The sequence below is a fragment of the Miniopterus natalensis genome, chromosome 14 (assembly GCF_054644295.1).
Source record: "Miniopterus natalensis isolate mMinNat1 chromosome 14, mMinNat1.hap1, whole genome shotgun sequence".
NCBI classification, from domain to species: Eukaryota; Metazoa; Chordata; class Mammalia; order Chiroptera; family Miniopteridae; genus Miniopterus; species Miniopterus natalensis.
In genome coordinates this window covers 59,541,702-59,613,516 of record NC_142094.1, presented here as the reverse complement: position 1 = coordinate 59,613,516, position 71,815 = coordinate 59,541,702, and the positions used below count along the sequence as shown (strand labels likewise).

At 43.8% G+C, this 71,815-nt stretch overlaps 1 protein-coding gene across 2 annotated transcripts; it reads left to right on the top strand.

The window, feature by feature from the left end:
* Window positions 1-14,144: 14,144 nt before the first annotated feature.
* On the top strand, window positions 14,145-45,805 carry SEC23IP (SEC23 interacting protein). 2 transcript variants are annotated; one of them, XM_016207164.2, is made up of 19 exons: window positions 14,145-14,334; window positions 18,337-18,869; window positions 19,656-19,878; window positions 21,223-21,416; window positions 22,553-22,642; window positions 24,060-24,180; window positions 25,314-25,403; window positions 26,412-26,553; window positions 27,645-27,853; window positions 28,206-28,324; window positions 28,641-28,793; window positions 30,239-30,334; window positions 34,297-34,494; window positions 36,738-36,893; window positions 37,278-37,380; window positions 38,520-38,702; window positions 39,340-39,502; window positions 39,992-40,093; window positions 43,182-45,805. In XM_016207164.2, exons 1-18 carry the CDS (start codon window positions 14,175-14,177, stop codon window positions 40,071-40,073), a joined length of 3,015 nt encoding a protein of 1,004 aa, XP_016062650.2. In that variant the 5' UTR covers window positions 14,145-14,174; the 3' UTR covers window positions 40,074-40,093; window positions 43,182-45,805. The 2 variants fall into 2 exon arrangements, with proteins under 2 accessions (XP_016062650.2, XP_016062649.2); XM_016207163.2 differs by having other exon boundaries at window positions 14,150-14,334; window positions 39,992-40,114.
* The last annotated feature ends 26,010 nt before the right edge of the window (window positions 45,806-71,815 follow it).

The window sequence follows — 71,815 nt, the reverse complement described above, 5'->3', positions numbered from 1 at the left end:
TTCTCATATCAGTGTTTCTCTCTCTCTCCCCCTCCTTCCTCTCTCTCTAAAATAAATAAAAACATATCCTTGGTTGAAGGTTAAAAAACAATAATAATAACCCTGACCATTTGCTCAGTGGTTAGAGCATCAGCCATGGACTGAAGGGTCCCAGGTTTGATTCCAGCCAAGGGCAGGTACCTTGCTTCCAGGCTTGATCGCAGGCCCCAGTCAGGGTGCGTGCAGGAGGCAACCAATCAATGTGTCCCTCCCACATAGATGTTTCTCTGTCTCCTTTCCACTCTCTCTGAAAAGCAATGGAAATAATATCCCCAGGTGAGGATTAAAATACAACAATAATAATAGACACAGCGTGGAGGTGCAAGAGGGTATAGGGGGGATAAATGGTGATGGAAAAAATAAAAGAAAGAAAGAATAAATAAATATATATTTATAGATAATTAATAAGCATTAAGTATATAAAATACAAAAGTGAGTAAGAACTAACTAATTCAGGACAGCTGTCATCACAGAGGAGGAAGACCTGGCTGCCTATTAGCTTGCATAGGGACATATGAGAAAAATTAATAATCATGGTGATTAAGGGGGTTGGGCTGTGGGCCTGGGTAGAGAGTAGTTCATCACTTAATCAGGCCTTGATGTTTGCCATGGCATCATCCTGTCAACTTTCATGAAAGTGTGGTCAGTAGGGTCGTCCCACTTTCACGGGTCTGGGGTTTAAACACCTGAAGTCAAGATGTTATCTCTAACTTACCCAAAACTCTGTGTCTATGGCCAACAGCCCTGAGTCTTTGTTCCTAAGACTGTGTGATGCTTACCAGAATCTAATGATTAACAAAGGGGGTGGACAGCCAGTACATGCAAAGGTGGAAGGACAAGAAAGGAATGAGGCAAAGTAGTCATGGTGCCATTGGACTGGACAAGGCCAGTGTGAATCAAGAAGACAGAAAGGAGAAACAGAGTTTGTGAATGGTTATGTGGCTTTTATTACATTTCTGTCATGAATAGGCCAATTTTTTACATAAATGTAATAGATAACTTATAAACATAGGAGGAAGCAGAGATGATGCTTTGTCTTTTTTTTTTTTTTTAACATTCTAAAATAAATGATGTCCCCAATAGAATCATAGGCCTTAATGAAACCTCAGAAAACATTTTCCAGTTATCCTTGGACTATCTTTGTATTACTCTCTGATTTAGAATTCTCTGTCTCTCATAAGAATCTCCAGATTTTGGAAAAAATTACCAACCAAAACACTGATTTCTCGTCATCTTTTAGTCAAACCTTCTTGGGCGACCTTCAGAGTAGAACAGAGTAAATACCAGAAGGTGTGCATTTCCCAAATCCTGTTGACAAGAAAATCTTACTCATGGGTGCAATTCAGGTAAGAGTAGGAAAATGCAGAGAGTATCCTAGGAACCGCTGCCTTCCTCTGCTGATCTCCTCAACACAATGTCCGATATTATCATCTTAATAGTTCATGACAACAGCAACAAGAGTAGCTACCACTCATTTTATTTTCACAATGTTTCAGACTTTAAGAATTCAACATGAATAAACTCACTTAAACCTTACTCCACTCCGATGAGCTAGGTACTATAACGATCACCGTTTCTGATGAGGAAACCAAGGTTTCAGACATATAGAAATGTTTGATTTTTCTGAGATCGCAGTATCAGTGGTAGTGCAATATAATCCACAGCCTCTTCTCTAAACCACTTACAAGCTCATTAAACCAGTCATAGTTCTACACATTTTACCCTGTCTTATTCATATATCACTACATCATTCTTCTGACTGGTGATTCCAAACTCAGCTCTTTTCTGCTATGCTTCAGTGAGAGGTGCACTAAGACCCTCTAACTAACAGGAGCTCACTGACGTATAGGCAGTTTGTGCAGTGGGTGGTCCCAGATGAAGGGCACAGGATCCCCAGTATCAGAGCCTCCCACTCTAATAAAAGAAAGCATCTCCCATCCCTGAAAAGCTTCAGGTTTGATGACTGAGGAACAACAAATAAATAATAACGTGACTTAAGGACTTCATCTATGTTACACACTATTCAATAGAAACTTATCCATCTGGAACTGATTTCAAAGGTCCACTCCTGTAGGAGGAAGTACCAGCTTCTTTCTCTGAGCTCTAATTAGGCCACTCTCATCTTGTTTAGAACCATTTGTTCAGCCTGCCTGGCTCTGCATTGTGAGCTCTTTGAGAGGCTGATTCTTCTAGAAGTCCCAGGCTCAGCTCAGGGTCCCTGAGGGTCCCCTGAATGTTTGCTGAATGAATGATTTCATATTTACAAATTAAACTAGAGGAAGATCAATGAATACTAAAGATAATTAATGTGCAATTTCAAATATGGAGATGGCTGAGGGGTAAACTGATAAGAAGACTGTAATCTCACAGTCAGTATTAAATAGCTCACGAAACACTTTGGTGTGGACATCATTATATTTCATGTTCACTATAACATTAAGAATTAGCATGCGCCCAGCCGGGCATGGCTCAGTGGTTGAGCGTCGACCTAGGATCCAGGCGATCAGGGTTCGATTCCCGGTCAGGGCACATGCCCGGGTTGCAGGCTCGATCAATGAATCTCTCATCATTGATGTTTCTATCTCTCTCTCCCTCTCCTTTCCTCTCTGAAATCAATAAAGATATATTTTAGAAAAGAAAAAGAAAAAAAGAATTCACATGTTATCGATCAGGAAACTGAAGAGAACTAGCTAGTGATACAACCTTACTCAAACATAATTGATGGGAGCCAGCTAAACTAATCACAAATATTCTTTCCAAGATACAACAATTTGCAAATTTCAACACCAATTTCTGTATTGTTTAGATATGTTTCTGCCAACAATTTCTTTTTTCTCTCCCCAGTACCCCTCACTTTCACTACTATAGAGAAAACTGAAAGGAAAGAGCCTTAAGGCATGGGTTCCAATCTTGGATTCACTACCCACATGGCCCTTTCTTTTCCCTCTAATATTCATACTTCCCAGGTATTTCCAAGGGTTGTTGAAGTATTGATTAAAGTCATGCATGTAAAATATATCATAAGTCTTAAAGCATTAAGAAATGAATGTTGTCTTTTAACGTGTGACTTTTACATTGCAGGCAATGTCCAGGGCACCATTAAGTAATGATTCCAGTTGGAAGGAATTGTCAGGAACAGCAAATCTGCTGACCACAAGTGGTTCATAGCCGGCCCAGAAACCAGTGTCCCCTCCTGGGGAAGCAAGTACCTCTGGACAGCACTCTAGACCAAAATTGGGTAAGAGAAAATAATTTGGAGGTTTCAGTTCCACTAAGTCCTCTAGAAAGGCTGATAAGTATGGCTTATGTATGTGGGGTAGACTGCAGAGGCCTGGATTGAAGCTGGACTAAGCTGAGACAGAAGGTAGCACTGGAACTTTGGGCAAATCTTATAAACCCTGAGCTCCTGAATGCTCATGTGTAAAGGGAACATAAGGATACAGAACTCATATATTGTTTGAGAGCATTACATTATATTTAAAGTAACTGACACATGCAAGTTTTCCAATAAATCCATCTGTGATAATAGCAACCATACTTTCTTGGTGTTGTACGCCCAAGCCTTTACTCAATACCTAACCCATAATGTGCCCTCAATAAATATTTTATGAATGAGTAAAGATTGGGAAAGATTTTCCCTGATAATGGGAAAAATCTAGAAACTAAAATTGAATCCGTCTTTGGTAGTCTTTGTGGAGCCTTAGTCTCTCTTACTTACCAGAGGAAAATACCAAGAGTATATAGAAGAACAGGTAATAATTTTTTAAAAATATATCTTTATTGATTTCAGAGAGAGGAAAGGAGAGGGAGAGAGATAGAAACATCCATGATGAGAGAGTCATTGATTGGCTGTAGCCCGCAACCTGGGCATGTGCCCTGACCGGGAATCGAACCCTGATCGCCTGGATCCTAGGTCGACGCTCAACTGCTGAGCCACACCTGGCTGGGCAGAACAGGTAATAATTTAATGGGAGGAGATTGTGTGTTTTCTGACAAAACAGGGACCAACACTCCACACCCCACCACCCTCTCTCACCTGCTCTTCTCCAACTTAGAATTCAGGAGGAAGGGGATGGAAGTGAAGATGTACAGCTTACAAGAAAGAAAGGGCCACATGTGCCAAGAGGTCAGCGAACACCCAGGACGGCGACTACCTCTGTAAATGACCCTCACCAAGAAGCATGTTATATCTTGATACAATAATTTCATCTGGTCATTGGGTGCCCAAATCATTCCTTTCTTCTAGTGACCTGGAGTACAGGATTGAGGCTCAATTATGTGAGTGCCTGGGTTCTCTCTGAAACTCTTTACGTCCAGGAACATGCACTACACCTTTCCTGATCCCTGTTCCTCTTGCTTCCAGATTGTGAGAAGTGTCAGAACTTCTTCATTGACAGCTGTGCTGTGCATGGGCCCCCTATATTTGTAAAAGACAGTGCAGTGGACAAGGGGCACCCCAACCACTCAGCCTTCACTCTGCCCCCTGGGTTGAAAATCAGACTGTGAAGCATCCCCGAGGCTGTGCTTGGAGTGTGGAAAGAGGAATCGGATCTGCCGGTGGGTCTGCACTTTGGCCCTTATGAGGGCCAGATCACAGAAGATGAAGATGCAGCCAACAGTGGATACCCCTGTCCTCTGGCTTCACACATCCCTCCTGTGGTTTGGTGGGACCCCACCTTCTACATGCTAGATCATGGGTGGGCATAATATGGTTAGCTCTGTGTACTGAGTGGAGTTTGTATGAACAGGGAGCTCCTGTTTGAGGATCAGACCGTGAGTGGGAGCAAGGTGGTACAGACACAAAGGAGCGGCTCCTCCCTGTGAGACTCCTGCTCTGACTGGACAAATGGACTCAGACATATAGATTATGAGTCAGAAAAATATCGTGTGGTCACCATCGACAGTTGAATCCCCATGCAGGCTGAAGGAACCCTAGCCCTAATGCTAACAACCCTAAACCTAGCCCTAGCTCTAAACCTAGCCCTCACCCTCGCCCTCGCCCTCACCCTAGCACTAGCCCATTTCAAAGAATGGATGAATGAATTTGTTAGTCTTTTGCCAATATTTCCCAATCCTTAAGTTTTTAAGAGTGACTGTCCTTATTTTACAATTAGTCTTTATAGGGCCACAGGTGTGACTCCAAAATATCCAAGCCCACCAAATCTTTTTACCTCCCCAAAACCTCCTCAGTTCCTCAGATTCACATAGATAATTGGCTTTATGAAACCCAGTCCTTGGACCTTTCAAATGCAAATACCTGGTCAAAAACTCTTACCTAGATAATCTTTTAAAATACTAAAATAAAATACAAGTTTCTGGGAGGTGAACCTTTTTGAAAGGAAAGAAAAAGGAAAAGAAAAAGGAGAACCTTAGCAATCTATGTAAATCAATTTAACTTATTTCAACTATTCCTTTTTAAATTTCAAGCTGTTGATTTAATGTCTTATAATTTGTGGGAGGTGTGCTTTTTGAAACTGAGAGTATGTTTGAAATGTGTTCATAAAACTCAATCTAAAGAGTAGTAATTGCTTACTTTAGAGGGGTCACTAAAATCAAAGGTTTTAAAGAGTTACAAATTTTAATTAATTGGGAAGAAAGTGTATGCTTTGGATAACAGAAGGTATAAGGTACGGAAACATATTTTCAAGGGAAAAATAAAGTGAGTTGTTCTAAAGCTGCTTGTTTCAGAATGGGTAAAAAGGTCTGAACTTAATAACACACTCAAAGAATATAAAAAAGACAAGGGAAAATAGACAAATTGATAATCGTAATAGATTTAACACACCTGTCATTCAGGGACAGAGCCTACCTCTTTCAGAACCAACAGACGGCCACTAAAACCTCAATGTGATGTAAGAAACTTCAACAACATGACCCGCAAATGGAGTTCAACATTCACAAATAATCCGCTCTACCCCCAGGTTTGCCTGATCACCTGCGCCCGGGTGTTATTCCCAAGGTGCCCACGAGATGGCAGCATTCAACATGCAGGTGATGCCCTCTACCCGGCCGCTTTTCCTGAGCTCCTGCGCCCGGGTGTTATTCCCAAGGTGCCCAGGAGAGGGCAGCAGAGAAACACGCTTGGAATGTCTCTAAAGTGACCGTGGCCAGGGCGCAGAGGGGGCAGAACAAAGGCGCTACACCCTCTGCGCCCCAAGGATCATGATCTCGGGAACTGAATCTGACCGGGGCCTCCTGGGTGAAACGCGCAGGGAATGCTGTTGGCCGAGGGGCTCCCCAACTCCGTCTCCACTTCACGGACAGAGGCCGAGGCCCATGAAGGCAGCCAGTCCGCAGCCAGCTCCGTCAGGAACCTGGGTGTCCAGCCTCTGGGCCCCAAAGATGCGACGTCAGGCCGGGCACCAAGCAACATCACGTGGGCTAAGACGTCACGTCGGCGTGATATTGTTGGGGGCAGAGATGTGGATCACCCTCTGTTAACCGTGATTGTGAAATGGGGAGGGCACCTCGTAGGAACAGGACCCTCGTTTAATGATGATTCACCGTACTGACTAATAGAGGATTTTCCTACAGACCCCGGGAAACTGCCGGATGTGCTACGGCGCAGCCCACATCGAGCCCACTGAATAAACCTCATTTCAGCCTCAGGACATGTCCCAGTGGCTGCCAGGGCAAGAGGGTTTAAAGATCACTTCCACCGCAAGGAGACGTGAACTAGGCTGCGATGACAGGGGTTGGCGTGTCATTGGCAGCCCGGCAGAATACCGCGGTTGGTTAGAGGGCCCTCCAGACTAGGACAAGGTTGCGGGTTCGATCCCCACCAGGGCACATAGAAGAATCAACCGATGGGTGTGCGTCACGGAATATGATGCACCGGCTGGGGCCCTAGGACATGGCCTGTGGCCCACAAAGTCCCCCAAGTTACAGGAGCCGCTGTGACCACAATGCCAACCGCATCCTCCCCCACGGTCAGCACCAATGGCTCAGGGCACAGAGGGCGCCCGGGGCGCCGAGGCCACCACCCCCTTCCCAGGGAAGAGGGCCTGCAACCACAGACCTGACAGCTTTACCACCCCGAAGCCCCGCCCTCGATGCTCAGACTGGGCGGGCGCCGTGGAGAAAATGAAATGACTGAGGTGAACGAGGAAATTGCCAGGTAGAAAACTCCTCCCACCTTGAGATGGGAATGACTCTGGAAAAGAAAGGAAAGCATCAACGGGAAGTTGCAACTCAAAGGCATCCTTGGCCCACCTGGAGACAGACGAAAGCATCCTAATGAGGAGACAGAAGCAGATTCACCGCGGGAAGAACACCATGGCCTATGACCGCAGCATTAGAGTTCCCGAGGACCTTCCAAACATGGCATGGGCCAGAGCCCCCACAGCACTTCTCAGCAGAACAACCCAGGGAACTCAGGAAATCTCCCATTTTCATCAGGATAAAGCTGTCACTTGTGTTGAATGGACGAATGGCCACACCTGCTTCCCTAGGGCACTGGCCTGGCTCTGAGAGGTGGCTCAGCCCAGGCTTCCCCCTGAAAGCTCAAGGAGCATCCTGGCCCCCCAGAAGGCATCGCTGCAAGCCTGGCTGTCAGCCCACTGTGCCTGGAAACCCACACAGCATTACTCAGGCAGGTGCCCTCTGCCTGACTCCCCCTCCCCCCTGAACAACCCTGCTCCCCACTGCACAACCCCCAGCTCCCATTCCATTGACGTCCAGCCTGGAGGCCTCATGTCCTGTGTTCATCTTTGGCTAGCTGATTCACTCCAGGAGTTAGGAAGGAAGCCCACACTACCTCCTAGGAAAGCCTCACCTGGCTGGATGGCAGGGGCTAGAGCTGGGAAAGGTAGAGGGGGCAGGTGTGGAAATTCCTCGCCACACTCCTTGGTTCCCCCTGTCTGCATGCTCCTGGACTGTTGCTCTGGATGCTGCTGGACTGTTGCTCTGGCCCCACACACAGCCAGTCCACAGCACCCAGGATCCCCATGGCCCTCCCAAGGCCCTTTAAGACTACAATCTGGATATGAATCCAGGATCTTTATGCTGCTCAGAAACTCTGACAGCCTTTATCTGGGGAAAGAAAAGGCCAGAAAGAGGCTGCAGGAAAATCCCAGGACAATCTCAGGAAAAGGCCTGAGCACCATCCTTGGGACAGATATCCTGTCTGCCCTCACGATTCGGGATGTTTGTCTGAGGGAAAAAACACCCTCTTCTTTTTGGGAGATGCTGGCTGGGGACTGTTGTGATTTCCAGAAACAGGTAAGCAAAGGACTTTATTGGCACTGTCTTGGTGGGCATCAGTAAACCAGGTAAGACTCCCTCCGTAGCCTGTGGATAGTGTTGCCTGAGCCACAAGGCGTTGCTGCCTTACCTCTGATGGAAGGCAAATTCTGGAGCCTGCAGTGGGGGCTGTGTCACCAGGAAGCTGCCCGCCTGTGTGCCTGCCTGGCTAACGCCAGTGCCCTGACCCTCCTCCGGGTATGTGCTCTGGGGGTGCTGCTGGGTGGGTCCGCGAACCCTGCACACAAGGAATGTCCACAGCCCAATGTTGGGGGGTGGGGCCCGGCTCACATGCAGCACAACCAAGGCCGAGCTTGGAATTCTCTTAAAATATAGAATTGTCCAAAGAAAATATTGGAAGGCAGATTTTAAGAAACACCCTCAAAAGCATGTCCAATAACAAAGAAAAGAAGACCTAAGATACAAGGTAACCATTTTGGAAGATTGGTCCAGGACTTCCAACATCCACATCACATCTGTGCTCAAGAGAAACCGGAGAACACGGAGGGAAGAAATTATCAAAGAGTCAGATGACCAAAAAATGCCCAGAGCTTAAAGGAGACCTTGATGTCTTACTTTAACTCAAAGGCTTAGCACCAAAGTGAATTACAAGGTCTCTTAACCTAGGGCTTAAAACTCAAAACAAAACCCTCCTTTTCAGCCTTAGACATTCATGGTGGTTGGAATGTAAAACAAAAGGAGTAACCAATGAACAGACAAAACCAATTCAACTCATAGATCCAGATCCCAGAATGGTGGTTACGGGGAGAAGGGGGCGGGGGAGGGAGAATTGAGTAAAGGACTCAAAATATTCGGTAACAGCCCAGGTGGGGTGACTCAGTGGTTAAGCGTCAATCTATGAACCAGGTGGTCCCAGTTCCATGCCTGGTCAGGGCAACATGCCTGGGTTTCGGGCTCGATCCCCAGTAGGGGGCGTGAAGGAGGCAGCCCATCAATGACTTTCTCTCATCATTAATGTTTCTCTATCTCCCTCCCTCGATCTCCCTTCTTCTCTGTGAAATCAAAAAAATCATATTACAATACATATTACAATACAAGACAACCTGAGAACAATTTATCAGGAAATTTATTTTTCACTCACCCTTTACTGTAAAATTAACTGAACATGGTCTCCGACATAAGACATGTGTCAGGAAAGAGAGGGGAAGACCTATGACTTGGGACACCCTGGAGCCGACCCAGGGAAGCTACTGCAGGGGCTGTCAGGAGGACGGCCTCACCCCTGGCTCGGGGACACATCCCTGGGATGGGGACAGGGAGGAGGGCTGCAAGCAGCAAGTCTTCACTGGGGACACTTCAAACACTAGGAAGACTAAAGGATGTGAAGAAAATCAGGCGATGGAAGAAGAAAAGGACAATTAGAAAACCCAAGAAAACATGTCTGTAACCCAGGAGACTCAGAAAAGTGGGGGAGGGGCCGCAGTCATAGCCCAGGCACCTTCCTGAAGAGGTGGGAGGTCTCACGATGCTATTGTACTAGAGGACAATCAGAGACACCTATCGCAATGCACATTCTTTAAAGGGACTGATGACGGCAATTACCCCTAGGAAATAAACAAAGATAATGATATTTCTACTGTGGGGTGAGAGTGGGGAGAGGCGGGTCTCAGTATCTCCACCCTCTGCTGCAGGGGTAGGAGCTGGCAGGTCCTCAGGGGCACTGCAGAGGGGAGTGCAGGGCTGGCAGAGGCTTCCTTTCATTTTCTGCTCTTTCCTCACTGTCCTATTTTGTTTCATGTGTATGTTTTATTTTGACAAATAAAAGACATGAAAACGATAACCTCGGCAGATTGAAGATGGTGGTGGACTGAGTGGAGGCTACCCTGCCGCTCTCCCAGGACCAAACTGGAATGACAACTAAACTATAGAAACACCATCCTGAAAAAACAACTGCAACTGAATACGAGCTGGACGGCACCCCCATAACCAAGGAGGAAAAGGGGGAGATCGCATCGAGACATGTAGGAAGTGCGGAGGCATGAGAGGGCTGGCTGGGCTCCCACAGGCAGCAGCTGAAGGTCCAGAGGGAGAGCTCAGCTGTGGGGGTTCCCACTGAGGACTCTGGGGCCTCAACCCCTGGTGGGGCTCCCCAACCCAGAGCACCAGACCTAAGACAGGTGCCCACATAACATCTGGCCCTGAAAAGCAGCCGCATTTCTGCCAGGGAGAGATGGCTGGAAATGCAGGCTCCCTCTTCAAGAGCCAACCCACAAAGTTTCGTGTGCAGCCACTCACCTTAGGCTCGGAGGGCAGAGTGGACTGTAGCTGTGTGAGGAGAACCTAGACCAAAGGCACCCCTCTGGATTCCTGTGCCGAGCCATTCCCCCAGACTGCAGAGGCAGACACTGACCTTCCAAGCAGCTTTTGCCTGAGGAGGAAGCAATTGCCCCACCCTGCAAGAAAACCTCTTGCCCTACCCCCCTGGAGTTTCTACAGCCTGAGGCTCATTAAGAGAATCAGGTTTATCAGCCTGCAGGCAGAGGCAGACCTCAGAGTGCTTTGAGTCTTTGCCTGATCTGCTTCTGGACCCAGGCCTTGCAAAAGCAGACTTAGGTGTGCATCTCGGTCCTGTCCAAACACACTCAGCCCCAACAGAGGGGACCTCAAGCTGTGGGTTATTGATAGCTCCAAAGGGGGTGCTCAAGGCCACTCACAAACAGCGTCTGACTTTGGCCTGCACTACAGACCCTCCAAAAGGACAGCTTGTCCAAGCAGGCCAACCTAATATATAGAAACAAATCCAAACAGGCAGCTATTACGGCAAGCTTCAGCTGCTAACTGATCCCAACACAGAACCCTAACACAAAACGTAGCACAAACTTTCACCCTAACACTAACCCTAATCCTGGCCTAAACACTAGCCCTAATCCTAACCTTACCCATAGTCCTAACCCTAGCCCTAAACTTAAGCCACAACCTAGCCCGATCCCTAAAAATAACCTAAACCTAACACTAGCCCTAGCCCTAATCCTAAACCAAACCATACCCCTAACCATAACACTAACCCTAAACATAACCCTAGATATAACACTAACTCTAACCCTAGCCCCAACCCTAACCCTAAACCTAGCCCTGATCCTAAGCCAAACATAACCCTAGCCCTACACTTAACGCTACTCCTAACTCTAAACCTAGCCCTGACCCTAACCCTAATCATAACACTATCCTTACTCCTACCCCTAACACTAGCCCTTACCCTAACCCTAAGCAAAACCCTGACTCTAAACCTAGCCCTAAGCCTAAACAAAACCCTAATAACAATAACCCCAACCCTATCCTAGCCATATCCCTAACCCTGAGCTAAACCCTAACCCTAGCCATAACCCTAACACTAGCCCTAGCTCTAACCCTAGTCATAACCCTAAAAGTAATCCTAACCCTAGCGCTAACCCTAGCCCTAACCCTAATCATAGCCCTAGCCCCAACGCTAAATTTAGCCCTAAACCTAACCCTAATCCTATTCCTAACACTAAAACTAACAGTAACCCTAAACATAACCCTAACCCTAACAATAGCTCTAGGCATAAACCTAACCCTAGCCCAAACCCTAACCCTAAATCTACCACTAATCCTAATCCTCACCTTAAACCTAGCCTTAAACCTAACCATGGCTTTAACCCTAGCCCTTAACCTAGCCCTCTCACTAACCCTAGGACAATATCTAATTCTATTCTAACCCTAGCCCTAACCATAACCCTAACCCTAAACCCTAACCCTAACCCTAACCCTAACCCTAAACCCTAACCCTAACCCTAACCCTAACCCCTAACCCTAACCCCTAACCCTAACCCTAACCCTAACCCTAACGCTAACCCTAACGCTAACCCTAACCTTAACCCCTAACCCCTAACCCCTAACCCTAACCCTAACCCTAAACCGTAAACCCTAAACCCTAACCCTAACCCCAAACCCCAAACCCCAAACCCCAAACCCCAACCCCTAACCCCTAACCCCAAACCCTAACCCTAACCCTAACCCTAACCTTCCAAGCAGCTTTTGCCTGAAGGGGAAGCAAGTGCCCCACCCTGTAAGAAAACCTGTTGCCCTACCCTCCAGGAGTTTCTACAGCCTGACACTCCTGATGAGAATCAGGTTTATCAGCCTGCAGGCAGAGGCAGACCTCAGAGTGCTTTGAGTCTTTGTCTGATCTGCTTCTGGACCCGGCCTTGCAAAAGCAGACTTTGGTGTGCATCCTGGCCCTGTCCAAACACACTCAGCCCAGATACAGGGGACCTCAACCTGTGGGTTGTTGATAGCTCCAAACAGGGTGCTCAAGGCCACTGGCAAACAGCATCTGGCACCGGCCTGCATTAGAGACCCTCCAAAAGGTCAGCTTCTCCTAGCAGGCTAACCTAATGAACAGCAACAAAAACAAATAGGCAGCTATTATGGCAAGCTTCAGCTGCTAACTGACCTCGACAAGGAACCCTAACACAAAACTAGCCCAAACTTTCATCCTAACCCTGACCCTAACCCTGGCCTAAACACTAGCCCTAAATGTAACCTTACCCCAAGACCTAACCCTAACCTAACCCTAAACCCTAGGCCTAACCCTAAACTGAGCCCTAGCCCTAGCCCTAACCCTAAGCATAACCCTAGACTTCACCATAGCTCTAACCCTAACCCCTAGCCCTAGCCCTTAACCCTTTACCCCTAACCCTAAACCCTAACCCCTAACCCTAAGCATAACGCTAGACTTAACCCTAGCCCTAACCCTAATCCTAACCCCTAACCCTAACTCTTGTAGAGCTTGAGCTCCCATGATTTGGTTTCCTAGCAATTGTCACAAAGAAACAGCCCAACAAACAAGTAATTTCATTATCGCTGGGATCTCTCAGGTGAGGAAAAACAAAAGCAGGCTGAGGGCAGTCGCCCAGGAGGCCGCGGGGATCTGATAACGAAGAGCGGGGCGGGGAGGGGCGGGCGGGACCCTGGAGCAGAAAGAGGGCGTCGGTGGAAACCTGGCAAATCCAAATAGTCTGGACTTGGGTCAGTGGCGAGCACCACTGTCAGTCTCGCAGTTTTGACAAATGTGCTTTGTTGACGTGAGATGTACCGATGGTGGAAACCTAATTCTAAAGTGATTCAAAAACAGAAAGCCTTTGCAAAAAAATAGCTCGTATTTTGAGTTCTAAAAAATTCATGATGGTATCTCAATACGGTGATAGTTACCACGGATAACAGTGTGACTTACCTCTTCTACTAGTTATCTGCCGCGGCATCGCTAGTCGACCCCCGCTAAGCCGCTTAAAACGACCCGGCGCCACCCGAGCAGGTTCCGAGCACCTCCCTGCGGGGGCCGCCACGCTGCGGGCTGCGGCCAGGGCGGGACATCAAAGCCCAGCTCACCCTGCGGGGGGGCGCCTTTCGGGGCAGCTTCTTTTTTTTTTAAAGCATCTTTACTGACTTCAGAGAGAGGAAAGGAGGGTGAGAGAGAAACATCAATGAGGAGAGTCACCGATCGGTGCCCAGCCCACAACCCGGGCACGTGCCCCAACCAAGAGTCAGCCCTGATCGCCCGGATCCCAGGTCGATGCCCAGCCGCTGAGCTACCGGGGCGGGGCCGCAGCAGTTTCGTGCTCACTGTGGGCTGAGCGGTCGGCCCCCCTCCAGGCTCCAGCCCGGGTCCCCCGCCCTCGCCACCGCAGCCGCTCAGGACGTCCTGTGCCACGACTACCGCCTGAAGCCGGCGCCGCCCTGTTAACTTAGGGCGTTGCCAGCTAGGGGCGGGAGGAGGGCCTCAGACCATCTGCCCGGACTTCCGGCCCTTGTGCGCAAGTGCGGAAGTGTGCTGGCCCCGAGTGTGACTGGTTTCCGGCCGCTGGTGCCGCGCCAGCTTCCCTGAGACGTGTAACGGGCGGTGGGTCGCAGCCATGGCTGAGAGGAAACCTAACGGCGGGGGCGCCGCCTCCACGTCCTCGTCGGGCACTAATTTACTCTTCTCATCCTCGGCCACGGAGTTCAGCTTCAACGTGCCCTTCATCCCCGTCACCCAGGCCGCCGCCGCCTCGGCCTCCTTGCTCCTGCCCGGAGGTAGTGAGGGGGTCCGGTGGGGCGGGGAGGCGGGGGCGCTCGCGGCGCCGGGGCGGGCCGGAGGGCTCCTCCTGCCTCGAGCCGCCCGTCGGGGGCCGAGCTTGAGGGGCCCGGGTGCTCTGGGGCCTCGGGGGCGGGGGCGGTCACAGGCCGGCTTCGCTCGGGACGCAGGACCCCGCCGGTCCCGAGTCCCGGACGCCACGAGCTCCTGTGCAGGCGGGCCACAGGCCGTGCAGGCGGGCAGCTGCGTGGGGCACCCGTCCCCCGCGTGCGGGAGGGGACCCGGGCAGGGGGCGACTCCCGGGTACGCGCGGGCTGGCACGGCCGCGGCGCAGCCGGTCCTCTGGGGCGCCCCGCTCGAGCCCGCTGCGGGTGCGCGGCGGCCCCCTGCCGGCGTCGTGCCCGTGCGCAGAGATCGCTGCTCGAGGACTGTGCGTACCCAGCGGGGCGTCCGGGAGCAGCCGCCCCGGCCTGGCCCTGCCGTGCTCCCTGTGGCCGCAGGCGCGTCCCTTACCGGCCTGGACCTCAGTTTCCAGTGAGAAGCGGGCCTTTCGAAGTTTGCAGGTCTGACTTCATTACCTTTTATTTCCAGGATCTTTAGTAAATGCTAATCCTCTTCCGCTGAGTAACCTTCTTGCTGGGAGCAGGAAGGGAAGGTGCGTGGAGAAGGAAGGGCCAGCGGGGCGTCTCTGCAGGCAGATTCCCTTCTGGGTGCTGACCACCACCTGGCTACACACACTTGTCCATCTGATCCCACTAGAGTGTAAGTCTCACGAGGGCAGGACTTTGTTCAACAGATAGTTGTTGAAGGAAGGAAAGGAGGGGAGTCAGGAGTGTGTCCCCGCGTTTTGACAGCGTGGTGGAAGGCTAGGCATTGCCGGTTTTGGTGAAGGACTAGCATGGCTGTAGGAGTTTGCAGGAATAAGTAAGAGAACACATGCAGCTAAATCTGTAAGTTATTTTCCCATCTCTGAAAAAGATTTGATCATTAGAAACCCATTCAGAGAATTCCCAGAGACAAAGGAAGATCTGTCTCACTGGAAACAAGTTAATCATCTCAGGGAAAGAGACACACAGGAAACAACTTCATTCATGTAACAGACGTGGACTGAGCCGCTTCTGTGTGCCAGGCCCTGTTCCAGATGTCTGGGAGACACAGATGGCATTGCCCCCAGTGACCGCACAGTGTGCGTGTACACACTGCCCAGCTGTGTGAGCCGTCGTGATGCACGTTTATAATGGCCAGAGAGAGGGATTGATAGGCTGCCCGGAAAGCTATGGGTATCCTTAGGCCTCAGGGCCTCACAGAGGAGGTGATTCTTGAGCTCAATATGGAAGGGTACACAGAAATTAGGGCGTCTGGAGAGACAGGCATATGGAAAACCTGAGGTATGAGAAAACCTGCAGATTTGGCAGGATTTAGTGATAGGTGCTCCCATTCTCTGTCCTCCCACTCGTCCTCTCTCTCCCTGTCCCTTCTCCCTCCCCCAGTAGGTCCGTGTAACTACAGTGTGTGCAGGGGAGTGGCTTGAGTGCTCAATGGGGACCAGATCAAGAAAAGCCTCATGTAACATACTGAGGAGTTGTAGTCATCCTACGGGGTATCGGGGAGCCTTTGAAGGATTGTGAAGAAGACATCGAAATTACAGGTGTTTCAGAAAGACTGCAGTTCTTTGAGATTGCACTGGAGTAGCAAGAGCGGTCAGCTTGGACACCACTGTGAATCAGGCAGGAGTAGATTGCGCTGTAGCCCTAGTCAGCCACATTGGGTATGAGGAGCAGGGAACGGATGTGAGAGGTTTTCAGGCCGTAACATTATTGGGACTTAGTGACTCCCTAGTGGCTAGACTGTCTGCTCTTCGAGCACAGTGGCTTCTCCTCATTCAGTTTAGCCCCAAAACCTCGCTTCAGTGCCTGGTGTATAAATACTTTGTGCATATGTCTTGAGTGAGGATCTGAATGATTCAGTGGAGGGTATGAGAGAGGAAGAGGAGTCTGTGAGTTGAGGTTTCTGGTTTGAGTGGGTGAGTAGATGTGATTGGTGAGATGGGGTTAAGGAGCATGTGGAGGGAACGGTGAAGATGATAAATCCTATTTTTGGTAAACTGAATTTGAGGTGTATCGCTGAGCCCTCCGGAAGTGTTGAGGAAGCAGTTGGAAAATAGGTTCAGGAACTAATGAGAACGGTCTCATTTGGGACAGTTGGGAGTGTCACAAGTATATAGGTAGGTGATCATTAAACTTGTGGGTCTTGATGCCGGATGTGTCCACACATAATTAGAAAATGCCCCTGAGGTGAGGCTGTCATGGTGAGATCAGTGTTTCATTTGTAACTGATGCTAATCAGAAAGAAAGCCTCTTGAATCAGGTTGATTCCTAAGTTGTCTTAACGGGTGAGAGACACCACAGAGCTTTCTTTTACGTGTTTCAGTTGAGAGATGAACAAAGAAATACAGATGTGTCCAAGTGAGGTTTATATGACTACAAAGGGTGGGAGCTGGAAGTACATAAAGCAAGTAGAAAGATATAAGCAGACAGAGGCCCTTGTGCAGGCCACGATATAAATGTGTGTGTGTGTGTGTGTGTGTGTGTGTATATATATATATTTTTTATTTTTAATATATCTTTATTGATTTCAGAGAGAGGGGGAGAGAGAGAGAGAAACATCAATGATGAGAGAGTTGTCACTGATTGGCTGCTTCCTGCACACCTCTGACTGGGGATTGAGCCCACAACCCGGGCATGTGCCCTGACCGGGAGTCAGACCGTGATCTGCTGGATCCTAGGTTGATGCTCAACCGCTGAGCCACGCCCAGCCAGGCGATATTTTAGTTTTAGTTATAAAGGAACAACATAGAAAAGTATTTTGAATAGATTATTTTAGTTAAATTGATTAAATACAGTGGGAGCATCTTAGAAGCTCTAGCCAGAATCTCTGCAAGCCCAGTGACCTCCCTAAGCAGGTCGGGATGGAGCCTGGAGCTTGAAAGAGGGCCCCCATTGTCAGGTCTCAAGGGCAGGGAGCACAGTGTGTCTGTGTGCTGGGACGGGGTCCACCCCTCTGACCTGCTTCATGCCTTCAGAGGGAGGAGAGAGAGAAGGAAACAGGAGAAGGAAAAGGTTAGGAAGAGGACAGTAGAAGTTACAACAAGCTAAGGGCTCATGAAAGTTTAGTAAGGCTGGACCTTTGAGGCCATGTAGAGAAAGAATGCTTTGATTGTACAAGTTGGTAGCAGATGAAAAGGTAAATTGTTTCGTGCTGATAACACCCACAGTGAAGCCCAAGTTGGGCAAAGGGAAATGTGGAGAACTTCTGTTGGCTAGAAAAGGACTTTTCTAGTGATTTGGCATCTCTGATGACGAATTATCTGGTTGTGATACTCTGGTTTTTGGGATGGCAGTTCATTGTTGGCCTGCTTTGCCTTGTGAATATAAATACCACATGTTCATTTGTACAATGAGTGCTTTGTAGATAAGAGCCCTGACACACCCCTTCTCAACAGAGTTGATATCTGTACTTTAGTTTCTTGCCATTACCGTAGAAATAAAATAATGTGTATTTGGGTAGCAGAATACTATTTGATAACTTACCAGGAAAAAAGCATTCAGAAGAATATGTAAAAATAGGTATAAATTTTGCTTCTATTTATAAAAACTTCTGTATAGAAATGTATATAATTTCTGTATATTTGCAACATAAATATGTAACTATATTTATTTTAAAAGTATGGAAAGGTATGTACCAAAATATTGTTAAAGGTGGAAAGTGGCCTTATGAATAAATTAGAATTTGTCTTCCTTTTGTTGTTTCTCATTCATATTTCTTAGTGTTTTTATTACAAAGCTAAGTAAAGTTTTACAAAGTTTTCAGAGAAAAAGGAAACTTTTTTTTTTCTTATAATGTGGAAATGTGAGTTTGAACAACAAAATAAGAGGTGCAAGGGCTAGGTCTACAGAATGGTAGCATACCTTTTAAACCATTTCCCCTTCTGTCCCTTTCAGAGGACTCCACAGATGTTGGTGAGGAGGACAGCTTTCTCGGTCAGACTTCTGCTCACACGTCTACCCCGCAGACATTTAGTTACTTCTCTCAGGTATCAAGCAGTAGTGATCCGTTTGGAAATATTGGACAGTCGCCATTAACAACTGCAGCAGCATCAGCTGGACAGTCAGCACCCTGCAAACCCCCAGCTTCTCTCCCTTATACAACTGGATCCCAAGATGTGTTGAATGCATTTCCACCATCCATTTCGAAAGCTCAGTATGGTGCTCCAGCTTCTTCACAGATGGGAACAAATACTTATTTGCCTTCTCAGCCAAGTAGTCTCCCTCCTTCAGATTTTGGGAGCCCACCCCAAGGAATACCTCAACAAGGATACAATCCCTATCGCCACACTCCTGTAAGCAGCAGAGCTAACCCTTACATCACACCACCACAGCTGCAGCAGTGCCAAGCACCAGCTCATTCTACCCACCCTCCACCCTCTGGGCCCCCTGTGCCCATGTATCAGACGCCTCCAGGATCTTTGCCACTGGTATGGAGACATGTTTTGGTACCCTAATTATTCACTTTAATTTTTAATCTCTCACCTAGCCTATGCTTTTAAAAGCACAGTGCTTTTTATAATCAATATGATGACAGATTATTTTCAGAGGCTATTCTTTGTGAGCCACATGCTTTGAAGCAAACATTCTTTTAAAGGTTACTCATTGAATGGTTCATATTTTAGTTCATATTATCTGTATTGAAGTAGTCATTGATTTTAATGAGTTAACTTATGCCAATATTTCTAAATTTTAGTGCAAGATACCAACGATAAAAGTGATCTAAGGACCAGTGAGAGTTGAAGCAATTATCTTAAGACTGCTAACTTCTCATTTTAAATTATACTATTCAATCAAGATACTCAGTTACAGGGACTAAAATGTATTACTGCAGTAATTTCTTTTATTTACCTTTATGGAGTTTGGATCGAGACAGTTAAACTCAGTCTCAGGAGAATAATGGAACATTTTCATTGGTTAAATTTTATGAAATTCCCTTAAGCTTTTTTCCCAATTGATGTCCAACTGACTTACAAAGGGAAATCAACTAAAACAAAAAAAAAGGAAACTGAAAAGAAAGGAGGACCCAATCCAGACTGGCAGAGATAGCAGTATTATGATGCGTGTAACCTGACTTTACTCTTGGGGATAGAGAATGGGTTTTATTTAATAATTTAAATCATACTGATACACAGACCCTTGATAATGGGCCTGAAACACAGACAGAACTGTTCCCTGGAACAAGCATGACGGTCTTAACTCTTTGTCCCCTCCAGATTCCTCCTCCAGTGCAGTCTGGGATGTCCCCTCCAGCACATCAGCAGGCCTTCGCTAGGCCTGTGGGTTCCTCTATGCAAGTGCCACCTCCTCTTATGCTTCAAAACCACTATGAACCTGTTCAGCCCCACTGGTTTTACTGCAAGGAGGTAGAATATAAACAACTCTGGATGCCTTTCAGTGTGTTTGACTCTTTGAATCTTGAAGAAGTCTATAATTCAGGTAAACACTGACTCTGCATTACTTCTACCTGATCTTAGGGAGAGAAGAACTGAAGGGTGTTTCTCCATCTTACTTTTTGTGAATTTCACATTCCTTAATCCTCGTAGACCATATCAAACTCTACCTTAAGATGGTGCTATGAATATACTTCCTTAGTTATTTGAGCAAGGTGTTTGAATAAGTGTTTTAGTAATTTTCTTACTTGTTTGAAGGTATTTTAAGTCAGAGAAGTAGAATAGTTCATATAATCCTATTGTCAATTTTTTTTCTTGTTTTGGAGTGTCAGTTTTCTTATTTCCCCGATCATTTATAGCTGTAGAGTATTTATAAAGCATTTTCTATGGAGCTCTTTTTTCTTGAAATGTTGTGAAAAGCCCTAGCCAGTTTGGCTCAGTGGTTAGAGTGTTGGCCCTTGGACTGAAGGGTCCTGGGTTTGATTCTGGCCAAGGGCAGGTACCTTGGTTGCAGGCTCAATCCCTGGCCCTGGTCGGGGCACATGCAGGAGGCAACTAATAGATGTGTCTCTCTCACATCGATGTCCACCCTCCCCCCTTTCTGAAAAGCAATGGACAAAATATCCTCGGGTAAGGATTTTAAAAAAAAAAAATGTAAAAAAAAGTGTTCCATGATCAGGTGAGTTTTGGAAATGCTGTAACTATGTTCACCTTTTGAGATAGTGCATGGGAGCATGTTAAAGCTCGGAGAAGTTTTGCAGAATTAAAATATGATTCTTTGTTTATCCTGATATATTTTATCATGGAACTTAAAAATTATCTATTAATATTTTTTAGAAATATACTTCATAAGTATTGCTGCTTTGGTTAAAAAAAAACCTACCAGTTATTTGAATTATTTTATGATCATGTTTTAAAATGTTGCCCTGGTTATTGCTTTACTTCTGAAGAATCATAATTTTGATCAGCACAGATTAATCTTAAGCTATTTTTATTTTAATTTTTTTAAAAAAACTATTCTTTCTTTTAAAATAATTATTTATTTATTTTAATCCTCACCCGAGCACATGCTTAAAGTGAAAGGGGTTGGGGGGGAGAGAGAAAGAGAGAGAGAGAGAAACATCGATTGATTGCCTTCCATATGCTGTCCCACTGGGGATCAAACCCGAAACCCAGGTATGTACCCTGACCGGTGATCGAACCGGCAACCATTTGGTGCATGGGATGATGCTCAACCAGATGAGCTGCTCTGATTGGGCTTAAGCAATTTTTAAATAAAAATGAGCTTAGTTCTTTGTCTTTAAGAATCAACTAGTCACTGTATTCATTATTTACTACTTTTAACTATGCATTGTAACTGTTGGGTTAAAATGTGGTCTTTTTGCTCCAGTCCAGCCAGACCCTGAGAGTGTGGTTCTCGGCACAGATGGAGGGCGCTATGACGTTCACCTCTATGACCGAGTGAGGAGGGCCGTGTACTGGGAAGAGGAGCCAGCTGAAGTGAGGCGTTGCACTTGGTTTTATAAAGGAGATGCAGATAGCAGATTCATCCCTTATACAGAGGAGTTCAGTGAGAAGCTAGAGGTGCGTGGCTTTGTTCCTTTGTGCTTTTCTTTAAAACACGTAGGCCCGATGTAGATTGGAGCCTTATGTAATACCACTCACAGGGAGCAGACTTTGTTTACAAGAGAGCCTATCTTTTTTTTCTTAATTAAATTTTTTAACTTATTGACTTTAGAGAGAGAAACACCGATTTGTTCACTTATTTATGCATCATTGATTGTTCTCCTATGTGTCCTGACCGGGGATCGAACCCGCAACCTTAGTATATGGGGATGATGCTCTAACCAACTGAGCTACCTGGCCAGGGCCAAGAGAGCTATCTCGATCCTTTGCACCAAGAACATCTTTGGGGTCTGAAAGTCCTGGGTGAGAGTGAACTGCCATTCTGCCTTTGCTGCTTACCACTGTGTAATCTCATTCAACTGTGAATTTAAAATGTCTGCTCGGGGTTGAATTGTGTTCCCCCCTAAAAAGATATGTTGAAGTCCTAACCTCCAATAGCCCAAAGTGTGACTTTGTAAGTAGGCTCGTTGCACATGTAATTATTTAAGGTGAAATCATAGTGGAGTGGGGTGGCCCCTGATCACTTATGACTGGAATCCATACAAGAAGACAGCCATGTTAAGACAGACATAGGGAGAATGCTGTGTGAAAATAGAGGGCTGCAATGATGCACCTGTAAGCCAAGGGACACTAAAGATTGTCGGCAAACCACCAGGAGCTAGAAAGAGGTGATGAAGGAGTTCCCTGTAGGTTTCAGAGGAAACATGGCCCTTTTAAACCATTTGCTCTTATGGCACCTTGCTTTCAGACTTCTGGCCACCAAAACTGTAAGAGAATAAATTTCTGTTGCTTTAGGCCACTCAGTTTGTGGAGCTTTTTTATGACAGCCCTAGGAAACTAGTAGACTGTCTAAATCTTGGTTTTTGCCTCTGTGTACTGTGGGTAATATTATTTAGGAGTGACAGAGTAATTCCTTAAATGAAGTAATATATGTAAAGTGATAAGTATGGTAACCAATGAGTACATGAGATTAGTACATGAGAGCTGCTATTGCTGTTTTTTTTATTACCAGCATGGTTATAATTTTCTTCCCCTTTTTCTCTTGATGTATATAGATTCATAATAATGGGTATATGTTGTTTTCATTATTGTAGGCTGAATATAAGAAAGCTGTAACCACGAATCAGTGGCACCGCAGATTAGAATTTCCAAGTGGAGAGACAATTGTTATGCACAATCCAAAGGTAATGATATTTTTTAAGACATTAAACTTTTTAAGTTCATTTAAATAATTATTTTGCTGAATGTATTTGATTGTTTATTAATTGCTGCCATAAGGATATATGTATAACAAGCACATTGCTTTTAAGTGTACTATAGTTCACATTGATCATAGAAACAAAAATAAAATTTAAATTTCTCTCATGAAATTTCTGTTTATGGCAACATGTTAGCTGAAGCTTAGTATGCAGCATAGAAGTTGCTTGACAAATTTTTGCACTTGATCAAGGGTCAGCTGGCTTTTTCTGTGAAGGCTAGAGAGTAAATATTAAAGGCTTTTTATACCATGTGGTCTTTGTTACAGCTGTCAACTCTGCCCTTGTAGCCTGAGATCAGCTACAGACATTGGGCATGGCTTTTTCCAATAAAACTTTATTTGTCAAAACAAGTGGTGGGCCAGTTTTGGCCCGAAGGCTGTGGTTTGCCTACCCTGCCTTTGAAGATTTGTTTCAACCTTTGAAACATAACATATGTTCTTCCTCTTTAGAAACTTGTGGTTTTTCGGTTTTTTTTTAAAGTATTGATTAATGGTGTTTGCATTCTTTCATTTACCAACCTTAATCTCGGTGAGCCACAGGCTCTTCACCTGCAGTAAGATTTACCTCCCTGGGCCATAGTTTAGGTGAAGTGAGGGAATTTATGCAAAAGCATCTAGCATAGTGCTTGGCACACAGTCATTGCTCAGTAACCTATATTCTAACCACCTCTATAGTCCTTATTGATACAAAAATAAGTAAAAGTAAAAACACGTTTGTATGTCAGCAGAATTTAAACAGTATGAAAAGGTGTGAAATGAAAATAAAGCCTCTTCACTCTCCTGGTTCTCCTGACAGGAACCACGCATGTCCTTTTGTTTTTTAGATTTTTTTTTACCTTCTGTTTTGGGTACAAACACAAAAATTTTGCATAACATCTTGCATGCATTCAGTATTTTAAAGAAATATTTTCATAGGACATCAGGTTTAATTTAATATAGTTTGATTAAACAAGATATACCTTCCTAAAAAGTGTCAATCAGTCAGTGTTTGGCATTGAAGATGCATTTGTAAATAGGCTCCTCTATGCAGGTAACTTTTCTTTAATTTCTAATGTGTAAGCTTGGATGTTCTTATTACATTTCTAAATCAAGGTATATTCTGATTTAGTTGTATTATTTTCCAACATTAGCATTGGAAATAATGGTATTGATTTGCTTAGTTTTAACAGTTAATGATCAATAGCAGGATCGTTACAGATTGGTTTGGGGTGAACAGTGCTAGTACTTAATGTATAAAGGATCCATACTAGGAAGTAGTTTACTGTATTGAAATACATTACTTAGTCTGTAGTGGAAATGAATTTGGTAGGGAGCTGTCATAACCCTTCTGTTTTATCTCGAAGGTTATTGTTCAGTTCCAGCCTTCGTCGGTGCCAGATGAATGGGGGACCACACAAGATGGACAGACAAGGCCCAGGGTAGTAAAGCGTGGAATTGATGATAACCTTGATGAAATTCCCCACGGTGAGTAAAATTTGTTTAGGACCAGTGCCACTTCTAGACTTCTCTATTTTAGCATCATTCTTTAGAATGATGACAAAAAGAAACAGTGATTAGGGTTACCTGCCATAACAAGTTAGCAAAGATCTTTTAAAAATTTACAGAACCTTTTTATCTTTATTTTTAAATTTAGAATTCTGTGAAAATATACAAACTATGTAATGCAGATTCTAAAATATGTATTGTTGTAAAAAATTACTTTGCTGGTTGAAACTAGGCTTTTGGCTGTGCTTTGGGCTTGTTTTGTCATACCTCAATTCCTTTGTCTTACTCTAGTGCTGGAGTGGCAAACGCTTTCTGTCAAGGCCAAATAGTAGATATTTTAGTCTTTGCAGGCCATGTGGACTCTGTTGTGTATATTGAACTCTGCCCTTGCAGTGTGAATGCATCTATAGGCAGTGTGTAAACAAATGGCAGAGCTGTGTTTCAGTAAGACTTTATGAAAAGAGGCAGTGAGCAGGATTTGGCCCTTGAGCTATGGTTTGCTGACCGCTGCCCCAGTGTTACTGCTTTGGTTTCTTTGTTATACCATTTAAAATACGGGTTTTATTTTGACAGTTATATACCTTATATTTGTTTCATTGTCTTATGAAATTACAAAACAAATGTACTCACATTTTGAATCTGAATGAACTAACCAGAGTGAAATGGTAGATTTAACTCGGAGATGTTCCTATATATGGTATGTGTGAATCTAACAAATGAAAGAGAAGGACTTGGGGAAAGATTTTAGAGTTTTATATTGGCAAATTGCCTCTCCACGTTGGGGTTTAGTGCCCTGTGAAGTTCTGAAGAAATCACAACGTTATGGAGCTTCTGTAGGTACAGAACTGCTGGTCATCATATGCTGATAACCTCTGGGAGCAGAGATGGCCTGCTTCCTCCACTACTTGATCCAGTTCATTGTTACTTGCCAAGACCAGCTTTGAGTTTCCTTCTTCCAATTTGGCAGCAGATAATGAGCCTTATTAGTTGGGAGGGCCATGAATTCCTTTGGTATGTTTGTGATGGCAAAAGGGATGTTGAGAATTTTGCTATTCAGTTAAGGAAACCAAACAGGTTTCCAGTGGATATGTATGCATATATTTCTTTTGTAGGGGAAATGCCTCAGGTCGACCATTTGGTGTTCATGGTGCATGGCATTGGACCTGTGTGTGACTTGCGCTTTAGAAGCATTATTGAATGTGGTAAGTGTTAGTCATTGTATTTCATGGAATGATTTGGGAACTAATGGAAGGACTTTTAAATGTTCATTTTTAAAATAGCTTCCAGCTGAGGGGCTATAAGAGGAGATTTAAGTGATCGCTGGGAATATTAATTTGTACTTAATTTGTTTTTACGACATGTATAACTCATAAAACTCTAGACTCTGAAGAATCAGATGGGATCTTGGAAATAATTTAGCTTTTCTAACAGCCTCTGCCTGGGCACTTCCAGCAACTAGGAACACCTGTATGTTGAACTTATTTATAGATACTTGGTTGTGAGAAGTTGTATAATGAAAGTACGAGTTTGCCTGGTTTACAGAAATATTTTTAATTGATTTTTAGAGAGAGAGGAAGAGAGGGAGAGAGAAACATCCATTTGTCGTTCGACTTATTTATGCATTCATTGGTCAATTCTTGTATGTGCCCTGAGCAGGGATCAGACCTGCAACCTTGGTGTATCAGGACAATACTAACCAACTGAGCTACCTGACCAGGGCTACAGAAATTTTTGAAGTTTTATTTTTATATCTGTATAATAATTCATATTTATTGAATACTTGGTATGTGCTAAGTGTCTTGCACGTATTGTATCATTTAACCCTCAAAATAAAGCCTTGGTGTACAGGTGCTATCACTGCTACCCCATTATTAGGTGAGGAACTGAGGCCCAGAGGCTGGTTAACCTCTCCCATATCATGGTCTGTATGTTCTGGAGTAGGTAGTTTGATTCCAGAGTCTGTACCCACAGTGCCATGCCGCCTGTATGTGGTAAACTAAAGTTTTTCACTCATTTATCCATACCTCTAAAGTAATGAAAAGTTTAAAAGAACTTTCTGAACATTAGGTTTATTGTTTGGGGGGCTAAATTCTCCCCCCACCCCGAAAAGTTTGTTATAAAAAATACTGGCATACTTGAGGTAATTGCTAACTATATACCAAGCTAAGGAGATTTAATTAATTTGTTGTTTTCCCTGTGTGTTTTTTTAGTGGATGATTTTAGGGTAGTTTCTCTCAAATTGCTGCAGACACATTTCAGGAAATCTTTAGATGATCGGAAAATAAGCAGAGTGGAGTTTCTTCCAGTTCATTGGCATAGTTCCTTGGGTGGGGATGCCACAGGTGTTGACAGGTTTGTGGATTTTAACAAATGTATTTCTTTATTTTAAGTTTATCTTTGCTCTGACATATAATTAAGTACTGGCTGTTAAATTTGTATGCTACTTTTCTGTGTATGCATATGTTTGAGAGAATCTAGGTAATTTAAGCTGGTTTTAAAATACTGATAGAGGACTGTCTTGTACGTTGTAGGGTGTTTAGCAGCCTCCTGGCCTCTACCCAGTAGAGAATAGTAGTGTATTCCTTCCCACAGTGACAACCAAAAATGCCTCTAGTCATTGCCTGATGTCCCCTGGGGTCAAAACCGTTTCTGGTTGAGAATGATTGTTTCTCGGTGGAGGCTCTTTTGGCAGGACAATTCTTTATCATGCCAGATCGTTGAGTGTGTACTGTAGGCCATTTAGTATCCTTAGTCTAAATGCCCACAGCACTCACCAGACATTGTGACAACTAAAAATGCCCCCACTCAATTTTGAATGTTTTCAATTAAGCACCAGGGATTTAGGGTTTGTTTTTTAATTTTAGGTAATATTTATGCTAGGACACAGGCTAAATAACATCTGCATTTTGGCGCTCGTCATCATGTTTCAGAGCACATGGTTTAATAAAAGTGATCCTGCAAGCAGCATTTATCCATGCTAGGCCCTGGTGTAAGGGTGTTTTCTTTCTCTGGATGTTCTTGAACTTTGCTGTGGCCATTCTCAAATCAGGAAAGATCTTCATTCCATTAAGCTCCTTTCTTCCTGATACTTTATTGTCCTTTCCACCAACAGTTTTTATCAGGTATCCCAATTTCCAATAAATTGGAAGAAAAATGAAAGAGTAGGCTTTGCTCTTTAAAAATAAAAATATATTTTCATAAGCCTTATTTTATATGATATCTCTTCAGAAATTTCCAAAATTTATAGTATGGTTAAAGGCACAAATAGCAGTTGTTTGGCTAATCTTGATTTATTTAGGATAACTCTAAAAAACAAAATCAACTCATAATTAGTTTGTGGGATTTCTTTACTCAGTGTATGTTCAGGATTCAAAATCTAAACTTAAAAAAAATTCATAGATTTAAGGTAGCTACTGACATCATACTTTTTTCTTTCTAAACAGGAATATTAAGAAAATCACTTTACCAAGTATTGGTCGGTTTCGTCACTTTACCAACGAAACCTTGCTAGATATTCTGTTTTACAATAGCCCCACTTACTGTCAGAAGATTGTGGAAAAGGTGGTAACGGAGATAAACCGTCTGCACGCACTCTTTCTGAGTCGGAACCCGGACTTCAAAGGAGGGATCTCTGTGGCTGGTCACAGTTTAGGTAAAACTGTCAAATATTCATGTTTTAAACAAAATATTTGTTGAGTCATCACTGCTTTCAGGGTGGATGATGCTGGTACAAGATTAGAACGACAGGTTTACATTTTATGAAGTGTGGGACTGGGTGCTTTGAGCTCAGAGGCACTTCTGCTAGCCACCTTCATGTCACCTACGGACGCTTTGTATTTAATTTATTCTGCTGCTCGGTAAGACAGGGATGCTGATGATCAGATCCTGATTAGCACCTAATGTGTGTGCCTTTTGCCTAGGGACTTTGAGAAAAAGTAGGAGAATGTATTTAGTGTTATAAAAAGCACCTAGAACATTATAAAGCAAATGCTTCTATTTTTTAGGTTCTTTAATATTGTTTGACATCCTGTCTAATCAGAAAGATTTGACTTTATCAAAGTCTCCAGGGCCTTTTGCTGTTGCTAATGGAGCTGTGAAGCAGCCACGTTTTCAGGAGAAGCAGGTATGGCCCAATTAACACTTAGATTTGGAGTTGGAGTGGAACAGTTTCCCCAAATCTGAACTGTTTCTATATAACAAAATACTGAGGTTTACAAGTGTAATGGAACCATATAGCTCATTGTTATTGTAAGAAATGGGAGCATGCGTAATTTGTTGATTTATATGCTTTTTCAAAATATTTAAAACTTTGGATGGCAAACTACCAAAAATTAAGATTTGTTTTATAGAGCAGAATGGTTTACGATTTCTGTAGATTGGGAGACATTTTATGGGAGTTTTTCTGAGCTTTGTAATGTTTCCCCAACTTTTTTCTTAAGATACCTGAAGAGCCAAAGCTGACCTTGGATGAATCTTGTGACCTTGATATTGAAAATGACGATGTCCTGACTTTGCACGAAGCTCTGGCAGCACTTAGCCTCTCTGAATACGTTAGCACTTTTGAAAAGGAAAAGATTGATATGGAATCTCTGGTACTGGTGATAGTTTGATTCATTTTTGTCTAAAATTGTTTTTCCTGTGTATAAATTGAAAATTAAGAATGATTTAAACACTCTTACGTAATACATTCCAGATAAGGCAGAGACATAAATGTTTCAAAAATTGAAAAACACAGGAGAATTTTTTTTAAACAACCTGAGGAGGCTTTTATAAATGTGCTGCAAAACCCAGAAGCCATAAAAGAAAAAATTTGCATAGCAGGAGGTGCCATAAACATCAAAAGGGCAATGATAGGTTAAGAAGAATATTTGGAGCACTCATTACAGATATATGGGTTATTTCCTTACTATTTAAAATGTCTACAAACTAGTTACACAAAAATATCAACAAAATAGGAAAACAGGTAAAGAGTAAGAGCAGATGATATTACAGAAAAGAAAATAACAGGGCTTCTTACAGGAAAATGAGTAAGAGAAATGCAAATTAAAACTGCATTGAGGTTTTATTTTTAACCTATCAGTTTGGTGAAGATAAAGTTTGATAATACTGGGTGGGGCAAGGGTAGATTTACAGTTGTGAGTACTCAAAACAGAGCTTATTGTATTATTGTTTATTAATTACTGTATTATTTTCCATACGAACAACTGTAAACCTATCTTTGCCCCAACCTGTATATATGTGGTTAGGATGAAGGGAAGTAGGCACTGTTACATAGCGTTGGTAAGAATGTAAATTGGTACAGCTTCTCTGTAGGGCGGTTTGGCAACATCTTTCAAAATATAAAATTTGTTTGCCCCAGCAAATTCACGGCAGGAATATTTCCTATGGAGAAATATGCATACGAATATGTGCAAGGATACTGCAGCACTGTTTGTACTAGTAAAACTTAGAAACACCTTTCATGTCCACTAGTAGGACTCTAGTGAAGTCATTTATTGGGCGTCCATGTGGCTGTGGACCCTGCAGCTGTTGAATGGATGAGGCAGTGTCAGAGATGAGGTGTGAAACGATCTCTCAGGTACGTCATGTGACATGACCAAAAGCTCAGTCCTTTTAGCACAGTAGGTCACACCTGTGCCCACACACTGGAAGCATGTAGATGTTGTGTATGTGTAAGACAATGTCTCAAAGAGAGCAGGTTGCCCCCCCCCCCCCCCCCAAGCTGCTGAGAGTGCTGGGTTGGGTGGTTGGGGCAGGACTGGAGGGAGAGACTTCAGAACTTTAGCTTGATGGTCGCCTTTGAGTTTTGTACAACACATATTTCCTGTTAAAGAACTAATAGAGTGATTGGATGTTGGGGGGCTAAGGTTTCACAGCCCAAATTAATCCATGACTTAAAATCCAAACAATCAGCTTCTGAAACAATGGACTGGGTTTTAGGTGGCTTTAGAGTTGTCGTTTCTTTATAATTTCATTTTTCAATGTCAGTTCTTCTGTCTCTAGACTAATTCATGTGCTTGTTTATGTTCTTTTCAAGCTTATGTGTACGGACGATGACCTGAAGGAAATGGGAGTACCCCTGGGACCCAGAAAGAAGATAGCTCACTTCGTAAAACATAAAGCTGCCCAACTGGTAAAGTACATCTTGGCCCCAAAGAAAACAAAACTCATCTGTGATTAGTTTGTTTATGTTTTGGAAGTCTTGGTTAATACCATCATGGTTGGGCCAGCTAGTGTGCTTCCAGCCCCTGGACACAGTTATGGAGTGGATAGAAGCTCAGACTTTGGAGTCAGCCAGACCTGGATTTAAATTCCAGTTAGGGTAACTGACTACCCAGTTTTCTTGGGACAGAGAGAGTTCCCTAGACAAAGGACTTTCAGTTTTGAAATGGGAACTTTCCACTGCAAACACCGGGTAAATCCTGGATAACTAGATAAGTTGGTAACCCTGATTCTCAGTTCACCACTTATTAACTACATAATCATGAGCAGTTTGTGTGCCCTTTCTGACTCTTGGTTTCCTTTATTTCTAGAATGGCAATAACATCTTCCTTACAGGGTTGGCCTGAGGGTGAAGTGATGCAGGTGAAGATGAACACCCAGTGGCTTTTAGCTCATTTTCTCTCTTCCGAATCCCTCTCACCTTCTAAAGATAGAACACACACACATGAATCTCATTAATAACCAAAAAGCAAAAATTATTTTTTTAAAAATGTACTGATTGATCAATTTTAGAGAAAGAGGAGAGAGGGGAAAGAGAGAAAAACATTGATGTACTGTTCCACTTGTTTATGCATCATTGGTTACTTCTTGTATGTGCCCTGACTGGGGATCAAACCCGCAACCTTGGCCTGTCAGGACGACACTAAGAGCTACCTGGCCAAGGCCAAAAAGCAAAAATTCTTAACAGTACAAAACAAAACAGCAACAAGCAGCAACAACTAAAAAGCATTTAAAAAGGAAACAACTGCGGGGAAACTTGCTGTTTCATTTTCATTAAGTTAATTTTACAGAGAGTTTTTTTAAATAATTAGAAGAATTAGCACTTAGGGTGGCTATGTTTTTTTTTAATTTTTATTTTTTCAAGCCTCATTCGAGGATTTTTTTCCCATTGCTTTTCAGAGAGAATGGAAGGGAGAGAGGGAGAGAGAGAGAGAGACATCGATGTGACAGAGACACGATTGGTTGCCTCCCGCAGGTGCCCCAAGCAGGGCAGGCAATCAAGCCTGCAACTAGGTATGTGCCCTAGGCTGCAATCGAACCCGGGACCCTTCAGTCCGTGGGCTGATGCTCTAACCACTAAGCAAAAACAGCTAGGGCTTATTTTTATTAACATGTCTTTGTTAATAAAAATACATCTTTGAACTTCTGTGGTTCTTTTTATTTGGGTTACTTCTTTGGAACTTAACATACGCCAGTTTATGTAGTATGACTGTAGTCATAGGACTGATTGGATGTGACTAGCTTAAGCAATTGAGTTAGTCAACATTTTATAAATATATGTTTTGGGTCAGGCATGATGCCCAATTCTTGAGATTTGGAGATGACCTGAAGATAGTGTGTCTAGTTGGAGAGAGTTGACCACAAATGACGACAGGCCAGCCCTGTAGCAGACTGCTGTTCATGCTGTGACAGCCAGGTGAAGGTGGCAGTTCTGGCCTGGGGAGAAAGGACCGGGGGTTGGTAAGGGAAGACTTCCTCAAGGTGTCGGTGCTTCAGCTTGAAGGAGGGGTAGGTTTGGGGGAAATCATCTTCCAGGAGTGGGCCTGCAGCTGAAACAGCAGATGAGCTGAGAGTAGGGGAGGGCAGAGAGCCCTGAAGCCCGAATGGCAGGTGTGGAAGTTAGTATTTTCTCTCATAAAGGAGTGGCTCTCAAACATGTTCTTATGGCCATGAAAATCATGATGCTTTTAAACATCATGGAATGTTGACCTCCTTATATCGTCACCAAATCACCTGTTTAGTTTAAATTTTAGTTTTAACTTTAGAAATTTTAAAATAAAAGATTAAGTGCTATAAGCAGCATTATAAAATTTTAGCCATGAGCAAATATTTCTATAATAAATGAGTTTTTAAACATATGACTCCTTCCTGGTTTTACCATTAACATTTGAGTCCATGTACACGTGAACCGAGCACAAGCCTATAAAACAAAAACAAATGAGAAGCTGTGTTCAGGCCCCACAGCACATTCTTGACTTTGCTCTGTAATTAAAGGACCAACAGTGGAAAAGTTTCTGTGGTTCTTGGGAAATTTGTAGACGCACTGTGGTTGCCCCAATATATAAATTATGGCGTTATAAGAATATTTTGAAAAGAGTAAAAATCTATAAAGCAGCCTGATTTTTTAAATTCAGAAGTAATTGCCTCTGGATGAGCCATGACGTTTTCTTATCCATGTTGCCATGGATGGCTCTTTGTTTCTTATCAATGACAAGGTGTGCTGCTGGATCAATAAGATGATATGGTACATCTGTAATTAGCCAATTATTTATAATGAGCACATCAAGTATTTGTAGTCTGAATGCTTTTTTCCCCTTTGTAAATTGTCTTAGTGATCTCCATTTGAGAAGGAATCATTTTTAGTATTGGGAATATTAGTCGTCAAGTATGTATATGTTGGTTCAGTTTGTTTTTACAATTATCACAGGTGTCTAGGAGAAATAAAACAACAATCTAAAGTAGGACAGTTTATGATCCAATTAGACAGCTCTCAGCAAATTAGAATAAGTTCTGCAAGTAGAATGGGAGGTATTTCTGAGTGAGAAAGCAAATTTAAACTGAATAATTCTGAGCATGTTCTTCATTTTGGGTGTTAGATTTTATTTTGTGCTGCCTTCAAAGGGCGGAGATAACCAAACTTTCCAAAACAGGATGGTGGGATTCGTTCCCAGCTGGCTGGCAGAGAGTTTTTTTTTCTATAGTCTGGTTAGATTAACCAATTGGACTCTTCCTGATTTCGTAGTAATTGGAATTCATTAATAGATAAGACTAATTTGGCCAGCTATTTTGTTTAGGCATTGTCAACAACGGTTTAAACAGACTTACACAGTCTTTGGCAGCCTGGGGACTGAGATCCATTGAAACACGTGCATGTGGGGAGTGGACAAGTCCACCCGTTATGGCTGTTCACATCCCCTGGCACGCTGCTGTACCTGGGTGTGATGACAAGCCAGTGTGAGCGGGTTTCGTCTTAGTAGATACACCTGTCCTCTGATGCTCCCAAAGCTTTTGTTCACTTATTTATTTATGGGAATAACTTGATCATAAGTATTTGGGGCAGTAAGTTTTGACAATTTTTGCACCTGTGTCATCACAATCTAAAGTAAGTGGCACATCTCTGTCATGCATGCTGCTTTCTAAGCTCCTCCTGCTGTGTAGCTGCTCTTCTCATTTCTGCCACTCTTGAAGGCATTGCCTGTTCTATATAAATGGAATGAACACTGTGTATGTGCTCTTTTATACCTGGCTTGTTTTTACTCAAAATACTGTTTTTGAGATTCACCAAATTGTTGCCTCATTTGCTGTTCATTCCTTTTTATTTCCGAGTGGTTATCCCATTGTACGAAGAGACCACAGTGTGCTTATTGTTCCCAAAATGCTTTTGAGGAAAACTTGTTCATGGCTCCATGCAGACATGATGCTGAATGAAGAGGTTTTTCCTAAGTTACACATCTTTATAGAAATGTGTATTTTAAAATTATACAGCACTTCTAAAATGTCTGTAGTTTAGTTCTTCAAGGAAGAAATTGACATTTTTTAACTTTTTATTATTAAAACTAAATTATATAGAAAAGCATTACAAATAGTGAAGTGATAATTTTTAGATTTAATTACAGCTGTTTTGCTGTATTTTTTCATTGCCTCAATCTTTTTCTCTTAAGAATGTTAAAGTAAATTACAGACATGGTATTTCTTTCTAAAATATTTAGTATGCGTCTCTAAAAGGGACATTTCTCTACTGACACAATATCCTTATTGTGCCTCAGAAATTACTAATCATTCCCTAATATTGAGGTAGCATGTTTCATGGTGATAGCTCATAACTGAACTTTTTCCCTCAGGGTTATGTTACCAAATTTTGATATTTCACAGGAACAAAAAAAAACAGCCTCAGAAAAGAAGGCAGTGATGGCGGCTTTGACAAAAGGACAAGAGGAAAGTGCTCAGAAAGCTAAAGAAATGGCTTCTGTCCCCTCAGAATCTAGTGAGTCCAAGAGGAAACTTCCAGTCGGTGCTTGTGTTTCTTCTGTGCATGTTGGTTATGAGTCTTTTGAAATTGGCACTGGGCAGGTAAGTTTGCACAGTGATGAGGGCTGCATTTTTATGTTGGAATCACATATCTTTATTACATATCTTTAAGTTCAAATATTTATTCAACATTTATGGGAGGTGTAGAGAAAACCGATTTTAATAAAAATTGTGTGCTGCTTTTATAATGTTCAAAATAAGGGATTGAATGTGTACTGAATACACCATCTAACTTTTGAAATTCTCCTTATTTCCGTTTTCCGTCACTCAAGTTTTATGGCGTGCTCTGATAGCCACTAGCAACAAAACTGGTAATAGTTAGAAAATACGCTCAGAATATACTTCAGCTTCTGTGAAAGAATCTTGCTGTATTCACTTAATTTATGTGTTTTTGGTACTCATAGCTCTTTCCTTAGGGAAAAATTCCTTTAAAAATCGGTCAAATAGTTGAGAATGCAACATTTCATAATACATTTTTATACTCTTGTATCTCACTGGCTTTGAAGTCTGAAGGTTTTTTTGGATGTTACTTTCAGCATATTTTTATTATAAATAAGTTTCCATTTTCATAATTGTGGAAATTCTTGAACCAGAACTAACCACCATTAGCTGTTTGAAGAAGGCCTTCCAGACTTTCATTTGCGCATATATTTATGTATATGTTTTTAAAAAATGGGACAGTGCTACATATAATGTTTTACTGAAACCTTATACTGCTGTTTTCAAACAATATACAGTTGGTCTTGGACAGCATGGGGTTTGGGACACCAGCCTCCCATGCAGTCACAAGTCTGCGTATAGCTTTCTACTCCCCCAAAACTTAATTACTAATAGCCTACTGTGGACCAGAAGCTCTACGGATAACATAAATGGTCAACACATATTTTGTATGTTATATGTGTTATATACTGTGTTCTTAAAATAAAGTATGCTAGAGAAAATTGGAACTGTTATTAAGAAGATCATAAGGAAGAGAACATACACTTACAGTATTTACCGGGAAAAACCTGTGTTTAAGGGTACCCACGCAGTACAGACTCGTTCAAGAGTCAGCTGTATTATGAATAGATTCCGTGTCAGTAATTACTTTGCTACAACTTCATTTTTAATGACTGCTACGTTGCACTGTTTTGAAAGATAGTGATTTATCCTGACATTTACTTATTGGATGTATTAGTTTCCTAGGGTAGCCATAGCAAAGTATCACACACTGAGTGGATTAAAGCAACAAATTTATAGTTTCCCAGTTCTGGAGGCTGGAAGTCCAGGATGGAGTTGTCAGCAGGGCCATGCAGAGGAACCCTTCCTGGCCTCTTTCTAGCTTCTGGTGGTTTGCCACGTGTTCCTTGGCTTATCGATGCATCACCCCAGTCCTCCGTTTTCACACAGCATTCTTACCCTTGTCTTCACATCGTCTTCCCTCTGTGCGTGTCTGTCTCTGCCCAGATTTCCCCTATATAGTAACACCAATTATATTAGATCGGGGCCCAGCCTAAAGACCTTACTTTAACTTGATTACCAGTATAAAGACTATTTCCAAATAAGGTCTGAGGTACTGATACATATCTTTTTGGGGAGGACACAACCCATAACATTGGACATAGAGGATATTTCCAGTGTTTTATGTCTTTTAAGCGATCTAGTGATAAACAGTTTTAAACCAGTTCTCCCGTGCAAATTCTTTATTCTTTCAGTTAAATAAGTAGAAGAAACTTAGCTTGGCCAAAGAATGTACACATGAAACCATTGGTAGTTGTTGCTACTTGCTGCTTGAAGGGCTGTGGCAGTTTGCATTCCCACTGGCAGTTTACAGGATTGCCTCTCCGCATCACCCTCACTAGTACAGACAGTCCCCAAATTACTGTTGTTCCACTTACCATTTTTCAACTTTATCATGGGTTGGAAGTGATACACATTTAGTAGACACCACACTTCTGAGTGTAGAATTTGGTCTCTCAGGCCAATGCGGTGTGGTAGGACACATTCTTGTGATGCTGGGCAGTCTGTGCTGCTCCCAGGCAGCCACCCAATCACGAGGGTAAACAGTGTGTTCTGGGTATTGTGTTTCACATATATTATATGAGATATATTCAGTACTTAATTATAAAATAGACTTTGTGTTAGATGATTTTGCCCAACTGTTGTCTAATGTAAGTGTTCTGAACATGTTTAAGGTGGGCTAAGCTAAGCTATGATGTTCTATATTAAATGCATTTTTCACTTACAGTGTTTCAACTTATGATCATTGGAATGATCATGTTTTATTGCTCTTTGGTTCTTTCTAGGTTTCTGTTGTTTACAGCTCATTAGACTTTGAACCAGAGATTTTCTTTGCCATGGGATCTCCAGTTGGTATGTTTCTTACTATTAGAGGAGTGGATCGGATAGATGAGAACTACAGGCTTCCTACCTGTAAAGGATTCTTCAATATTTATCACCCAGTGAGTGAATTGAACTAACTTCCTGTTTTGAAGGAGATGAAGAACTTGTGCTCTTTACCCTAATAGATTCTCAGGTCCTTATTTCTCAGGAATTAATACTGATTTGGATTTTGTACAACTCAGCTCTCTATTGTAATAGATAGTCAAATATTTCCCAGTGAACTTTTTTCAATAAACCTTTGTTAAAGGAAATAATTCTATTGCTTTGCTTGCAAGGTAATTTTACTCAGAAACTTTAAAGTCTTCTTATAATTACCGGTATTTGAATAGGTGTGAAAAAAAATCAAGATATCTGGTTTGCCAGTTTTTTGTTTTTTTACCCAACTGAGGTATATTACTCAAAATAAAATGGCTTTTTATAAGTTTCAATTCTTCTATTTATAGCTTGATCCAATGGCATATAGACTTGAACCTATGATTGTTCCAGATTTGGACCTAAAAGCGGTTCTCATTCCACATCACAAAGGCAGAAAAAGACTTCATTTAGGTAAAAAGCAAATATTATAAAACTTATTTCCTTCCCTTTGTTTTTCAACCTGTTATTTGTAATGAATTGTAAAAATTTTAACACTTAAGTCCGTTGTTACAGAGCTAATGTTCAGTGCCTACTGTGTTCAGAACTTGTTTACTGAATATTTGGAGGTGCTATAAGGAAAGTTACAGTGAGTTCCTTGTCCTTGATGACTTTATCCCTGATAACATTCTAATTGCTGAGATACTTAGGAATGGGGGAAGATGGTAATAAAGTGACATGATGCATAGACTTTGATAGAATTTGGTTAAAATCTTTGTAATTGAGAAGCAGAGTAGCATTTGAACTAATGACCAAACTGTCAAGAAATAAGTTTGATGCTCTGAAGTCAAGCGGGCTTTTATTTCCTTGCTAACAAGACAGACTTTTCCTGTTAAAAAAACTCATTGAACATATGGATTGATGGTAATTCTAAGGGGGGTTTAAGTTTCTCTTAAGTCTGTTAATCATGTATATTACTTACCCACAGGTGTAAAGCAGGAAAAGTGATCGTGCCCTCTTATTTAAAAGTGTTTTTTTTTTTTTTTTTTTGCTTTTGCCATGCTTTAAAAAAATATTTAACTCTTTTGGAGTTAAAATGAGAAATTTGATACTCAAAGACCTTGATTTCAAATACGAATTATTAGACAAAAGTAGAAAAGGTGAATAGAAGGGGTCAGAGTTTCTTCATTTTTAAATTATAAGTTTAAGTTGTGGTTATGTCACAATCTCACATTTTCTAAGTGGTTTCACTGTCACAGATTAGGAAAAGAGGTCTTTTCAACTTTGTGGGCCCACGTTTCAGCTCACAGTTAGGAAAAGCACACACCTGTGCTTAAGTATACCTTTATGGTATTGAGCTTCCTCTTTTTGGAGAGAGGAAGTTTATAGATTTGGCTGAATCAGGTTTACTCATTACAGAAATGGCAGGGATAAGACGCCTCAAAACATTTTAACGTGTTGAAGGTTTTGGGTTGAGATACTCCATGTGTGTGTCATTTAAGGAAGGACTGGCAGGTTTCACCTTGCCTTGAATAATGTTAACTTTCTTTTCAATTATGTGGGGCGGAATTGTACACACTGACTACTCACTTGATGTGTTGTCTTCTCTTCAGAGCTGAAAGAAAGTCTGTCTCGCATGGGATCTGATTTGAAGCAGGGTTTTATTAGCTCTCTGAAAAGTGCCTGGCAGACGTTAAATGAGTTTGCCCGTGCTCACACCTCCTCAGCTCAGCTGCAAGAGGAACTGGAGAAGGTGGCCCATCAGATCCAAGAGGAGGAAGAAAAACAAGTCGATGGTAAGCTTGGTATTTGAGGCCTTTTCCAGCTGTTCCAGGTGTTGTTTCTGAACGTAACCCACAAGTCGTTGAAGGATGCTTTTTGTTAAAGCACAGAGACTCTTCCTATAAAAGAAAATCTCCTATGATGAGCTATACTTCAAAATGCATGTCACCCTTCCTTACTAGGATTCTGCCTGATCGCTGCTGAGCTTTTTACTCTGCAGTGTTAAATGTCATTGAGATTCCTAAGGCCAGCGTGAAGGGCCAGAATTGAGAACCAAGTTTGTGTTCAGGCCCTGGAAAGATCCACTCCAAAAAACGATCCTTTCTGATGCTGCTGTTTAACCGTGTTGCTATGGACTTTACTGCAATGTGAGGTGGTTGTGCCATGATAGTTTTTCAGATTCTAATTCCATTTCCTTTCTTTCTACAATGCTCCCTCACCCCTTTCTTCACAACCTCTGTCAGCTCGTTGGCTGTCTCTCCTCTCTGGGGTAACCCACCCTCTTCCCCTGGTCTTTGGAATGGGAAGTGAGCCTGGCAGCCCCAAAGTTGCCACCTGGGTCAAGCAATATTCTCACTGAGCCCAGAAGTCAGCTAAAGTCAAAGGGTAATGATAAGGGATTGACTGATACTGAAATGGTTTAAATTCCAGCCGAAAAAGTGGTGGAAAGTCCAGATTTTTCCCAGGATGAGGACTACCTAGGGAAGGTCGGAATGCTGAACGGAGGCCGCCGGGTCGACCACGTCCTTCAGGAAAAGCCAATAGAGAGTTTCAATGAGTATCTCTTCGCTCTTCAGAGTCATTTGTGCTATTGGTAAGTATTTTCTTGTTTGATAACATGTGGCCTCTAGGTGCCAGCATAGGAAGCAGTGTTAGTTCTAGTGAGATGCTTGCTGATGTATCATTTGTTATGGAGGATTAATTTGAACACCCATATATTCAAAATTAGTATTTTCCCCCTTTAGTTTAATTACCCACCAGAAGGCAGTGTGTCACCTGCCTTTGACCAAAGGCCCTCACTGCTGGTAGGCACAGTTTTTGCAGGGATGCCTTTCACAGAATGGGAGTGATAGAGAGGGACTTGGAAAAGCCACCCCTTCTTGTGTCCCCGCTCACCAAGGAGAATTGCAGCGTGGCTGAGTGGTATCCAGATTTTAAGGACAGCTCTGAGATTACAACGCTTGACTGTCTTTTGCCCCCCTTAGTAGAGCTGAATAGAAGAGGAGCAGCAGTGTCCCCTTTGAGCATAGAGATTAATTTCTACTAATTGTCTCTTAAGTAAATGTGCTTTTCTTTTTGATAGGGAGTCTGAAGATACTGCCCTGTTATTACTTAAAGAAGTGTATCGAACAATGAACATCAGCCCAGAACAGCCCCAGCATTAACTGGACTTCAGCTCCACTGTGTGAGTTTATCCTTGTTGTGTGTAAGTTCTGAAGTTTCATCCCGGAGTCTTTTTTATGAAATTCATGCTGACCAACAATTTTCCCATTTTTATGTTTCCTTTTGAGTGTTGTTTTTTTTAATTTAAAAATTCAGACTAGAGACAGTAAAGGAAGGGAATTAGTGTATAATTTACATTTCCTAGTTGTTATAATCGTCTAATTCTACGTAGAATCTGAGCTCTTTGAATTTTAGTTTCTTTTAAAAATAGATCCTCAGGAACATCAGCTAGGAATTCCGTTGGTTGTAGGTAACAGAACCTAAGTCAAAATACCTTGAACAAGTAGAGGTTCACTTTTATTACATAACAGGAAGGGTTCATTTGTTCAGTGATGCCAACAGATACCCAGATTGTCTGCATCTTTGCGCCTGCATATTGGCTTTTGCTGCCTCATAGTTACAGGATGGCTGCCGTAGTTCCAGACATCGTGTCTACATTAAGGTATGGATAAGGGTCGAAGAGCAATATTGGTTATATCTCTCCCTTTTAATTGGAAAGCAAAATCATGTCTAAAAGTTTACTCATACCCAGTGACTAAGATTGTGTCACATGTCTCCCCACGATCCTGAACTGCAGGAAAGATTGTAAAAGTGACGTCTTAAGCATTTCCAGTCTTCGTAGAGGGAAGGAACAGAAAAGGGGGTTAAACACGTGATGAGCCAGCCTACAGGTCAGCACAATCTACATTCCTGACTGTCCTGAGATCTGACACTGGCCTGTTTTTTCTTACTAGGTTATGCATCGCTGTAAAAAATAGATAATGTGTTTTTTTAAAGTTAGAGATTTTAAAGCCTTGGAAAGAGTAAACACAAACTGGTGAGCTCCGAATTACTGAAATCAAAAGTAGTTCCTAGCAGTTTTTGATTATCTAATAATAAATGATAAGTTCAGCCTCCACACTTTGTAGAGGTGACCGCTTTTAGTAGAATTTGCTTAGGGCAGTATTCCTATGCATACTCCGTCAGATGTGTGTACACTTTAAAAAAGGAACCTCTTTAGTGAGGTCTAGGCTACATCGTTCCATAGCTTGATGTTTTCCGTCAGCCGTATCGCTTGCACAGCTTTCAGGGTAGCTTGTATAAGTCTTTGTCACTCTCTTTAATAGTTACATAGTAATGCACTGGATGGCTGTATCTCATCTTACTTAGCCAGTTTCCCGTTCATGGACATTTAGATAATTTTCTAATACGTATTAAGGAGTCTTAGTCAATAGAGTAGGTAAAAGGTCTAAAAAGCCACTTTATAATCAGACTCTTGATAGAGTTTTATTAGTTCTTATCATTTCTGATAGTACAATGATAAACTAAATATAATCTCAAAACTACCACAGTCCAGATTTTCATTTATGAAATAGTCGTTCAGTTGGTCAGCAGATATTTATTCAGTACCTACTATGTGCCCGGCACCGGTGTTCATGCTGGGGATAAGTGGTAAACAACACTGCATTTTTTCATCTTGCAGCAGGTCCTTGAATATCGTTTTGCTCAATGTCCTTTCGTTACAACATTGATGAGGTGTCGTAGAATCTTAACTCTTGTTTATATCCACAAGCTTGTGGTAAACTTGGTTTTGTGATGTGTTGTTTCGCCACAGTTCCAAGAACTTATCCAAGAATGTTAAGTAAGGCTTTACTGTGTCTTCCACTGGGAGGAGGTTGACAGTATAGCCGTACTCTAACCTTTAGCCCGTAAGTGAATCTCAGATGGTGATGGCTTCTGTAGGGAAGATGAGATAAGATGGGGAGCATGACTGGGGTTGCTTCTGGGGAGGGCTTTGCTGACTCATGACATTGAGTTGAAATCTTAATAAGGAGGAGGAGGGCACCTGCTGGTAAGGGAAGAACAATTCACACAAAAGGAGGAGCAGCTGTGAAGGTTGTGCGATGGGAACAGATACGTCCTGTTTGAGGGTCAGAAAGCAGCCCAGTGTAGCCAGAGGGTAGTAAATGGGTGGGAGAATGGAGGAGGCCTGGTGTGAGGGATCTGTATGTGTCTGCATTTACTCTAGGCGTAATGGAGACACTGAGTGATGTGACTTGGTTTACCCTTTAGAAAGGTTGCTGTGGATGTTGGTTGGAGGGCAGGCTGTTGAGCACAAATGGAGGAAGGGAGACTGTGCCTGCGGGGGTAGTGCAGAGATGGTCCGAGATGATTGCATTCAGGTCTGTTTTGGAAGTGAGTTGCTGGGGACTTACTGATGAATTCATTGTGGAGTATGAGGGAAAGAAGGGTCAAGGATGACTTTTGGGATTTTGATGTGAGCAACTAGGTGGATGGTGGTGGTACCTTTTCCTGGGAGGACTTGTGGAGGGAGTAGGCTTTCGGGGTGTGTGGGGGATGAGAATCAGTACTGCTTTGTCAGGTCAGTAATTGGTCGGAAGCACAGAGCTACAAATATTAACTTTAGAACCATCAGCATGTACTTGCCTAGACACAGACTAGGTGCAATACCCTAGAAGGGTATAGGTGGAAAGGAGGAGCCACCAGTGATGTGGAAGGAAATCCAGAGGTTTGTGATCTCGGGGAAGCTGAGAGAAGACAGTGGTTGGCCTGTCAGGTGCTGCTGAGAGGTCGGGGAAGAGGAGGACCAGGAATTTCAGTTGTCCTCAGGAGGGGGGCTCGGATGTCCATCATTGGTGACCTTGGGCAGGGCCATGGTAGTGTCATGGCAGAGGGAGTTGGGTCAAGGGAGGTGAGAAGTGAAGGGTCAGGGAGGACAGGGTTGTGCTGTGAAGGGAAGCAGAAGAGGGCATGGTTTTGGAATCCCTAGGCCAGTCTTTTAAGATTATTATTCATTTATTTTTTTCAGTTCTAAAATGGCTTTTTCATTTGACTTTATAGTTAAAGAGTATGTTTTAGAGAGGGATTTAACTTCTCTCTAAAGTAACCTTTTTGCCATATTTTGAGTAACGTGCCCTTTAGTCATTGGTTCCACGTGTTTACCTACATGCCCAGCATTTATTTCCTGATCTTTCTGCATCTCTTTTATTGACTTATTTATCTGTCTCCCATATTTCACTGACTTCAGATTATATATTTTCACATTGTAGGCATCTTTAAATTTGGAATGCACCCTAAAATCAGCTGTTGCCGGGATGAAGGTTGAGTTCTTCTGGACGCAGTTTGCATTTTTTCGGCCCATCACTGGGGGGACACTACCAACCTGAGTCTGCTTAAGCTGACTTCTCTTAGGTTTTCTTGGACTGTGCTGGTATTGTGAATTCAGACCACAAAATTTGCAGCCAAGTCAGGGTGGATGTACAAGTTCAATTACCAAGGTATTGTTAAGGAGGAGAGGTGCAGACTTCTTTCCAGCCCTCTGGGGGAAGGGTTATTTTTTACCTTTCCTTGAGACTATAGCCGTTTGGCATCCTTACTTTTTGTGAGGGTCTCTGCCTCCTTTTAGACTTCCTATCCTGGGCATCTTTTCTTCCCATGGTACATAAAGTAATGGTGTATTAGGTTCATTGAAATATGGTTTTTATTGTTACTATAGTTTTTACTGTCTGGCAGTGCCAGTTATTAGTATACCGTAGTCTCGGTGATAATTCCAAATAAATTTTGAAATGATTTATGTTCCCAACAGTCTCTCTCCACAAAACGAACAAAATTCAAACAATATAGTCCTTGGGTTTTAATAGCACCTATTACCAAAAGGAGACCCTTCATTTCACATTTAATTTGTTCACTGCTCATTGTTTTATTTCTTCTTCTACTTGGTTGTAAAACTTAGGCAAGAACTTATGTTCCTAATACTGTACTAATACTATGAAGTAATTAATTTAAAATATTAACAATTCTTCCGTACATGGTTCATTCGAGCAGAGATCAATTTTGCCGAATTCTTTTGTTTATCTCATTTATTCCATTCTAGAATTGTCCGTAAGCCTCAGATTAACTTGTCAAAAACTTCCTTTTAATCTCCATACTCACGATGTGGTAAAGGTGACCCAGAGTAGTTATCCTCGCAGAATGCTCCCGGCTGCATGTCTTTCCCTTCCCTCCCTTCCCTGCCTGTCTGAGGACTGGTGCTCACAGGATTTGCTTTTTGGGTGCACTGGACAGCATGTTCTTTTGGTTCAGACAGGAACAGCAGTGCATTATTATGTTATTACTGTAAGTTTGTGAAGTTCACCAAGGATATTTTTTTCTTTTGAAGACTTTGTCTTTCCATAAAGTTGCAGTATAAATTACATTGCTGAGAGAATCCTCAGAGGACATTCCCAGTTTGCCCTTGTGATGGATGACACAGAAGTGATGCACTGACAGTTGCTCAGATGTAATTCTCAGATGTAGGGATTCATTTAGAAGAAAACGTACAGAACAAGAGACAGTAGAAACAGTACCACATTTGGACGATATAGATGAGAAAATGCAATTATCAAAATGATGCAGTTAAAAACTCCTCAGATCAGTTCAGTGCACAGTTGTTAACGTAATATATGATGTGGGTAGAGAAAGACCTGTAGCAGACTGACGTCGTTTCTGTTTCTTTAAGACCTGCTGCTGTGGCTGTTAGACTTGCACTTTTTAAATGTAGTATATGTTCTTTTACTCAAGTGTGGACTTCTTGAGAAACTAGGAATGTAATTTTTTTAAATGTATGTTCTACTTTGAATGTGAATTCTTCTGAGCTGCTTTAGTGCAGCCAGCGTTACTTGTGTTTGTTAAGAGGCACTAACCAAGATCACTTATATTCCATCTTGAATCTGAGATTTTCTTGAAGCCTTCAAGCTATTGCTGAGAACATGGCTATGAAGGGGGGTGAAGTGCCCTGACTGCACAGCAGTTCTCTGAGGCCCTCCCAGCACGGCCATGTCCACTGGGGGCCAGTGAGAGCTCTCCCCTGTCGTGCAGGGTGGCTGGCTGTGCAGTCGCCTCATCCTGAAGCTCCAGTTAATCTGAGAACCAGAGGGGTTTTTTTGGTTTTTGATTTTGTTTTTTGCTTTGTATTGATTAATTTCTTTCATACCAAAGTGTTTGAAAGTATGAAATATACTGCTTCTAGACTATAAATCAACTTCATGAAAAAACTTTTCCATAGTACTTCATTTTGTTTTACTGTAACTTTAAATGATCTTAACTATTTTCCTAATACTTATGTGGGAATGCTGACTTTTTTTCTGTTGTTATGCAGTAAAGACATTTTACACTGTTTACATAGTTCTCATGGAACATAGAATTTTTGAAAGCAACATTTGATACACATTTTTGTGTATATATTCTAATTAGTTTGAATAAAACAGTAACACAATGCATTTTTTTTAAAGCATCAAACTTCTGTATTTCTCTTGTCTTCCTTAAAAGTATTCCTACGAGTTTGGCATTTATTTTCATTGTGAGTACACGCTATACGTTGTTAACATATAGCATTTGCTCCCAATAATAGAATTAGTACAGTAGAATTTTAGAGCTGCAATCGACCCCAGACAACATATATTCCAAGCACCGCATTGTATAGCTGAGGACACGGCACTCGATGCCTTTCTCAGATGGCTGGTGGCAGGTGTGGGCTGGACCAGTTTCACCGACTTCCTTCTGTCTGCATTTCTCACACCAGTGCTACTACTTCTCACTTGTTTTCCACGTGACTTCCCAAAACTGATGAAATTCAGAAAAATGAGGTTATTTATGTATATTTTAATAAAATCTAGTGTGATTTTTCAATTTACAACTGGTTTTGTCTACATTATTCAGCCTGTGTCTTAGCATTGGGCAGAGGGGAAGGAATACTTGACGACTGCAGCATCCATGGAAAAAATGGGTACCAGCTGATTTTCAGGAAATCCTGTGATTTTAAAACACCTAGGAAACATAGAGTCTTTTGGTGACTCTGTGACATTTATATCGCTCTTCAGTTTCTGACAAAAAACAAACAGTGGGTTCCTGAGGGCAGAGTCTCTGTTTATTACCATATGACTCACTATTGTAATCACCACACCTGGCAGAGTTTGGTCACATAGTCATTTTCCAAATAATCGTTCAATAAATGAATTTTAAAAATCAAAAATATAATTTAGCACTTGGATGAGACCTTGGAAGACTGTCTAGTTCAGTAGTTTACAAACTTAAAAGGCAGCAAAACCCTTTTTCAAATGAAAATTTCCACCAAATTTCAGTATATGAACTAGATGAGAGTATGGCTGCTGAGTAGAACTTGACACCACCCCCTTCCCTTTTCCCAGGAATGGCTCATCCCCTCCCGGAAACCAGCCCTGATCTGGCTTAACACCTTCATTTTCCCCAGGAGGAAAGTCAAGTCTAGTTATTCTGGATTCATATGGACAGTTTAGGACAAACCCTAAACTTTGCAGTGTCTGAAACTGAAGGTCAGAGTCGTCCTACAGCTGATGAAGATAATGACCTAGGCCGGATTTGTTAGCGTGGTGTTTAACAAGAGGTACTGCTTTCCATGTCTGACAGACCTGAGTGTCTCTTTTTCTTTATTTTTAGAATAGATTAAATTAAAATTTTCCTGATCACCATGTATCCCTCCTATACCCTTTCCACCTTCTCCCCACACCTGTGTGTTTCTTGAATCTCAAAACCAGAGTGTGATTATAACAAGTGGAAATGACACAAATTATATTGAGTTTTGAGGTAAGTCTGTTATTGCAAAGATGTGATCTCATGCAGCCCTGAAAATGAGAAAGTCGGAGAGCAGCTACCACTCTGCTGGCGGGAAGATCATACATTCGCAGCAGTCACTCACAACACCTGTTCTGACTACAGGTAGAGGACATCCTGGAGATCAGCCCTGGCCCAGGACACCGGGTGATTGGTCTTTAGATTACCACTGCTTTAGATTTTTTACGACTTGAGGCATCTAACTGCCTTGGGGCTGTACCATAGTGTTAACCAAGTAGCATTCTGGTGGTTTCCCATGTAGATTTTCCCATCTGAGCGGAGGGTGGATTGGACTGCACACACTGAGTGTTCTGGTTTTCTTCCAGGCTGCAGTTCTCACTATAACTTATTAGGTTGGCATTCTGGCTGAGTCTGTTCCCCAGGACTGGCTCCTCTAAGGGGAGCTAATAGATCTTCACTCCTTTGTGAGCAGAGGTGCTGACCTGATGGTCCTCCTGTTGCCCATTTCCCTGCAAAGCATTGGGTGGGCTGTCCGCTAACTTGTCTCCTTGATATTTTTATACTTTCAACAGGTTATCAGCCTCATCCTGGTATTTCACCTCTGCATTGAACCTACCAAAACTCAATCACATAATAAAGAGCTCTCATGCCCACCTTGTTTTATTTGTGTCCAAGCTCGTAGCTGTGAGTCCTTTCGAAGATTCCCCCACACTCCCCAACCTCTGGGCAAAGTGTTTTCTGGTTTTGGTCAGTTTCCTCTGTCATGAAATTCCTCAGCCTCATAGGGTTGTTGTGGGACTTAAACGAAAATACAAGTAAAGTGCATATAACAGGGCTGGACTCATACTTAGGGCTCAAAATGTCAGCTAATTATCAACATTGTAGCTGCTCTTTTACCATGATGCTCCGGTGCAGGAAGACCCAGGCCTTTGGCCAGGGTTTTTTTTAGCTAGGACACGAAAGGCTGTCTGCTCCTGAGGCCTAGGTGTTTGCAGGTGTGCGGGGTGTGGAAGCCTGGAGGAGGTGGACACTGGAAGGGAAGATGAGCTGCGGAACCAGGGTGGGGGGTGGTGGTAATGCTTATTTGCCAGTCTTCATGTAGGTTTGTGGGACTTTTTTTAAATCTTCACCCAAGGATATTCTTTCCATTGTATTTCAGAGAGAGTGGAAGGGGGAGAAAGAGAGAAACAGGCCAGGGATCGAGCCTACAACTGAGGTATGTCCCGTTGGCTGGAATCAAACTCGAGAACCTTTAGTCCACCCAGGGAGATGCTCTAACCATTCAGTACATTCACACTGTTGTGCAACCAGCACCACCGTTCACCTCCAGAACTCTTTATCCTGCAAAAGTGAACCAGTAACCATCAAACAATAGCTCCCATTCCCCTCCCCCTTAGCCCTTGGCAACCACCATTCTGTTCCCTGTGAGTTCTATGAATGTAACTGCACTAGGTGCCTCATAAAAGTGGAATCCCATAGTATTTGTCCTCTTGTGACTGGCTTGTTTCAATTAACGTAATGCCCTCAAGGTTCGTCATATTGCAGAATTCACCAGAATTCCCTTCTTGTTTAAGGCTGAGTAACGTTCCATTGTCCACAGTTTGTGTATCCAGTCTTCTGCTCCATGAACACTGGGGTTGCTGTCATCCCCTGGCTGTTGTGACTAACGCTGCCTTGAACACGGGTGTACATATGACCCTGAATCCCTGCTTTCAATTCCTTAATATATCCATGCCAGTGGATGTTTGAAAGCTGTAAAGCACTGAGGAAAAAATTCCCAAGTGCCCCCCATGGTGTCAGTAGCCCTGGCTAGACTGGCCTAAGCGTCACAGCCTCACTTCTTACCTCCTGTGACAGAAAGGAGGAGGTCTGCCTCTGATTGTGTCACCATGTGTTGAGCTTACAAAGTCCCCACCAGCTTGCTGTGTCAGCACTCAGGGCTGCAGGAGGTGCTAGATGAACGCGAGATTTGGTGCTGCTGTTGCTACTTCCAGGACTTCCACAAATGTACATTTTTCTATTTTATTGTGTGATTCCAACTGCCAAAATGACCCTGAACAGTGTGCAAACTGCAATAAAGCATCAACTTTTGGCTCCCAGGAAAGTAAAGATGCAGAGGGGAGAAAGAAATTACTGGAAAACAGAAGGAAATGCCTCGGCTGCTTTTACGTTCCCCCCATTGTTTAAACTCTGTGTTATTCAGTGCAGCGTGGTTTGTGATGGTGGAAAACTGCTGACAACCTGAATGTCCATCAGTGGGAGATGGTTCAATAAATCACAGTCCTGGACACCGTGGGATCTGTAGCTGTAAAAGAAAACGATCAGCCTCTCTGTAGAGAAAGAGCTACCAGACATTTTAAGTGAAATAAAAAAGGCAGAATTCTGAGTGGATTGGATAGTATGCTGTCTTTTGTGGGAAAAGGGAGCGAACAAGCGTGTGCGCGCGCATGTGTGTGAATACATCCTTATGCTTGCTTCTGTAGATAAAACGAAACACAGGAAAGAGGCATAACACACCAATATTGGTGGTTATATCTAGGGGTGGGAAGGAGGTTTTCACAGGATGACTTCATAGATATATAATTTTTGAGGCATGTGACTATATCACCTATTGTAAATAACCTGAAAGGGCTTATGTTTCCCTACCGGCCTGACCAGAGGAGAGGCTTGACATCTAAATTAAGTTGACTTATAGGCAATAAACAATTGTAGTGTTTGTTGAAACAAAAGTAAATCTGTTTCAGGCTATATAGAATATCTCTGTGGTCAAGGAAGCCAACGGCTTGTTCTGATTCCAACCTTGGAGTTGCCTGAGAAGAGGTGGGGAGGGGGATGGTGCCTCAGATCCTCCCTGCAGCTGATCCTGAACTCTAGAAAGGAGAGCATTGGGCCCAGGGCCTGGGGACTGCAGTTGGGCAGGGCAGGAAACCAAAGCCAGGATGGACCAGGACTGGGTTTTACTTGGGGCCTTTTCTCTCCCTCACATGGCTTTGTGACCCAGGTGGTTGCTAGGAGGTGCTCTTCAGTGCAATGGCCGACCTTAGCTTGTACGGCTGGACCAGGACTCCAGTTGTTCACAACCTCACAGTCTGCAGCCAGTCATAAGCAGGCAAACGGACACACTGACTGATGAGTGCCCACCTTCATGTGCCCAGGTCTTCTATCACGGCCACCAGAGGTGCCCAGGCAGGAGTTGCTTGACCTTGGGAAGCCTACGTAGAGGCTTTCTGTCCCCACACCTCCAAGTCACCTGGAAAAGCACAAGATAGAGCCCTTTCTCCCAGAGAACCACCCCTAGCTGAGGAATAGTTTTCAGGGAACAACAATGAACTCAGGAGAACTATAAGGAGACACCTGAGGAGCAGGAGCCCCATGAAGGAAGCATGGCTGCCAAGTGTCACAGACTTGGGTGGCTGAGTAAGAGAGCCCTGAGACCCAGCAACATGCTGGGAAAGGGAAAGGAAAGCCACCCACAAGGACCCCCACCCTCTTTCTTCACCCTTGCTTTCTACCTTTATGTGGGGCTATGTGAGGAAATGACCTTTGGACTGTGACCATGAAGGGACATCCAAGAGAATTGACCAATCTTGAGAGCTTCCTCCTTTGGCTGTATTATTTGAAAAACTAAATCTCTTATTTAAGCCATTTTAGTTGGTCCTTCTGTTACTTGTATCAAAAAGCATCCTGATTCAATATAACACAATATTAATAGATTTAAAAAGAAAAATCATAATTTTCATACCAACATTTGGGAAGGAGGTCACAGTGCAAAGCCCAGACCTAAGGGGTAGGGAGTTATGCCAACTATTTAAACAGACTTTCAACCTAACCCTTTCCTCCACTTCCAGAGGTACCTGGTGTTGCCCATTCAGATTTTGAGGTTCTGGGGTAAAAATTAGGTGGCCTCATGACTCCTCACCACTGGCTTATAATTTAACTTCCTTCTCTCTGCTGTTTGACTTCATTTCCTGATTTCTCGGTTCTGAATTATTACTGCTGTTGTCTCCTTCGCTTTCCTTGTCCTGGATTCATGCTGTTGTTGCTTTCATTCCCTTTCTGTCACTCTGGCGAGGGTACCTGGAGGGAGTAAGGCGTGGTGGTTTTAAAAACATGCCTACAGATTGTCTGACGCCACTTCCTTCAAGAGGTGGAGCTCCTGCTCCCCTTGGGTGTGGGCTGGGCTCAGTATTTGTCTCTAATGAGTAGGATGTGGCGGGTGTGATGATGTGTCATTTCTGGGATTAGGTGATAAAGAGTCCGTGGCTCTGTCTGGATGTGCGTTCCTGCTCTCCTGGCTCACTTGCTTTGGGGGAAGCAGTGCTTGTGAGCAGCCCTGTGGGGAGACTGGCTGGTAAAGAGCTGACTCCTTAGCCAACAGTCAGCAAGAAACTGATGCCAAAAGGCACCCACCCCGAGAGTGAGCTGGGCTTTGACTTGCCAGCCCTGGTCCATCCATGAGGTGACTGAGGCCGCAGCCTCCAGCTTGACAGCAACCTCAGGAGAGATTCGCTCGGCTACACCGCAGTCCGACTGCTGCTCCTCAGAACCTGTGTCAGGTAATAACTTTTTGTTTTAAGCTGCTTAGTTTGGGGTTGACTTGCGATGTAGCAACAGATAATTAATAGAAGAGGTAAATCATAAATGAGTCCAAGATCAAGGTGTCAGCAGGGTTGATTACTTCTGAGGGCTGTGAGAGAGTCTGCTGGTTTGGGGGCCACCGTTGGCATTCCTTGGCTTGTAGGCACATCACCCCATCCTCTGCCTTCATCTCCGCATGGCTTTCTCCCCAGGTGTGTGCTCTGCAAACATAGCTTTCAGGTTGGTTTCAGCTCCTGCTTCCAACTCTGCACAACTTCTTATGGGTTCCTTTCTATGTGCTCCCAGACATGTCTGTTTTCCAGCAACTGTCCTGGGCGAATACTCAACTTGAAAAGAGTGTGTCTAAGAAATAGCAGGAAGTTCAGATCACGTTCCCAAATCGTCCCACGTGAGAAGATCTGCACCAGAAACACCTGCTGTTCCTTCCACTAGTTCAGCTTGGAACCTGCTTCAGCCAATTTAATGCCGTCTGTGATCAAAGTCAGCAGAATATTTTAAAGTCCTGGTAAGTCATTTTATAGGTCAAGCCATTTCAAACTGTAGGGTATTGCTTCCTGGAGAAGGAAGGGATGGGAGTAGGAGCCTGGGATTCACCTGGTTTTAGAGCAGGGTTTTGAGCAGGTATCCTGCAAAGCAAATCTCACAGAGCCTGAAACAGCACCAAGTCAGCTTCCCAGTGTCCTCAGGTTCCCTGATTGGTTTAAAACCCAGGTCTCTTCCTCTCTCTGTGGGGGATGGACCCTGAGCATGGAGACAGGTTTCTGCCTTCGGAAGAGCTGTGAGCACATGGTGCACGATGCTTCCTCGAACCTGAGGAGCCATCTCTGGTGGAGGGACAGCTTTGGTCTCCCTTCCGCAACGGGCTCCATAAGAGGCAGACAGAACAAAACACACCTATTTTTCTCTTCTCACCCGAGGATTTTTTTTCCATTGCTTTTTAGAATGGAAGGGAGAGAGAGAGAGAAACATTGATGTGAGTGAGACACACATCACTTGATTGATTGCCTCCCGCACATACCCCGATGGGGCCAGGGATCGAGCCTGCAACTGAGGTATGTGCCCTTGGCAGGAATTGAATCCAGGACCCTTCAGTCTGAAGATCAACGCTCTAACCACTGAGCCAAACCAGCCAAGGCCAACACACACCTTTAGAGAAAGAACCTTTGGAGGGGTTGCTATTTGCATTTTTTTTTTTTCATAAGGGGTGGTAGGTAGAATATTGGGGCTGGGAGTTCTCCTGGTCAACGAAACCCACAGTTCTTTGATTAAACCTATATTTCCTCAGAAGATTATGACCCATCCAAAAAGATTTTATGCTCCACTTTTGAGTGGTGGAGAGGACAGGAGCCACTCTCATCATTTTGTTTTTATTAGAAGCATTTATTACACTGCCTAACTCTTACTTTTTATTAAAATTTCCATATGGCATTTTTAAAAGAAATAAAGTAAATGCCTTATCTTATTGCAATTTTTTTTTTATTGAAGTGAAATTCACAGGATCAAAATTAACCATTTTAAAGTGAAAAAGTCAGTAGCATTTAGAACATTCACAGTGCTGTGCGACCACCACCTCTGTCTGGCTCCAAAACACCTTTGTCGTTCCACATGGAAATCCATTAGGCGGCTGCTCTCTATTCCCTCCTCTCTCTGGACCCTGGCAGCAGCAATCTGCATGTCTCTGTGGGTTTATTTATTCTATATTTCATATAAATGGAATAATACAATATGTGGCCTTTTATGTCTGGCGTCTTTCACTTAGCATAATGTTTTCAAGATTCATCCACACTGGGGCACGAGTCAGAATTTCATTCCTTTTTATGGCTGAATAATATTCCACTGTATGGATATATCTCATTTTGTGTATCCAGTTATCTGTCGATGGCATTGGGGCTGTTTCCATGGACTTTGGTTGAATCGAATGCTTTGTTTTGGAATTAGACACAGGAACATAGGACATTAATGCAAGAATGCATATGGTGGCAGCATTCTCTTTAGAAAGAGTTGCTCTGTGGTGCACATAGCAAAGGAGTCATGCTAATTCGGGAGACGAGAAGAGAGCTCCTGTCAATGGGCAAGTCAGCAAATGGCTGTGCTTAATCCCCCTTGACTCCCCTTTGGTCTCAAGATCAATCAGATGAGGCACAGTACACACCGGCTACCAGTAGTTCCAACCCTGTCTTGCTTCAGTGACCATTTTTAAAAAGTTCTCAGTAGTTCAGCAGAACTTAGACATTTCCCTTCCTTTGTGCACTTTCCTGCCACAAAACATTTGTGTTTATTTCAACAGATTTTGTTCAAGTCGGTATTCCTCAGTCAATCCACAGTGAGATTCTACAAACAAACCACACTTCCTGTCACTTACGGAGACAGGTCGAACGCGGAAGAACCTTGAGGCCTCACTGTTAGCCCCTCTGACGACAGTATTTTCAGCGTGTGTCGTATTTGGAGGCCTTCCCAACGAGACCTTTTTTTTTTTTTGAGGGAAAACAGGAGCTGACCTGTTTTCACTCATTAAATTTTGATGTGCTTTTTGCATTCGCTCGAAATACCCTGACTCGGTGCTTTTATGACACTCCTCTTTTTCTCACCCACAGGAGAACTCTACCCTGAGGAGAGCCAGTCATGCAGACGGCATGCTCAGACTCAGACCTTGGCTTTTGGACCAATCTCTCTCAGTGAGTCTGAATGAAATGTCCCCTGGCCATTTGTTAGCTCATCGCTGCAATTTTTAGGAACGTATCCATAGGAAGCCCAGGTGGGGTGTCATAGAACAGTGCCTCTGCTGCATCCAGAGGGAGCCCTCAGGGAGGCGTCCTTGTCTTCATGAGTCTTGGTGATTTACGGTTTGCATTCAAGGCTCAAGAACACAGACCTCATGAACCCCAAGGGGGGGTTGCTTGCTGCTGGTAATCCAGTCAGCAGATTTATTGCTTTCAAGAGATTCCTAAGGTGCTCTCAGATATATGATCTCCTGTCAAATTCCAGGGGAGGAGCGAGGAATAGTGCTGTCCCCACCACCCCTCAGCCCCAGTTTCTAGTCTGTGACAGGTAACAAGAGACTAATGAAAGAAACAGATTCTTAGAGCAGTGAAAACATTGCACAGGGACATAATGAAACGTAGTCCCTTGTTTCTAGTCAATCTTCTCACCATCCCTTTAGGGTCTCCTCACACCAATTCTCAGTTCATCTTTGTCTTAGGCACCACGGATGGGGGCTACGGGTGGTTTAGAAGCTGATAGCCTTGGTCCTGGGCTCTACTGCTTACCATCTGCATCATACTGAGTGAGTTACTTACCTAAGTATCAATCTCCTCTTCTATAAAGTGGCAACAATTCCTTGAGGTTGTTGTGTGGATTAACTAAGAGCATACATCGAAAATGCTTAGCCCAGTCCCAGCTGCGCAAGGAAGGGCGCAGTAAAAGGTGCTTGTTATTTGAATAAATGCCGAGCATGTCATTCCGTTTCGGTCCTGCAAGAAAAACATGGGGAGATCTGAAACACATGAGATGGTTTCTAATTAAGTGTTCATCTCACCAGATAACATCGAGTCCACAATAATGAGAGTGGCCTTATATTCCAGAGCAACATAATATTGATAAATGAAGCAATTCCAAGTTCAAATGGAAAGTTCGCTTTGCTGGAGAAGGGGCCAGAGACTCCAAGGCAGGATGAATGTGTGTGAAATGAACTGAAATTGACGGCTGAGAAATGGGATTCCTTGGGCAAGAACAACTGCCCAGGAATTAAAACATGGTTGACAATGATTAATATCCATCACTTAGGTCAACAGCAAGAATTTACCTTCTTGGTAATTCATATATGGGTACAACGGACGTTTATGGAATTCCCAAGAAACAGCCATGCACAGTACTGATTCCAGGAAACAGATCCTGTCTTCCAGGTGCTCATGGTCTACTTCTGTGCAGAACACAGTGGGAGCACAGAGGTGGGGCACCCAACCCAGCAGGACCCCAAAGGCTTCCTGGGGTAGGGGATCCATGAGCTAACGGTTGAAGGACTGAAGCTCTTGAATGAGCTCATAATGGAAGCCACTGTGTTTTCTTTTTTTTCTGGCATCATGGGACATCTTTTCCAATAGATTATAACTTGGATTTTAGCTGATTAATGCATGCTTTTCTGGTACTTCAATTCTAGTGTCTGGACATCCTTCAGAAAGGTGTGAACATTTCCATACAGCTGCCATAATATATATTTTTTAAAGTGGAATTATGTTGTTTCCTAGAAACTCAGTTCTGGCACCTGCATTATCTGCCAGCAAATTAATCTTTTGTTTCAAAATGTGTGTGATTAAACATTTTCCCCCACATGTAACGTTTTCTTTACAAAAACTATCTTCATAATTAGCATTTCTTTAGAATGGACAGAAAGTAATTATGGTTAAATTCACAAATCTTTTCTCTACAATGGTTTTAACCGGAATTTACAGCTCTAAAATGTCAGGTGCAACAAATTCAAATTCCTTTGAAATTAAGGCATTTTAATTCTTCTTGTCTCTTTAGACTAGTCACCATCTATTCAAATCGAACCTCTGGGGCCTTCACCAAGAAGTCAAATTAGCCAAAGGTACAGGATGACAGTGGCTGACATCAGAGGCCTGGATGTCAGATTAGAAAGCACTGGGGCTTTTTCTCTCTCTGGTGGGGATCATTGTAGCTCGTTTAGTTTAAGGTTTAGTTCATGCCCATGTTGGGAATCAGTGAGTCCTCAACTGGCACAGGTATGACAGCTGACTGTCCACAGCAGCACCCCTCTTAAACTGAGGAATGGCTTGTTGCCTCTAGTAAATCCAATTGAAAAGAGGCCCAAAGCCAGGAGACAATATTCACAAAGAGCTCTGGATCTCATCAATGTCTCTGCTTCGTTTCTCAGACAGGCACATGGGGACTGGAGTGAGCTCGCCGGCCATGACATCCGTCCCAAGGCTCAGCTCCTTCAGGGCTCTACTCTTGTGACCACATAACGTGTCCATTTTTCTTTGTATCAAAGAATCCTAAAGGGAACTTATTATAATTTCTTCAAAATGCCAAGTACTTCCCCCAGGTGGTCCCCTTTTTGAGAGGCTGTGCTGCAGCCTCTGGGCTTCCTTCACATCTTCATCTGTGCCTTCCTCAGTTTCAGGCTCAGGCGAAGCCCCTGCTCTGGGCTGGAACTTACTATTTTTGAGGGACCTAATGAATAGTCCATTATGCCACCAGCTTGTTGATTAAAAGTGCCTTCAGCTGGAGATCATTGTTACACAAATCCCCCTGCTCCTACCTATCTTTTCCTAATAAGCTGGGCAAAAATGAGAACCTGAGCTGATGAGAGAGAAAAGTGAGCTGTTAAAACAAATACTGGTCCAGACCAAGAGGTGGTTTAGCATTTATAGAACATTGTACCTTAAATTTTCGTAGATACTATTACATTGATTTATCACTTCGGTTCTTGTTTTGTGTCCTCTAGCTGGTTTACGAGATCAGAGAGCCTTCATTCTGGAAACTAAAAGACCTTCCCTGTTCTTGCTGACAAGTCTCTACACCCTGTTCTTCTATGGTAGTGTAACTTCCCGGCTTATCCTCTTGGTCGACTATGTGGGATCCGGGTATCTCAGTGAAGCCGAACCGCTGGAGCTGACTTTCATGGACTTCTCTTTACTCCAGTGTCCAGTGTCCAACCACACAGGTATCGCCTCTGTGTGGACCTTCCTCAATCCTATTTGAGGAAATCCAGAGTGTCCTTCTGCTCCCTCCCATGGAGCATGTCAGGCAAACATGACTATTCTCTGCACCAGAACTTCTCAGTCAGTGTAAATAAGAAACATGCGGAGAGCTTGTTAAATCCTGTGTCCCGGTCTCAGGCACTCATTCTGATGTTCATCTAATGGGGCCCAAGAATTTGCGTTTCTAATGAGCTGCCAGGTGCAGACCTCACTTTAAGTAGCTCCTCTCCCTGCCTTGTGATTCTTAACCCTAGTTCCTTTCACACAGTCCTCTGCGCTGTTTCCTTATTCTTGCAGGCTTGGTCATCACCAAACCACCTCACGGAGGAAGCGCTGAGCGCTGGCTCTTTAACTTCCAATAGCTCGTAATTAGTCCTCTCAGCAAGTGTCTGTGGGCAAGGGCCTCACTGGCCAGCATGTTTCTTCTCTGTGCAGGGCACATGCCAAATAACAGTAACACTAGGAAATTTGTAGTATTTCTGCTCTCAGGGGCTTGAAGATCTAAACAGGAAGAACAGTTTCCAGTAAAGGATTAACGTTGCCCAAGGAAAGGTTCCGCTCTCACCCGGCAGCTGGGAGGTAACCTCTGATGCTTTGAAATTTCTTGCCTGGTAAGTGGGTCTTTGTTTGCTTGGGGCCTTGGGTCACACCAGATAGTCTATGCTAACACTGTGATTTATGGTGGGGGCCTTGGGCCACACAGTGTAATCTTGACACCTGGAGGGCTGGAGACAAAGGTCAGCCACACAGGTGGTGAGTCATGCCTACCTGACCACATCCCAGTAAAAACCCTGGTCGCCAAGGCTAGAGCCAGCCTCCCTGGTTGCCCACGCTGTGTGTTGCTATCTGTGGTTGCTGGAGGTGTGAGCTCTATCCACGTGACTCTGCTGGGAAAGGACAACTGGAGGCTCGCGCCTGTCTGTCCTGGAATCTCTCCATGTGGCTTTTTTCCTGGCTGATTTTAATCCAAATCCTTTCACTGTAATACTGTAACTGTAATGACTTTTCTGAGGTCTGTCCTTTGGATGAAAACTTAAACCTAAGGGTGGTCTTCGGTTCTTCCAAACTGCAGCAAATACACATGAAACTAATCACCAAAGATAACACGTGCCGCGTGCTAATGAGAAGAAGCGGTACTTTCACAGGTGCTCACCTTTCAAAGGGTGAGGGAGGCTCCTGGAGGAGAGGATGGGAGCTAGTCCTTGATGAACCATCCTATCACTGCCCAATTACTGTGGCCAATCTTACTTCCTTCATGTCCCCTTTTTTATACCTGTCCTTTAAATTATTTTGAAGCAAGTCCCAGACATTAAATTTCATTTTAAAACATTTTAGTATAAACGTAAGTCTAAGAGATGAGGACTCCCCTTTTAAATGTACCACAATACCATCATCACCCATACCCCAAATCAGCAAGAACGGCTTAAAGCATAAAATACCCAGATGACGTTCATGTTTTTCAGCTTGTCTTATAAATTCTATTCTTCTGAACCGTTTGAATCAGGATTCAGATAAGGCCTGTGGCTTTCAAGTGGCTAATAGGGCTCTTAAATCTCTCTAAAAAATCAACTTTACTGGGCGAGAGAAGGAATATATGGATGGACAACAGCCAGACATATATCTGAACATAGGACTTTGACCCGCAGCTGGAAGTCACCAGCCCAGGAAGCCAGCCTGCTGTCACTAGTGACAATCCAGGAAGCAAACACCAGCGTTTATGATGATTGGCTCCAGTGGCCAGGACTTGATCAACTAACAGCTTCCTTAATTTTTGTCCCTGCTTTTGACTTAGGACCAACCACGGGAAGCCAAGTGTGCTGCCCTGGCTGGTCACACAGGTGATGGTGCCCTGCTTCTAGCTCTTCTGCCTCACTACCCTGAGCCCACAGCCTCCAAGCAGGGCAGGCCTAAAGCCTTCTGTTTATGTCCCCATTATAAAGCTCTCCCAAGCATTTACCCTCCTCTGACACTCAGCCAGATGCAAGCGATGGGGCCGACTCCCTGGCTGTCAGGAAACTGAATACATGCCCCTTGCTCTTCTCATTTGGTTGCTCTTTGTTTACACACAAGGTACAGTTTACATGTAATAAAAGGCACCCATTTCAAGGGTACAGTCTTTTTAGCCATGTAGCCACCACTCCAAGACCGAGAGCATCTTCACTGCTCCCAGAAGTTCCCCTATGTGTCTCTGCAATCAGTCCCCAGGAACGTGCCGATGAGCTGTGGCCTGAACGTGTGTTTTCATAAACCTGCCTGATCCGGGTCCCCGACCAACTCCTGCGCTTGGCTTTTCTCTCCTGCCATATTGGAGTTCTCTGGGGATGAGCCTCTGCCGTCTCAGAGCTCTCGGGTGTGGAGCTCTCAGTGCTGATGTGTCCCACAGTTCATCCACTTGGAGCATGTGTCAGTGGTTTTCCGCATCTCCACATATGTGCAGCCCTCACCACGGCCGATCTGGGGGCACTTCCATCACCTCACACCCTTAAGCTATCGTCTCCCAGGCTTCGCTCTCCAGTGCTAAGCAACCCCAGTCTGCTTTCTGTCTCTGTGAGCTGCTGCCTATTCTGGACTTTTTGTAGAAGTGGAAACAGAATGTGGCCTTTTGTGTTGTCTTTCACCGAGCACAGTGTTGTCAAGGTTCTCCATGTTGTAGCACATACCAGTGTTTTCTTTCTCTGTATTGCTGAAAAATATCCCATGGTATGTAAATACCACTTTTTGTTTATCCACTCATCAGTTGACAGACATTTGGGTGGTTTCTACTCTTTGGCTATTAGGGATAATGCTGCTCCATCCACACATAAGCCTTTGTGTGGACCTACGTTTTCATTTCTGTTAGACGGATGCCTCAGAGTGCATTGCTGGGTTTTATGGTAACTCTTATACTAACACATACCATTTTTGATCTTCCCAAGAGTCCTGTAAAACAGGAATTATTATTCCCATTTTATGGATGGTGAAACTGAGGCTGAGGGGTTAAGCATCTTGCCAGTGAGACATAGCTAGGAACTGGCTGAGTATGGATTTGAACTCAGCTCTTTCCAAAGCTGGGGCTCTTTCTGCTCCTGTGCTCAGCAGCCCAGGGTTAGCTCCGCTTCTGATCCTGCACATTTGATGTAGGAAGGTTGCTACGAGCTTGTGGAATCAGCTCTCTGTGGCTCTCTCCCTTCTTAGATCACACAGCTGTTGTGCTAGAAGCCCATAGTGTAAAGCCCAGTGAACTGGACTTACACAGAGTCCTCTCTACAGTGACAGTGGTGTATGACCGGACCACCACCTCACTGCGAATAGTTTCCAAGTTGCAAGCTGCCATCGCTGACAGTTAATTGCATGTTCGTTCTGTCCTCTGTCCTTGACCCCGTCACTCTGGTCCAGCAGCTGGCCCACCCTGACTGGGAACAAACTTCTGCTTCCTGCCACCAGATTGTTATTACAGTAACATGCACCCCTGACAGTTCCTGCAGCTTTGTGTCCGTCTTGTTGAGTCATTTTGATGTCCAGCTCTGGGAGCGCAGGCAGCAGACGGACTGACTCTGTGACTGTGTCAGGAATCATGGAGCAGAGGTTCCAACCATGGAGCAGAGCTGGACCGAGGGCGCAGGTGACGTTGGAGGTGAAATGTTTAACTGGGTTGACCTTTCCCCCCAGAATGTTGCCATGTGTAAATAGATGATTTTGCTAAAAGAGCTTCAGAACGAAGCTCACAGAAATATTTTATGTTTGTATGTCATAGTCCCCTCTCTGAGGAGCAAGCTACTTTCCTAATATTTAGGACAGTTAATTCTATGAGCTGAGGCAGAGAGTGGACAGGATTATGACGCAGCCTTACTTTCATTATGAAATTTATATAAGAAAAATTTACATAAGCCAATTTTAACACAATCATTTCAGCATTTTGGTTCATTTCCTTCCAGTCTTTTTTCCTTATGCACAGGATTAAAAGCAAATCTAGCTCTAGACATGCTGTGTACACAATCTTATGTCACCTCATTCCTTGTTATAATTATACAACATATGTATTATGATTTCCCCCATGTTATTACTATTTTTATGTCTTTATTGATTTCAGAGAGAGAAAGGGAGAGGGAGAGAGAGAAACATCAATAAGAGGCATTGACCTGCTGCCTCCTGCACGCCCCCTGCTGGGGATCAAGAACCCTGCAACCGAGGCATGTGCCCTGACTGGGAATCAAACCGCGATCTCCTGGATCCTAGGTTGATGCTCAACTGCTGAGCCACCCCAGCTGGGCTTCTTATATTATTTTTATGACCATTTTAAATGGTGCCAACATTTGGTTGGTGTAATGACTTATCTTATTATTCACCTAAATTGGACAGTTAGATTGTTCTTTTGCTTTTAGAATTATTTCCTTGGGAGAAATTCCCAGAATTGCCACATGGCCCTGTTTCCCTGGCTATGACTGATCAGACTAGGCCTTTAAGCTCTGGCCAAGGGCCAGTATCTCCAACAAGGGTCCAGCCTGAGCTCCTGATGCTCCCGGGTCCACAGGTGGCTTTTGGTATGTGCGAGTGCCCTAAAATTGTGTGAAAAATTTTCTGGTTCCCTTCCTGTAGTTTTCTGGTAAGAGTATCCCTACTTTTATCACATTTGTAGAGGAGGTGGGGCTTGACCCCACCTGGTAAGAACCAGGTTTTAGGGAAACGAGATATACAGATGCACCTGATGCACTTTATGACCATGTGTACATGAGCACAACACCCTGTGCAGCACACAACCACGCACACTGGGCGCTTTGAGTGGGGGCCTTTGTTAGTGGCAGCGAGTAGGAGTGTGGCTTGGAGATAAAAGGGGGAAAAAGAACCAGTGTATAAGCCAGCGGTGGCCCTTCAAGTGACCTGGCTCAAGAACTTTGGCCACTAGGACATTCCATATTGGAAGGTGACAAGCTGACAAAGAGTCTTTTCTTCAGGGAAGTCTGTAACGTGAGATGTGGAGAGTGGCACAGATGGAGGCAGCTGTGGGATGAGAGCTGAGCACGGAGGAGCCCTGGGGAGGGAGCAGCTGCCTGCTTCTGCAGAGGTGACAAGCTGTGTGGCTGTCAGAGCTGTCCTCAGGCCTCCGCGGGGACTTGAGCTAATGCAGAAGAGAAGCTGCCTCATCCTGCCTCCTTCATGGTCTTGCTGCAGACCTGGTGCTCGAGAGGCTCTGAGGACTCACGTTACAGGTTATTCTGAGACAGCAGCCACGCAAGTGATGCCCAGGTGGTTAGAGGACCGTCGGTGTAGGAAGGTCCTGGGGTACAGACTCAGCATGCATCTGCGTCCCTGAGCCTGGCTGCTTCTCTAGGTTGGCAAACCATAGGGCCGGTGTCCTGTTTAGGCTCTCTGGGCTCATGCAGCTAGTTAGGAGGAATCAGGCTGAATGATGGTAGAAATAATAGCCCTTTTCTCAGGCTCCCCCAAGCAGCACGTCAGTTCCTTGTTGGCAGGTCTGGAGAGTTCATCCAACGCAGGACAATGTTGTAAATGGGCTCTAGGTAGAAACAAAGTTAGACCATTTCTCTGTGGAGGGGCCGGGGTGTGTGGCTGGGGCCCGTGCTGGCAGTTGTCTGTTTGGGAAGAGAGGAGACACATTTTGCCAACATAAATTAACATCAGATTAATGAGAAAGTACTTGTTTCCAGGCTCTTGCCTGCGGGGCCCCGTGAGACACACACTGCCGTTGAAGAATTCTTTTTTTTTTTTTTAATATATCTTTATTGATTTCAGAGAGAGGAAATGAGAGGGGGAGAGAGAGAGAGAAACATCAATGATGAGTCATTAATCAGCTGCCTCCTGCACGCCCCTGACTGGGGATCAAAGATCCCATAACCCAGGCACGTGCTCTGACCGGGAATCGAACCCCGATCGCCTGGATCCTAGGTGGACGCTCAACCACTGAGCCATGAGTTCTTAATCAGCCATGTGCAGTGATGGGCCTGTTAGGAGCTGTTCTCAGCTCCCTGGGCGAGTCCATGTCCCACAACACTCACAAGTCTCTACTTTTTGGTTTTAAGTTGAGGAGTAGTTGGATCCTCTGACAGGTTCTTTCTCAAGAGCAGAAATATCACAATGGACCTTGAGTCAGTCACCAGTGGTCAGACTCGTCTCGTCGAGGTGAAGGACTTCACGGTGAGACCCGACCTCCCACCCCAGGAGAAGGGTGACATGGGGTGACTTGTGGCCTCTGGGGTTTGGCAGACTGGCATTCAATTCTTGTTTTGTTTTTTATCTTGAACGAAGCTGTAAAAGCACAGGACTTGGCACTCATACAGGGTCAGGACACGTCAGTCATTATTGATTTGCCAGCGTCAACACAGTGTCCGGCACGTGGTTGGCGTTCCGACAGGTTCTCTTTCCTTCTCTTGCATCTCCGATTGATGGGACCCAGGCTCATTGCATTCACTCCTTGGCAATGGTCAACATTGATATGATGGGACAGTTAACCGTGGGAGCATTTTTGGTGCAACTTGGAGCACTTGGATGATTGTTGACACTTTCTGAATTTAATACAGAAATCCTAATGTCTAGGAAACGATGTGCCAGCAGCTTCATTTCTTTAGTGGTAAGGTTTCTGTTAAAAAAAAACCAAAAAAGCCAAACCAGAAACAAGTGAAAGGCTAAAACACCAAAAGGCCAATGTATTTGGGAGATGATACTTGATCCAGAAACAACCTGAATGCATTTAAGGTCATCGTGGAGATGGTTTACAGTATTTGTGATCACTGTCGCCAACACTTGTACAATTATGAAACTTAGCAAGGAAAGGAATAGGTTTGCCATGTTTAACAAATAATCAAATAACCCCCAAACAGCCCAGAAAGAGAGAGGAAGCAATACAGAGAAGGGAACAGGTGATAATGAAAGGGCCCGGGCAGCTGGCAGCAGGGAACGTTTCCTGCAGGAGACTTTGCCCTTTAATGACAGGCTAAGGGCCAGGAGGCAGCACCATCAGCCCTGGCTATGGAGGAGGCACATGACCCATGACCCTTTGCGAGGGTGACAATGATAACAGCAGTGGCCAAGGTCCCTTCCACACTTGTTCTGGGCCAGGCGTTGGCCGAGAGCTCCGGATGCGTTGCCTTCCCTACATGTCCAGCTGATCTCCCTGGTCTCTGATCTCCAGCATCCTCACTCCATGCCATGTGGTGGAGCATCCCTGCCTTGTTCTGATGTTCCACCTGTGCCAGGTGTGCTTCCTTGGTGACACTGTGAACAACCTGAGGAGAGAATGTGTCTTTCTCATGTGGCACCCAGCACAGGGCCAGGCCCAAAACGCATGCTCAGTTTAATGGAATAGCTTGCAGACTCCGCTTATCTAACTTTTAAACCTAAATGCTCCCCTCTGCTTTTGCTAACAATGGTGCCTGATACCTGCGCTGGGTACTTTGTAAGCACGACCTCATCTCATCTTCACAACAGTCCCAGAGGGTGGGCAGTTTTGCCTCTACTTTCCATGTGGGGCTGAGGGTCAGGAGTTACGCTGTCTTCCCAGGTCTGTTAAGTCATAAATTTGTCAAGGTGAGTTTTGACTTGGGTGTAGTTAACTCCCCCCTATGGTCTTAGCCACTAGGACACATGCGTTTGAGTGGGGAAGGCCCTGAAAGGAGGGTGGAGAGCCCTTAATGAAGGGACTTTGTATTGTTTAAATCCTCACTTGAGGACATGCTTGGGAAGAGACACAGAGAAACATTGATCGGTTGCCTTCCATACACACCCCAACCCAGGATCAAACCCACACCCAGGTATGTGCTCTGACTGGGGATCAAACCCATAACATTTCAGTGCACGGGAAGATGCTCAACCAACTGAGCCACTGTGGCCGGGCTGCAGGAACTTTTAATCCTAAACACTCTCCTCTGCTTTTGTTGAAAACCTATTACCTGAGGTCGTTTAGGAATAAATTGAGTGGAAACAGCACTAATTGCTGGCAAGGTTGAAGGACAATGCAAAGGAGAAACAACTGAAAGTCAGCTGCAGGAGTGATCCTGTGCTCCCTTCACTTACAAACAAACAAACGAGCAAATGAGTTGTGCAAAAGCGTTCTAACAACTTCATATAAAGCATGTGCGCCAGTGTGCAGAGGCCCACACGCTTCTACGCAATGCACAGAAAACAAACCTGAAGGTTCCAGAAATACCCAAGTGATAAATGGTCTCTGTCTACCTATATTGTAAGCAACGATGCCAACTTATTTGGACAAGTTTGCTAACAGATGTGATCTGTTTGGCTAAACAGATATTAATTTTCCAGCTCTTTGACCAGCTGATAAATTGCATCCTGTTGGAGGGACGTCACGACAAGTTATAGCAAAAGCTGATGTTGCGTGTGATTGTGGGGACATAACTCAAGTGTTGTTCTTTGGTTAGAAAATAGCCACAATGCTTTTGATAATATACGGTTTTAAAAAATGTTTTGTGAAATGATGTATTAATCCCAATGAGGTTTTCAGTATTTTGAGGTTTTCAGTGTTGTGGAGTTTGTGACTCCTGTTGAAGTTGTGGTTTTCTCTAGTGTTCCTGCATTATCTTTTGACACTCACACCTGCCTTGAAATGTTGCTAGACTACAAAATGAAGTCGCTTGGAGGTGGCCTAAAACATACGTGGCTTTTGTGTGACGTATGATGATGATTTGAAGTTCCCAGTGATCGAAAAGTTGTTGTCAGTCTCAGCTGGTGTTTTTTTCATCCTATGAAAAGCAGATTTATCAGCCTTAACACTGTTGACACAGTCAACCAGGTAATTTTTCTGTGTGCCTGTCCTATGTATTGTGGGATATTTAGCATCATCCTTGGCCTTTACCGACCAGATGCACCCCTGAACCCCATGAAAACCACTGAAAATAAAGCCTCAGAAAGCTCAATGTCTGCAAACCTCTGCATGTTGCCCTGACTTTATGGATGGTTACAGAGCATTTCACATATACTTTCTCTTTGCAGCAGCTATTAGCATAAATATTCTTATTTGTAATTTTGGCCACAGCCTGGAAGGGAAGATTAATGGCAGGAAAAAGCAAATATCCCCGTGACACTGCAGTGCACTGAGTTACATGCTTTTGAGGTGCCAGCAACAGAGACGATGAACCCAGTAACCTTCAGTAAGTGCTGTTCCCTGAGGATGTTGGCTTTGTGTTTCATAGGGTCCCTCACTAGAGCGAGCCTTGTGGATCAGCTAATTGTATGTTTTTTTCTAACCTTCATCGGTATCACCCAGGGTCAACTCCCAAGTATTTAATTTTTTAATTTTTGTAATCAACAAGGCTCTGCTACCCATTTGTCATCAAAGTGTCGCTGTTTCATCCATATATCTGGCTGACTTCCTGCTTGGACAGATGGAAAAATCTGCTTGACTTTGATGAAGCTAAGATTACATTGCTGTTGATCAGTACCTTCTGCATGGCAACTCTTGTTCAAGTAAAACCGTAGGATTTTATAGCCTGTGCAGGTGGACAGTGATACTGAGGACAAACCCAATAAACAGTCTATCAACAGGCTGAGGATAAACTCTTACCTGGACCCTAGACATACCTTCTGGTTCACGGGATAGTGTCACCTGAACTGTGAATGTAAGAATTTTATAGTTATAAAGAGCCACTCCAATCCCCTCCTTTTATAAATGAAAAATTAAGGTTGGGTGAGAAAAAAGTAATGAGATTAATGCCGTACAAGCAGCTGTTTCCAGAACTAGGACTAGAATCCTCTGTGGAAGGCTGCTCCAATCCAGGAGATGGCAAACAGGGGCCCTTGGGGCAGACCTGGGCCTCTGGTTTTCCTAAATAAAGTTTTATTGGAACACAGCCGCCCCCGTCAGCTTGCTTACTATCTATGGCTGCTTTCGTGCTATAATCCCAGAGTTGAGTAGTGGTGGTAGAAGCAGTAAGACCCAAGAGGCAAAATGTTTACTCTGTGGCCTTTTACAGAAAAAGTTTGCACATACCTGGAAGTTCTTCATGCCCTCCCCTCGCCCCCACTCCCTGACTCTGCGCTCAGCATGACTTGCTTTGGGCCTGCTTGCTCTGTGCGTCTGCTGTTGGGATGAGCAGTCCCCAGCTAGCCTGCCGGAGGGTGAGGGACATGTGGAGCTGAGTCGGGTCATCCGATTTCACCTGAGGCCAGCCTCTACCCGTTGTCAGCTGAGCAACATCAGTGCTCAAGGCAGCCAACGGGTTCCTGCTCATGCAAAATAATCATGACATATAAAATGGATACAACTCTCCTAAGAATTATGTGGTAGGTAAAGTTCATATTTTATACATCAGTAAACCTGCATTTGGGTCCTGACTGCCACTTTTTAACTGCATGATCTTGTTACTTCTCAAATCATGTTGCCTCTCAAATCTCTCCCTTTTCACTGGTTGTAGCAGATATTACTGCTCCCTGATATCATTTCTCCTCACCTCTGGACAATAGGAATATCGCATTTCTCTGCCTTGAAGGTGGGTAGGACTGTATGACTTTGTGACATGCTGTGGCCAACAGACTGTGGGTGAAAGCAATGCGTGTCCCTTCTGGGTGGAAGAACTAATTGCTGATGCTGGCGCTCCGCCTAGTCCTTCCCCGATGGGGCACCTGTGGAAGGATGGGTTGATGTGGGGTCAACGCTAAGCCACCACCTGGTGGACAGCTTCCATGGGGAGTCATCTGGACCCACAGTGTGGACTTTTCACGAATGAGAACTTAAATTTTGTTGGATTAAGCCACTGGAATTGGGGGTGGGGTGCATGCTGCTTATCACAGTTGAACAAATAATTTTATAAGAATTTTAATTTTTTTCTGAAGTAGAAGTTACTGCAAATGGAAAACGTTGTGGTGGAGAGAATGGCATCACTATGAGTTAATCAACAACTATTTATCAGAGGAGATCTGTGTGCCAAGGAGTAATGGGAAAAGCAATGTACCTCTTGGGGTCAAATCCAGGAACTGGCACTAAATAAGCAACATGACCTGTGGAAGTGACTTCACCCCTTTGATCCTCAGTTTCCAGTGAAATGGGAGTGAAGCTGTTTACCCTTTTCAGGATGTTGTGAGGGACTCGGTGAGGTACTCTGACAATGAAGTATCCAGATTCTTGGATGAACTGGTGGGATGGTTACCGGCAAGGCAGACAGGAGGGACCATTCTGGAGCCTGGACCAGGCTGGGACACACAACAGCCCAGAGGGCAATGGAATCTGAGTTGTCTTTGGGGAGAACCTAGGTTACTTCCAAGAGGCTGGGAAGGTGGGCAAGAACTCTGAAGGCAATTGTGCCAATTCAGGGGGAGTAAGGATAGTTGAGGGACACTGGTTGGCATGTCAGGAACCATGAGAGGCAGAGTAGAGGCCACAGTAGGGCCTTGGAGTTAAAGAGTCTTGTGTCTGAATCCCAGATCTGCTCTTACTTGCTGTGTGATGGTGGGCAACTTGTTTAACCTCTCTGAGCCTTGGTTTTCTTGTCTGTGATGTAGAGATTATAATAATATCAATCTTGTAGGGTTGTTGCAAAGAGAACATGAGAGATCTCCTGTAAACTACACTTGTTAAATACTTAATTATTAGATGCTATTCTTATTTTATTATTGAAGTTAATCTACAAATTTGGGGGATAGGCAGGCATCCCAGTTCAGGTGATATCCACCTAGTACATACCCACCTGGTACACGCGAATGAGCTTTCTTAAAACGAACATATTGGGAGGGAGGTGGGGTGGACAGCCAGCCAGTTTCTTGGCTAATGTGATGGGGAGGCTACTTGGTCAGTATTTAGACCTTATGGGAATAATGTTTTGGAAATAGACTGAACTTGCTGAGTTATAATAAGTTCCTTGCCTGATGATGCTAAACAGAACCAAGCCCTGTGGGGACCATGAAAACCAAACAGCCTGATTTGGTCCTGCCTGGATGTCTCTGTGATGTATATTTGAATGGCTCCTCATAACCTCCTCAGAGGAACTCCATGTGAACTTGAAATCTCTTACAGATTTAACTTTTTCAGGGGAGGAAAATAAAAGAACAAAAACTTCTTAATTTATTATCATCTAGTTGCATAACAGTAAGAATCCTGCACAGGTTGAAGTATGTGCCAGTTTCTAGCTGGGGGGGTGCTAGGATATGGAGACCATGAAAAAGAGCAATTAGAGTTCATACCCGAGGTGTGCGGTCCAACCAAATGCCTCTGGCCCTTCTTTTAATTGTTAAGAGCCTCTGGGGTTTGGCTTATTGGAAGGACCAGGAAGCAATATTGTAAGTGGGACAAGTTCCAGAACAGGAGGGTCAGAGTGGGAAAGTTTTCCCCTGTAGGTACCATGTGGGATGCCCACGGATGAAACAACCAACGCAGATCTGAGCAGGGCTGGCAGGCGAGTGAGCAGAGCCTGCTGGGGAGGCAGGCAGCGGCCTCTGCAGAAGGCTAGGAAGGCTCTCAATCAGTCTCTCCCAGTGGGCACTGGGGGCCCCTTTCACGTTTACAATTACACTCTGGTGCAGCAAAGTCATATACCCCTTAATTAAAGATGTTCCAATTAAATCTGCTTGAAGCCAAGAGTTAGTATGTCGTGTCTTTAGGAGAAAAAAACACCCTGACTTTTTCTAGCAAGAGGAAGACAGCCTGCAAATTAATTTTCCAAGCCTTCATTCTTGCTTTGGATGATGCCGGTGCCTGAGAGCCCAGGTATGAATCTCAAAGAACTGAAATGATGAAACAAAAACCCTTTGTGACTTTTAAGCTAACACGATGGGCTTGTGCTCACTCTGCAAGCCTCTGAGTCTGGAGGAGTCCTCTCCCTGGCTGAGTGGGTGATGCATCCCGAGCAGATAACATTCTTTCATGCCTGAAACATACAAGAGGACGGGCCCGGGCCGTGTGTTGGATTCATAAGCAGAACTCCCTCTGTCAGCCTCAAAAGAACCTGCTATCACCTAGGATTTCAGGTAACCATTTTAAAGAATATTTCCCCAAAGTAAGCAGTATTATCAGATAAAGATGCCTCATACTTGGAGATACGACTTCTAAGGGCAAATTTTATTTTTGTTCTTTTACTTCTCTTCTCCTTTTGGGGGGTCTTTTTAGTTGTTTTAGGTATGCGATGCTTTTGAAAGATTTTTCTAACTTATTTTAAATTTTAGATGAAGTCAGTTTGTTCCAGGGACTCCAAGAATGGTCTTGGGTACAACTGTCTTTGGTTCTAGCTTTGGAGAATTCAGAAGATACTTAAGCAGTGCTGCAAAGCCTAATTAATGTGATTACATTGCTTTACATTGTAAGAGAACAGCATCGAGGGAAGTCTTGAGGAAGCCGGGAAGTTCCTGTTCCTATAACTTGGTGGAAGTTGGGCCAGGGAGTCACCAGAAATACTTTCATACTGCGGGAGCTCTCCTACCTGCAGCCAAGACCTTGAAGTGTGTGTGCAAGTGTGTACATGTGTGTGTGTATGGGTGTGTGTACATGCATGTGTGTGTGCATGTGAGTGTGTGTTTGTGCATGCATGCATGTGTGCGAGTGTGTGGGTGTGTGTGCATCTGTGTGCATGTGTGTGCGAGTGGGTGTGTGCATGTGTGTATGGGTGTGTGCATGCGAGTGTGTGCATGTTGTGTGGGTGTGTTGTGTGTGCACACACGTGTGCATGTGCGTGTGTGTTTGCATGCCTGTGTGTTTGCATATTTTCCTTGAATGTCTTTACCTGGTCTCAAGTAATGTAATTATAATTATTTTCGGCATTACCCTTGGTTTCCGCATTCTCTCCATGAGATCACAGGAAATGAGTTCAAAAGCAGGGAAGCCAAAGCAGTTTGCAATTCTGTGCTTGATTAGTTGGCTTTTGGAATTGGAGTGTGACCCTAAGGGAAGGAAAGTGGGGTTTATATTTTGAGTGGCCTTGAGACCCTAACTCTGAACCAGTGTGCAGAAAGGCTTCTAGGTGAAGGCCTGGGCACGCCCAGGCTCTTATTGTTCCAGCCCAGGATGCTTTCTGAGATCCCCGGGGCTGCACAGCACTGGGAAGAAAACCAATGCACACATTGCAGCACTGTGAACATCAGTTCAAAGTCTGTGATTAATACTTTAATGAAGAAGCTTAGCTGTAAAACTGTAAGTCTAAAACATAAATGTGCCAGAGACACTTGGATTTCTGTATACAGAAGGGTGGCAGGTACTGAATGCCTGCTCCCCTAACAGTGAATGCTCCAAAGCAATGTACTTAATCAGTACTCAGCTCTTCCTTTGGAAACCATAACACCGCTCCTTTTATGATCTCACACTCACCATAGGTGAAGGTTTTCTTTCCCAAATGCTTGGATTTTGGCAGCCTTTGGAAAGCTGCCCACCAGCCAGTTCTCAGTGCGGAAAAGGCCATTTGTCATTGAAGGAAGGCAGGTTTCCAGTGGTTTTGGAGCTGACATCATTGTGGTTGGTTTGATTTCTTGGCTGCGCCTTGTTCTGCCACCTCCTGAGCCTACCCGAAAAATTTCCTTATGTGAGCCACTCATTTTAAACCTTCAAGTTAATTGAAATTACATTAGTGTTGCTAGTTTATAAGTATTACTGCCTTTTATATGATTTTAAACACTGCAGAGCATCGTAAACCTAGGAGTAGAATAAATGAATCGTCGAGGAGAATTTTACTTATTTGTCCTGGTGATGATTTGAGTTTCCCCAAGAATGTGTACACTTTTTATTTTAAAAATTTTTACCTTTGAGGCTCCTTTATTTGAGACTTGTTATAGCATGCACTATTCTATCCAGATTAGCCTCTACCCTTGTGGAGGGCAGAGACAGCGCCTTTAATTTTTTCAGTAAGGCCACG

What these genes read in the sequence shown, in the direction of transcription:
- SEC23IP (XM_016207164.2), top strand. Translation starts at nt 14,175, where the DNA reads ATGGCTGAGAGGAAACCTAACGGCGGGGGCGCCGCCTCCACGTCCTCG. An exon ending in TTGTTATGCACAATCCAAAG is followed by an intron (nt 22,643 to 24,059) that starts GTAATGATATTT and finishes TTTATCTCGAAG; the next exon opens with GTTATTGTTCAGTTCCAGCC. An exon ending in TGTGGCTGGTCACAGTTTAG is followed by an intron (nt 27,854 to 28,205) that starts GTAAAACTGTCA and finishes TCTATTTTTTAG; the next exon opens with GTTCTTTAATATTGTTTGAC.